At 42.8% G+C, this 72,089-nt stretch overlaps 1 protein-coding gene across 1 annotated transcript; it reads left to right on the plus strand.

Annotated features, from left to right (window-relative positions):
• Window positions 1-27,679: 27,679 nt before the first annotated feature.
• PLEK (pleckstrin) lies at window positions 27,680-57,166 on the plus strand (the record flags this gene model as incomplete). The annotated part of the gene is made up of 9 exons (XM_080711076.1): window positions 27,680-27,721; window positions 42,936-43,091; window positions 43,338-43,519; window positions 46,881-46,972; window positions 50,333-50,517; window positions 52,678-52,782; window positions 55,090-55,173; window positions 56,010-56,079; window positions 57,030-57,166. 9 exons carry the CDS (start codon window positions 27,680-27,682, stop codon window positions 57,164-57,166), a joined length of 1,053 nt encoding a protein of 350 aa, XP_080567202.1.
• Window positions 57,167-72,089: the final 14,923 nt, after the last annotated feature.

Below are 72,089 nucleotides of genomic sequence, written 5' to 3' on the forward strand. Positions count from 1 at the left end.
ATCAAGCCTGTTGAGTATCTGCCCCCTTCCCATTTTTTCCATTGTTTAAATATTTGTTTAAAATCAAAAGATGCTGACATTTTATGACTAAGGTTATTTTAATCACACTTAAACAGTGTGTTGTTGGAAATGTAAAACAGATTTCTACACACCAGTGGTAGAATATCATGGTGGGGCAATTATCATAGGTTGTGTCTGATTGGTGAGAGGTTTAAGGCTTAGCATATGGTATTAATGAATAGACATATTTTAGTATGCAGGAATTATGGCGATTTTGATTTTTTTTTACAAGTACAATACTGCTTTTCAAATGTACTTAAACTGAAAATCAGATAATCCTCCATCAAAGGATTGCTAGTTGATAACTGTAATAATTATATTTATGCTATCTTATATAATTCTCTAATTTTTTTCTTGTCTTCTGCTTCAGTCAGACCATAATTTCCTCTTCTTTTATTTATGTCATGACAACACCTAACACAACAAAATTAGTCAGGATTCTTCTGCAAATGATTGCAAGTAAAAAATTTAATACAAGATAGGAGATGTAGCTCTGTGGTAAAGTGCTTGCCTCATCTATGCGAGGCCCTGGGTTCAAATCTCAGCACTGAAGGGAGAAGGGAAGGAAAAAAGGAAGGAAGGAAGGAAAGAAGGACTTAGTTCTAACTAGTTTGGCAGAAAATTACCTAGATATATAACAAAAGTAAGACCTAAGCCACGATACTTAAGAGAGGGAGGATTAGCTGGACCTCAGGGATAACTGGAACTGTAACTTTTAGAGCCAATGATTAGAACAAAGAAATTATTCTCCCTCAAAAAAGGAGTGATATTTTTTCAAGGAAGGGATCATTAAAAGATTCTGAGAAGGTGAGAGAAAAAACAAGAACAAAAATATATGACAGGTGGAATCTGAGCGGAGATGGTCAAACTCCAGAGCTTGAACGGGTAGCAGAGAACCTGACGAGCCCCTTGTCATACCAGTACCTATGGAAGAGCCTGACCTCACAGAAAACAGATGGTGCAGTTCAAAAGCCAGATGGAAATTTTTAATGATCTCTTGAAATCCATCCTTTATCGAGAGTTCTGTTCTTGAAAAGTAAACTGGACAAGAGAAGTCCGAGTTGACTGTTCTCATTTTCTGGCCCCAACTTCTTCTCCCATCATGCACGCTCTCTACCTCACACTGACATGGAATGTGCAATCCCAGTGACTTCTTAATATATAGAGAGTGTAGCTAGGCGTGAGGATGCACACCTATAATCCCAGTACTTGGGAGGCGAAGACAGGAGGACTGCAGGTTCATGTACAATCTCAGCAATGTATAGAGACCCTCAGTGACTTAGGTCCTGCTTCATTTTTATTTTTTGTCGTACTGGAGATTGAACCCAGTGGCATTCTACCTCTGAGTTATACCCCAGCCCTATTTTATTTTTATTTTGGAACAAGGTCTCACTAGATAAGAGTCTTACTACTTGCTGAGGCTGTCCTCAAATCTGTGATCCTCCTGTCTCAGTCTTTCAAGTACTGGGATTGCAGGCATGTGCCACCATGCCTGGCTTAGACCCTGTTTCAAAAAAACAAAACAAAACAAAAATCAGAAAACCAAAAAACCCCAAAACCCAAAATAGGGTTAGAGCGTAGCTTGGAGGTAGAATATACTGGGTTCAATCCTCATTACAAAAAATGTATAGAAGTTATTTGTGGGTCAAGAAATCTCCGTGCCCTTGCCAGGTTTCACTCTAATCCCAGCTACTCAGGAGGCTGAGGCAGGAGGATCTCAAATTTGAGGTTAGCTTTTACAACTTAGAGTTAAAAATAAGAAAGAGCTGGGGATGTATCTCAGTGGCAAAGAGTCATTGGGTTCAATCCCCTGTAGAGAAAAAAACTGCAATGCCATTAAATCACAACATAGAGTGAAATGAGTTCCTGCTAATGATGGCTGTTCTGGCTCCAAGCTTCTGTCAGTATCAGGATCTGGTTGGTTTGGCAGAGTGACCATGATATTCTTGCTTTTCCTGCCTTATGTTTTACAAAATGTCATTCTTGAAAATCATAGGACCTGTAATGCTGACAAGTAAGAAGAAATAAATAATGGAAGCGTTAGTGCGCTCCAAAGGAAAATCAGGTGAACAGTGGAAATGTAAAGCACAATTCCCAAAGATCAAATTGACCCAGTAAAGTGCAATACACTGTCTGGAAAAGATGCTGAGAAGTGTGAATGAGGAGTACATGAGGAAGCAGCAAATAGGCTTTTATTTATTTATTTATTTATTTTGAGGAAGAAAGATGCTACTAAATTACTAGATTCAGAAAAATCCAAACCAGGATTTTATGGAAAATAATGTGCAAAGAATTTCCCTTTGTTCCTCACTAGTTCCATGTGTGACACGCAGACGTGCCAAAGGCGGGGCTGGAGTTAAGTCCCGGCTTTAGGAGTGTCTGGGGGGTCGTTTTCAGGGTCTGGGCACCCAGACATAGGACTGGGTTACGTCTGGGAGCAGGGTGTCTTGAGTGCCGCAGTATGCAAGGGGCCGGCGCGAGGAACACAGAAGACCTTGGTCTAACAGGCACTGTGCTGCTTACCTATGGATGCATTAAAAATGACCCCAACACTTAGCAGCTGAAAATGGCAAACGCTTATACTATAGTTCCCGGGTATTCTGGAGCGGAGAAGAGTTTAGCTTGGGTGGTTTTGGCTGAAAGTCTCTCAGGAGGCCGCGTTCAAACTGTGAGCTAAGGCGGCATTCATCTGCAAGCTCTATGGGAGCCGGGGGATCTGCTTTTCAGCTCACTCAGTAGGTCTGGGCAGGCCTTGGTTTCTGGCTGTTGGCCCAAGGCTTGCCATGTGGGCCTCCCCACACAGCGTGGAAGAGATCCAAGAGAGAGGAGCACGTACTCGGGACAGAAATTGCCATCTTTATCTCCTCATCCTGGAAGTAACACACCTCCATTTCTACATTGCTGTTGCATATTGGGAGGAAACCAACTTCACAGGAGGTGTGGATTACCGGGGATTTTGTTAGACTGTTTTCCATTCATATAACAAAATGCCTGAGGCTGGATAACTTTTTTTTTCTTTTCTTTTTTTTTTTGTGGTGTTAGGGATTGAACCCAGGGACATTCTACCTCAGAGCTAAAACCCCAGCCCCATTTTTTTAATTCTATAATTTGAAACAGGGTCTCACTAAGTTGCAGAGGGCCTCACTAAGTAGCTGAGGTGGACCTAGAACCTGGATCCTCTTGTTTCAGCCTCCTGAATGCTGGGATTACAGTGCGCACCACCACGCCCGGCTCTGAGGTTGGATAATTTTTAAGTAAAAAAAAAAAAAGTTTATTTAGCTCATAGTTCTGGAGGGTCAGGAACATGGCACTGACTTCTGCTTGGCATCAAAATGGTAGTAGTATATAAGAGCAAAAACATTGTGAGATAGAAAGCCAGAGGGCAGGAAGGGACCAGTCTCGGTCTTTGATACAACCCGCTGTTGTTGAAACCGATTCATTTCTGGAGACCGGCATTAATCCCCTTCCAAGCTTCAGCTCATAAAGGTTCCATCACCTCTTAGTTCAGCCACACTGGGGCCCAAACTTCAAACGCATGAATGTCTGGGGCTCATACTTAAAACCATATCTAAATCATAGCAGGGATTGTCTGGGAGGCAGAGTGCCATAGGTATGGAAGCATTTACTAAGATTGTTCTTCCAAGGAAATTCCAAGTTAAACCTCAAAAGTTTCTAAGAAGAAAGCCGTCAAGCATAGGCATTTTTTTCTCCCTTGAACAAATAGTATTTGCATGATCACTGATCCACACATATTTAAAACAGGAGGTAGCAAACTATAACTCTTGGGTCAAATCTGACTGCCTATTTTTTTTATGGCCCATGAACTAAGAATGGTTTTATATTTCTAAATGGTTGGGGGAAAAGAAAAAGAATAGCTATATTAAATGACATGGAAATTTCAATGTTTGTAAATGAAGGTTTATTGTAACACATACTTATTTAAGTATTCCTATGACTGCTTTTGTACTAAACAGTAAAGTTATTTTAGCCGAGACTAAGTGGTCTGCAAAGTCTAAAATATTTTCTGCTTGGCTCCTTACATAAAAATCGGCCAACTCATGATTTCAAAGGATGTTGAAAATCATCACCCTGTTATCTGTAAGTGGTAAAGGAATATGATAAATTTCTCTTGATAACAGGGTGTACCTTAGGAACTAATATTTGTATAATAGTTTGGTTTATTTGTATACTTGTATACAAATATTTGTAAAATATATTTACAATATTTGTTTATTTTGTTGGTTCTATAGGAACTCTGATGTTGCTATATTCATTAAAAAATTTAATGAAAATATCTGTGCCTAATAAGTGATGGGAGATACTATCAAACACTTTATGTGTTTGGAAAGAACAAATTCTCTTTTCTTTGCTGTGTTTAACAAATATTTAATCTTTAAATTGCTATCTATTTGTTATAAGTTGTTACATAACTTTTTCTTAAGTTACATGTATATGTATATATACACATACCAACTACTGGTATGTATGTATATATATAAATGTATATGTATATATACATATATCAGCTATAAAAATCAGAATATATGACAAGCAAAAGAAATAAAAAAATATCCATAGTTCCACTTACCTAAGAGATAATCAGTTATTTTAGTGTAGACTCTTCCATCCCTTCCTATAGGTAGATATCTGTGTGTGTGTGTGTATGTGTGTATGTATATGTACACACATATGTACACATACATGAAACTGTTGAGTTTGACAGAGCCTTTAGTTTGATACAGTGAATTTTGCATTTGAAAAATATAGTATAAGAAAGTTTCCAGAATGTTTTCCAGCTACCCCAACCTTTTCCTCAAAGCTAATATTAATATCACTAAGGCAGGCTGGGTGTGCATCAGAATTTGGAATCCTAGAATTTGGAATGCTGAGACAGGAGGTTTTCAGGTTCACGGCCAGCCTGAGCAACCGAGTGAGACCTTGTTTCAAAACAAAAAGTAAAAAGAGCAGGGGATGTAGCTCAGACGTAGAATATCGCTGAGTTCAATGCCCATACCAAACAAACAAAACACAAAAACAAAAAGCAAAACAAAACAAAAAACCACTGAGGGAACTTGTACAAATATTGATACATTGCATTAGCATAATACACATCAGGATTATTATGTGATAGTACCCAAGCATCGCTTATTGAAGGTTTGAATCACCCGTTTATGATTCATTCTTGGAAATAAATAGAATCAACTCCTATTTTGCTCTAGTCATGTGTAATGAGCTCGGGGATTATGGCCTCCTGCCCAGGGTGGACTCCCTCTTTTCCTTTCTCCGATGACCCAGCCATCACTGGAGGGAAACGAGGCAGGAAGAGCGATGGCTAAAGTCAGCCACATCCCCGGTGACTGGATCCTGCCCAGGAGATCCTCCAGGAGAGCGGGCCCTTGTCTGCCGGTCCCCCGTTCTTCTCCACAGCAGCGGTGATAGATGTGGGGCCACGTGAATTCAGGAACTCCTGGGGGTGACCATACAGGAAGGAGAAGAAGCAGACGCATACCATGCCCAAGATGTTCTCCAGATTAAGGCTTGAAACCTCCCCTTTTACTAGCCCCATTTTTATGGTAACTGAACTATCCCCCTACTCATTTGTACTGACTGTGTGGCCCCGCTCCACCCTAGGAGTCTTGGTGGGATTGCGGAAAACAGAGCTCCAAGTTGGCTGTCCCCGAAGAGTAAAAGTAGTTTGCAGATGGCTCAGCCAGTGGCTAGGCTCTGAGGAGACTGACCATGGTTTCCACTGCTGGGAGCCTGAGACCTCCAAGGATGCCAGCTCTCTAGTGTCTTTATAAATATTGTTTTTTTTGTTCAAATAATCACTGTCAGTTTTACTTTCTAGCAATCAAATGTCAATAGCGGAGTTGGGTTGGGGTGGAGTAAGATCAGAGAATATATGCAAAATTTTACAAAAGAATAGTTACTCTCACTCTTTTTCTATTTTTCTTGCCTAGATTTTCCAAAAGTGAATAATAAATGTGTATTACTTTAACAATTTTTTTCTTCACAGTGCTAGGGATCAAACACAGGCCTTAGCACATTCTAGGCAAGTGTTATACCCATGAGCTACAGCACCAGCCTTGTGTTGCTTTTATAACATAAAGTGAAGGGATAATAAATCTATTTTTAATAAAGCAATGCTGGAGACAGAGATGAAGTCGGATACCTGGAATTTGTTGTTCGCCACAATTAAGTCTTAAATTTAGCTCTGATTTTTTGGGGAGTTATGGGAAAGAATCGAGACAGGAAACATATGGGTTATTTTGTCTGATAAAATGAAGCAAACATATTTTGCTAAAGAGACGAGGTTTTTCCTGGCACTGAATTTAAGGACAAATCTTGTGTGTGTGGGTTCATGAATAAGGTACATTGAGTAACTTTAATGGATATTATCTTGAAATGTGGTTTTGCAAAAGACAGAATGTTCTTTGAATGGATTTTTAATATTAGTGTACTATAAAACTAGGAGACTAACATTAAATCTTAACACTGTGAAGACATATCTCCAATAGACCAAAGTAATGAAGTCAAGATAACTTTCACTCTCCAACTTAAAGGAAAGCCGATCCCAGTCTTCCCTCCACTTACCTTAAAGTGTTGTTTCCTCAAAAGTAGATCCAGATTCACAACATGATTCTTAAAAACCGGATATCTTTGTGGTTATTTGGTGATTTATATATCTCAGCAAATTTAATCAAACCTAGCCGGGTCTGGTGGTACACAGCTATAATCCCAGTTGTGGGGAGGATGAGACAGGAGGATTCCAGGTTTGAGAACAGCCTCAGCCACACAGTGAGACCCTGTTTCAAAATAAAAAAATAAAATAGGGCAGGGGGTATAGCTCCACAGTACCAAAAACAAAAAAAAGAAAGGAAAGAGGGAAGGAAGGAAGGGAGGAAAGAAGGAATGGAGGGAGGCAGGAAGAAAGGAAGGGAGGAAGGGAGGGAGGGAGGGAGGAAGGAGGAAGGAAAAATCAAACTTGTTTACTTTTATTTACCTCTTTTCACCGATTACCTCTTTTCGGGTTATCTCTTCATCCCCTTCTCTTCACCAAATCTCTCTAGATCTTCTCTGTGATCCAAGTTCACCTCTTGTTCTCAGCTGAGGACAATTCAGCCCCGTCTCCATTCCTCAACAAAGCTAACTGTGGTTTGGCTTGTGGAATAACTTGTATTTATTGCTCTCAAACAAGACCCGTAATACCTTCCCAACCTATCAACAACATTCTCATAAAGATTTCTGCTTTCGACATCATGGTTCACAATGTAGTTTTAAAAGAACTCTCCATTTACCAAAAAACCCCTCAAACCTACATGAAATGCAATTTTTATTACGTTGCTTGTATCACATCACATAGGGAATTTTCCATAGGGAAACAACCGATAATTCCAGTGAATCTTGAGTGCCTTTAAGAAGATAGAATTGAAGGGGAGCATATAAATTTACAACATGACCTTAAAATCCAGAAACCACAAAGATGGATTAGGTCCTAAGAGGCTATAAAATATAGCTTGGTGACTATAAAAACAAATTTAAAATTCAACAGGCCCAAGTAGCAGCAATCTATTTTCAAAGAGAAAAAAAAAACCAGTATAAAGCTGGAGAATCAAATATTCACCAGCAGTAGAATGGATAAATTATAGACAGTAGAATAGCATACTTCAATGGCAATGAACCCACTAAAGCTATATGTAAGAATACAACTATATTTCTCAATGCTAAGAAAAAAGTAAGATCATCAAGAATAAAAATACTAGCATCCCATATATATTTTGGTGGTACTAGCGATTGAACCCAGGGGAATTCTACTTCTGAGCTATACTCCCAGCCCTATTTTATTTTATATTTTAACTTAGTGAGGATCTCACTAAATTGTGGAGGACCCTGATGAGTTGCTGAGGCTGGCCAAGAACCTGCGATTTTCCTGTCTTAGTCTCCCAAGTGCTGAGATTACAGGCATGTGCTTCCATGCCCAGCTTGCATCCCGTGTATTTTGACAAAAGAAAAACTTAGGACTGGTTAAAGAAACAAACCCAGTTTGTGTATTTGTATACACAAAGGCAAGAAAATAAATATCATACAGTCAAGGTTAGTGGTGAATATTCTGTAGCAACAGCTTACTGGTAATAACTTTCCATTCAGAATACCTTTAATTTCTTTCTTCCAGAATGTAGGATGTGATATTATGACTTATAATTATATATATTCTTTGTCTGGGTTCCTGACCCAGCTCCTAAGATCTTCATAAATTCCAGAGTGATAGGCATGTCTGAGGCAGAGTCCTAACTCCCGTGGAATTTTCTGGATGGTAGGTAGGTATATCTTTTGTTCTAATGAGGTGACTCTTGGTGAGCACCTGAAGGAGGGTTGGTCACCAGAAAGAACTAAGTGAGGATTAGAAGCTTGGAACTTTCAGCTCTACATCCTGTCTGCAGGAAGAATAGAGGGGCTAGGTATTAATAATTGATCACCTCTATGTGAGGAATCCTCTATAAAAACGTGTGTGTATGTGTGTTACTGGGGATTGAACCCAGGGACATTCTATCTCTGAGCTACACTCCCAGCCCAATTTTTCATTCTTTATTTTGAAACCGGGTCTCACTGAGTTGCAGAGGGCTAAGTAGCTGAGGCTGGCTGCGAACCCAGATCCTCGTCCCAGCCTCCCAAGAACTGGGATAACAAGCTTGCGCTACCATAGCCGGCTTGTTTTTCTGTTTAAAAAAAACATTTAAAAATTCATAAGCAAATACGATCTTGAAATAATAAAAACCAAGAAAACACCTTTCTTGGGAGCCAATATGAGAGAATAAGTATGCTATTCTATGTCACATTTAAAAGCTTTTAAAGGATTTATTGTAGGCATTGAACAAGAATATGACTGACTGATTATGCTATGCTTATTTGAGGAGTTACGTGAGGAAATCTAAACTCAACAGTATTTTTTTTTGTTTATCCCGGAATATTGCTTGCTGCCCCCAACCCTTAATGCAGTTCTTATGTATTCATTGATGGTTTCTAAAAATGAAACATTTCTCCTTTATTATTATTTTCTAACACTACTCTCTTATTTGATGAAAAATTGGAAGAAGAAAGGAATTAAATATGAGTTCTCAATACAATGTGAACCAGCCTTCCCTTCCCTTTCTTCCTCCCTTCTCTCTCTCCCTTTTCTTTTTTGGTGCTGGGGATTGAACTCAGGGCTATTATGTCTCCGAGCTACATTTCCAACCTTTTTTATTTATCTTGAAACAAGTAAGTAGCTGAGGCTGATCTCAAACCTGCGATACTCCTGTCTCAGCCTCCCGAGTCCTGGGGTTACAAGTGTGTGCTATCCAGCTCACTCCGAACCTTTAAATGCTAACAATTCATTTTCAAGTTCACCTTTGCCTTTGTCATATTGTGTGCTGTGTTTATCTGATAAAAGTTGACGTGGAGAGTTCCTGAAGGAATGCTACAGCATCAGAGAGGGGAGGACATGGACCTTGGCACCAGGGAGCCTGGGTTTTAATCCCAGCGTGGGCACTTCGTTTTTTAAAATTTTTATTGGTGCATTATATTCATACATCATATTGGGGTAAAAACTTGTGTGTACAGACATGTACACATCACTGATTTAACCCCTACCCAGTTCCCACCCCATTCCCTCCCCGTCCCTCCTCCCCTTGCTCGGCTTAGTGGTTGGCTTCGATATGTTTAAGTACATGGTGTGTTTTAGAGGATTTCCTTCTTCCCCCCTCCCATCCCCTCATTTTGGTTGTCTTGTTTGCTCCTCTGTAGGATTTCCTTTTTCATCTAGAGTTCCTCCTATGACCCATTTCTCCCTGGCTCTCACATATTAGGGACAGCACCTGATTTCTTACTTTTTGTGACTGACTGATCTTAAACTTTGGAGAGGTTCTTAGCCTCTCTGTGCGCTTCAGTTTAATCTTTTGCAAAATGGAGATGCTAACCTTCCTGGGGTGCCCATGCTGGGCGCTCTTGAGCAGCTCTGTAGAGGAGGCCGCAGCGCAGGGCCGAGGGGGACGGACGGGATTAACACTCCCCCTGGCATCCACTAAAGAGCCCTGGGCTGGATTCCGAGGGCTGGAGGAGACGCTTTCTCAGACTTGCGCTTTTCACCAGCTTTTTTATGGCTGTGATAAAACACAAGCCCGTCCCTGACTGCCTGCCTTTGCTGTTACCATGGTGATCCAGGTTAGCTTTAGGAGGAGTTTGTGACAGGACAGATTGGTTTTGCAATTCGTGAAATCTCACCCTCTAAAAATAAGGACCAGGCAGTCACGGCGGCAGTGGCAGGGCGGTGTTGCTGCGAGCTTCCGCCGCCTCTCAACCTCGTGGTGGTGGAGAACTTGCGGTCAGCCTGGTGCTGCTGGGTTTTGGGTCTCAGAGTTTATGGGGGGCCAGTTAAGTGACCGATAAGTGAGAACCGTTACAGTTGCCATCAGCACTGCAGTTTCCTTCCCTTTGGTCTGTTTTACAACCGCACGTCCTCCTATGCCACCCCTTTGTACCGTCAAACCCCTGCTCTCAGATCACTCGCTCCAGCCAAAGCGACTCAGAAGTCATTTGATGGGCATTAACACACCATTCCTATATACTCATTTCAGAAAGCTTTGGCTGGGGGTGGTGGTGCAGGCTTGTGATCCCAGTGCTTGGGAGGCTGAGACAGGAGGATCGCACAGGTTCGAAGCCAGCCTCAGCTACTGAGTGAGGCTCTCAGCAACTTAGTGACACCCTGTTTCCAAATAAAATAGAAAATAGGTCTGGGAGTATAGCCCGGAGGTAGAAAGGTCCCCGGGTTCCAGCCTCAGCACCACACACACAAAAAGAAAACTTTGTATTATAGAAAATTTCAAACAGGAGAAAGCAGACTCGGTTCCCCACGTGACTTCAATCATTATCCCTTCATGGCCAACAAATACCTCCATTCAGTTTCTCCTTGGCTATACGTTTGAAGTAAATCTCAGAAATTATGTCACTGGGCTCATAAGGACTGCAACGGGCATGTTGAAAGATAAAAACTCCATTTGTATATGTATGCGTTTAACATGACCACAATACCATTTAAATTGACCCTGGAGCCGGGTGTGGTGGCCCACGCTTGTAAACCCCGCGCTCGGGAAGCGGAGACAGGAGGATGGTGCAGATTCGAAGCCAGCCTCCCTGGTTTAAGAGACCCTGTTTTCAAAAATAGGTCTGGGAGTGTAGCCCGGAGGTAGAAGGGCTTCCAGGAACCCCAGTACCACCAAAAAATAAAATAAAATAAATAAGTAAATTGACCCTGGAGGTACTAGGTCACACTCGAAAAAGTTATGAAGAACAAAAGTATTCACCTGTGCTCCTTCAAGTGGAAGGTTTGACTGCTGTAGGAATTTCCTTCCTGTAACACACAACTAGAAAACGGAACAGAATGTATGTGACCACTGGGTTCAGACGGTGAGCAATGGGCGATGGAGGGCTGAGGAACTGAGAAGGAGAGCCAGTCAGGTGAGTCCTGTGATTGCGCACCTTACTGTGAGCAGTCGGCTCCAGGCTGCGTGGCAGGAGGACTGAAACTGAGTCTGGCTGACTGTGACTTGGGGAGGCAGCGAGCGGAGTTAGGGGAGGCCGGCACGGATTTCAAAATATCAGTGAGGAAGGGATGGCGGGGGTGGGGGAGAGACGCACCACGGGGTCATTCTGCACCTTGCTCCTTTTCACTTATAATATACTCATCCGCTCATCGTTTAAACATAAGAATGTTCCTACTATGTGCCAGGTCCTGTTTTGGGTTCCTAATATTTGCCGGCCTTATGATATGTAGTCCCATAGCCAGCAGGAATTCCAGCCTTCAGACTGTCAATCCAGCTGGTGAGATGCAGCGGGTCAGCCTGGCACTAAGTTTAAGCTATGGACAGAAATAGGCTGGAGAAAGCAGCACACAAACATCTTTGTACTCATCACCGTGCCAGCAACTATGTACTGGGAATGTAAATATCGTCAGAACAAAGCAGATCAAGGGATACGTAACTCATCCTGAAACAGAAAATATACTGCCCCACTTTCCCGCCTGCCTTTTGACAGGATTCCAGTTATGTATGCCCATGGTTTGAGTGCCAACGTGTGCCTCTCTTAGTAAACAAGGTAGGTAGCCAACTCGCGGTCCATAATATTTGACATTTATGTAAGAAAAGGCTTTCTTTCTTTTTAGTTTTTGTGGGACTAGGGACTGAAGCCAGGGGCCTTCTACTTTTGAGGTACACACCACAACCTTTTTAATTTTTATTTTTGAAACAGGGTTTTGCTAAGTTGCTAATGGCCTCACGAAGTTGCCGAGGCTGGCAACTTCAGACTTTCGAACTTGTAATCCTCCTGTTTCACCCTCCCAAATACTGGGGTGATAGGTGTGCACCATTATATTCAGTTAAGAAAATGTTTTAGCCGGGCGTGGTGGCGCACGCTTGTAATCCCAGCATTCGGGAGGCTGAGACCTGGAGGATCGCGGTTCGCGGACAGCCTCAGCTACTTAGTGAGGCCCTCTGCAACTCAGTGAGACCCGGTTTCAAAATAAAGAATAAAAAATAGGGCAGGGGGTGTAGCCCGGAGGTCAAATGCCCCTGGGTTCCATCCCCAGACCCGCAAAAAAAAAAAAATGTTTTAAATGTTAAAACCCATTAGAATCAATTTATTAAAATAACTATATTTCAGAGCATCTATATTGGCTTTTAAGTGCTGACCTAGGATATACATTTAGACGTTTGCCCAAAACTATAACCTCAAGTCTTATTTTAAGCATTGCGATGAGAGCTGGTCTACACAGAGGATTAAGTGATATTTATATGACATTGTGTATGTGTGTGTATTTCTATTTCCCAAGTTAAATTTCTGGAAGACAGATGCGTGAAGAGTTTTATAGTTAGCTCCTTTTGTCTTGACACCTATCAGAACAAGGGCCTTTCCAAGCTGAGGTAAGGCTTTACTTCCTTGCCCCAGATTTAAGAAAATTTAAGACATCTTAAGAAATTGCTATCTATAAATCTAAGACTGCATCTATTATGGGGTCATTTTATTCAGTGCCTTCTTTTTTATTTTTTTTATTGGTGCATTATATTCATACAACTTATTGGGGTAAAAAACTTGTGTGTACAAACATGTACTCATCGCTGATTTAACCCCTACCCAAATCCCACCCCATTCCCTCCCCGTCCCTCCCTCCCTTGCTTGGCTTAGTGATTGACTTCAACAACAGATGCTGGCGAGGATGTGGAGAAAAGGGAACTCTAAGACATTGTTGGTGGGATTGCAAATTAGTGCAACCACTTTGGAAAACAGTATGGAGAATCCTCAGAAGAATGGGAACAAACCTACCATTTGATCCAGCAATACCACTGTTGGGTATCTACCCAAAAGAAAAGAAACCAAATTACCAAACTAATGCATGTGTATCTATGTTCATAGCTGCACAATTCACCATAGCCAAACTATGGAACCAGCCAAGATGTCCATCAACAGTGCCTTCTTTACAAAAATACATAGCAAGCATTTTCCCCCTTACAATTTGGAGTCCAAGGAAGCTTTGTTTATGGCTCTGATGGGGTAAATTTAATGACTGATTTATTATTATTTTTTGGCTCTCGAGCAGCACAGCCCAGAGGTGATGTTACGCCAGGTATTGTGTGGCGTGAGGCCGACCTGGGCCAAGTCCCACCTGTTACTTTTGTGAGTCGAGTTTTGAGTTATTTAACTTCTCTCTTCTTGCTGGTCACATCTGCAAGATAAGGATAAGAACAACAACAGCAGCAACAACTGCCTTGTTAAACTGAGAGATGAGCTTAAAAATAAGTGTACAAGTTAGCACAATACCAACACAGGGTAAACATTAAACGATATTAGCTCTTATTATTATTATGGATTTGTGTTGGTTCAGGTGTTAAGAAGCGTGCCATTTTTTTTTTTTTTGTGGTACTGGGGATGGAACCCTTCTACCTCCAGGATACACTCCCAGACCTATTTTATATTTTATTTGGAAACAGGGTCTCTTAAGCCAGCGAGGTCTCTTAAGCCGGCGATCCTCTTGTGTCTGCCTCCCAAGTGCGGGGATTACAAGCGCATGCCACCATGCCCAGCTGAAGTGTACCATTCTTAAAAAGGCAGACAGTATTTGGAGATTAAAACAAGCCTTAGACGCATTGGCATCTGTTCTTCCCACAGAGAGATAAGTTATTTCTCTTTAATATCCTAAAAACCAGGTATGTGAAAAAAAATCAAACTGTCCCCAAAGAAGCAAACATCTAAAACATCAGTGAATTCTTCTTATGTCATGGGATCTGGATGTCAGGCAAAAATTTAGATGCGATTTATTACAGCCTCTCCTCCCAATGTTATGTGATAACTCTTTAAGTAAGCCCCGATATTAACTCTTCCTCTTACATACATAGACGATACATCCATACACATGTAGATTCCTATAGGATAAAGTATCTTTTAAGTAAATGGGAAGACATCTTGAATCAGAATGTAATCTCTTTCAAATATTCCAGAGAGTCGGCGGTGTCAGTTTTCAGAACCAGATCGCATGCCGGGCGTGGTGGCACACGCTTGTAATCCCCGCGCTTGGGAGGTTGAGACAGGAGGATCGCACGGGTTCAAAGCCAGCCTCAGCTACTTAGTGAGGCTCTCAGCAACTTAGTGAGACCCTGTTTCCAAATAAAGTATAAAATAGGTCTGGGAGTATAGCCCGGAGGTAGAAAGCTCCTGGGTTCCACCCCCAGTACCACCATAAACAAACAAACAAACAAACAAACAAACAAACAAACTGGGGGAAAAAAAACAGAACCAGATTGCAATCGTCTTTTCGCTGGGTTTGACTTCATGGCAGGTGCGTCTCCGGAGTGGGGCTACAGCCCGGCCTCCCGCGCTGCCCACCGGGACTGCCGGGAGGAGGATGTGCTGAGCCAGGAATAACATCTCTGAGCTGATGATGTCAGTAACTTTTAAAATAGCTTATTTAAACATCTTTTCAGTGACCTCGGCTATACTTAAGATCACTTAGCTCATCTGGAAGTGAGCAGGAAATGTAAGAAGGATGATTGACAACTGGAACGCCCAGCAGCTGTGTCCCAAGAAGCCCGTTTTAGGAAAGAACTTGTCTGAACCAGTTGAAGATTGAAGAGCCCCTTGGTATCCGGTAACCAGGATGCAGATTTAGCATCCGTGAGTCCCCGGGGAAATCACGGCGCAGAAACAGTGGCAGGTGGTGTCTCTCGACCTCTGCGCATACCTTCAGTGATGGCCACTCTGGCCCCTTTCCCGGGCCCCTGTGTATTTTGGAAAGTCAGCAGATGACTCATGTGGGCTGAGAGACAGCCCTATCAGTCACGGTGAGTTCTCTCTGTTGACCCTCCTTTCAGTTCTGTCCTAGCCCTCGTGTCCCCTGCAGTGGTGATGGCTGCCAAGCTTGCTGCATCCAGGCTGCGGATGCCTAGTGCCTGGGATGAGGTTACCTGTGCTGAGAGCACTTCTCCCTCCTGCAGAGCCCCGTGGTGGTGCTGATTCTTGCGGGAGGGCTGATGCAGAGCTGCGCTCACTACTCTGGGGCCCTCAGTGTGCTGAAGCCACGCCAAAGCAGGGTGCACTTTGGCAATAGTGGAATCCATTCAACACCAAAACTGCCATAAAATTACTAGCACTGTATGCCGATTGCCTCTGAAATGTTTGGGGACCACTGCCAAACATGCTTTTATTAAAAAAAAAAAAACTCCACAGTTTATTTTATAGCACTGAGATCATTACAAATTTTTTTCAGCCTAATTAAAAATTACAAGCTGGGCATGGTGGTGTACGTCTTTAATCTCAGTACTTGGGAGGCTGAGAAGGGAGGATTGCAGGTTAGAGGCCAACACATGGTATTGTATGGAGATCCTGTTTTGTTTGTTTGTATTTGTGATACTGGGGATTAAAACCAGAGACATTTTACCTCTGAGCTACACCCTCAGCCTTTTAAAGACATAGAATGCCCCTGGGTTCCATTCCCAGTACCACACATCCATGCACAAAACAGATTCCAAGTTTACTGCAAAAATTAACACATGAAGCCTCCAACTGATTTGTTGTCTGCATTTCTCCCACTTTTTCCATTGCATGGCTTTTATTCCACACACACTTCAGAATTCATTTTAATAACTTTTTATTCCTGCAGATTTAGATCCCCCCAATGTCTTGTTACACCACACACAGTGAGCATCCTTAAGACTTCCTTTCACAGGCGTGGCTGTTTTTTCCTTAGGGAAAACCATTCTGATGGCCAGATAAAGGCCTTGTCTTTTTTTTTTTAATTTTTTTTATTGGTAAGGCCTTGTCTTTTTAGAGTTTGACCTAACCTATTATCTAGTTGCTTTCTGAGATGGTGGGCCTAACATTCCCACTGTGCTCTAGTCAAGTCCGAGTGAACCATTACAACGTATGTTTATTGGAATTAAAAGTTTCAGTGAGCCGGGCGCGGTGGCGCACACTTGTAATCCCCGCGCTTGGGAGGCGGAGACAGGAGGATCGCGCAGGTTCGAAGCCAGCCGCGCTGGCTTAAGAGATCCTGTTTCCAAATAAAAATATAAAATAGGTCTGGGAGTGTAGCCCGGAGGTAGAAGGGTTTCCAGGAACCCCAGTACCACCAAAAAAAAAAAAAAAAGTTTCAGTGATTCATATTATAAAATGAGTTCAAACCATATGGATAGGAGTGAGTGAAGGATAGTGAACACCTGCTCCTTAGTTCTCCTCTCATGTCCTGAGTGCTTTTGAGTTATACTAAGAGTTGTGTGTATATACACACACACACACACACACACACACACACACTCCTCAGTGCATGGACAGATGGAAGCAGGTGATTGTGACGTTTTGTCATTTGCTTCTAATGTAGTGAAAAGAACCCTGTTGAAATAGAAAACCACTTTTGTGTGTGTGTGTGTGTGTGTGTGTGTGTGTGTGTGTGTGGTACTGGGGTTTCTGGAAACCCTTCTACCTCCGGGCTACACTCCCAGACCTATTTTTTATATATTTTTATTTGGAAACAGGGGCTTTTATGCCAGCGCAGCTGGCTTTGAACCTGTGCCATCCTCCTGTCTCCGCCTCCCAAGCGCGGGGATTACAAGCGTGCGCCACCACGCCCGGCATCGATATACCTTTATTTAACCTACAGAAAACTGGAGTTCCATCCACTAGATTAGGGGTCAGCAAACAGCAGCCTATGGACTAAATCCAGCTTGATCCCTGCTTTATATGTCAAAATAGTTTACAAAACAAATACTTTGTGACACATGAAAATTAAATGAAACCCAATTTTAGTGTCCACAAATAATGTCTTACCAGAACACAGCCCTAGCCGCTCATTTACGCCCTGCCTTTGGTGGCTGTTCCCCTGAGGTCATTAATTAGGGTGGATATTTTGTTTGTTTCACTCTCCACATTTTCTTCCTTCGCTGTTCTTTTAGGTTTGTTTATCTGTTTTCATTTCTGGTTTTATCTTCACACTTTTCTTCCTGTGTCTGCTATCTTTTTATGCCAGTCATATTCAGAAAGAAGGCACTAAATGTCTACTCACGTCTGGGTGGAACTTAGTCAGCTTATCTAGTTCCTAGTGGTGGGGAGCACAGAGACAGGGCCGTTCTGTTGGCTCTCTTTCCAACATCCGTCTGATGGCTGTTTCTCCAGAGAGGACTCCTCCAGTCATCTTCAGCATGGGGGTCAGGCTGGCTGCCAACACCCTCGATGGTGGTGGTGGTGGTGGTGGTAGCCTGAGCCCACCACTTGGTGTGCAAATGATGGAATGCCTCTGTCCATAGCACCTGCTCCATCTCCATTCTCAGATGGGATGTTTTTCTCAGGATCCTTTCTGTCTTCCTTGTTCAGTCTCTCTCACACGAGCAGTTCTCAAAGCGTGGTCTATGTCCTCAGAAGGTTCTCTCAGACTCTTCAGGGGTCTATGATGTCAAAACAGTTTTCAAAATAATACTAAGACGTTATTTACCTTTTGTTTTTTACTGTATCAACACTTGCACCATTGGTGCAAAAGCGATGGTGAGTAAAATTACTAACACTTCAGCATGAATTGAAACAGTAGTTGTGCAGTTCTCCCCATGATTCAGTCAGGGTTAAAAAAATAAAGAACAGAACTAGATGTGGTGGTGCATGCTTGTAATCCCAGTACTTGGGAGGCTGAGACTAAAGGATCAAAGATTCTAGGCCAGCCGTAGTCTCAGCAATTTAAGAGGGAGCCAGTTTCAAAAATAAAAAAATAAAATAAGAGCGTAGAGCTCAGAAGTAGAATGCCTCTGAATTCAACTTAACCCTTCCCCCCAAAATATCCTTTCTTATTTTTTATTCTTTATTTTGAAGCTAGGTCTAACTAAGTTGTGGAGGGCCTCACTAAGTAGCCGAGGATGGCCACAAACCACCATTCTCCTGTTTCAGTCTCCCAAGTACTGGGATTACAAGTATGGGCCACCATGCCTGGTAAACAGTTTTATTTATTTATTTATTTATTTATTTATTTATTTATTTGTACTGGGGGTGGAGCCCAGGGGCTTTTCTACCTCTGGGCCATACTCCCAGACCTATTTTATATTGTATTTGGAAACAGGGTCTCACTAAGTTGCTGAGAGCCTCACTAAATAGCTGAGGCTGGTTTTGAACCTGTGTGATTCTCCTATCTCAGCCTCCCAAGTGCTGGGATTACAAGCGTGCGCCACCATGCTCAGCTTCATTTTTTTTTTTTTAAATAAAATGAACAAAATGATTCTGTCACTTGGGAGAAAATGGTATTATTTGCCAAGATAAAATAAACTTTCAAATGAAAATTAGAATTTCAGGAAACTTGAACCTGCTACCATGATCTTGATAGTTTCTTAATAATCTAAGACTTTTTAGATGAGTTTTGTGAGTATATTTTAAAACATGATTTTAAAATATTATAGAATAAGTTGTCAACATTTAGAAAATCTGTGTTTGGACAGACCAATATTTTTTCAAATATTTAATGCATGATGCTACCAAATTATGTAGGGATGAAGTAGAAACTATCCAAACTGCAGGATAATAATTACCTCCTAGAAACTTGAGTTTTGATGTGATTTTTAAGAAATATGTATAGAATTATCTATAAAAGGCTATTCGCACCGCTCCCTCTTCTCTATGTGAGAGAATAGTTTCTTCATTGCTTTTACTATAACATACCACAACAGTTCAAACACAGAAACAGCTATTAGAATGCAACAGTGTTTTAGTAAACTAGACATTAAGAGCTTTGAAAAAGTAAAGATAACCTCACTCCTCATTGTTTTTTCTTGTTTGCTTGCTTGTTTTTGCAGTACTGGGGATCAAAGCCACAGTGTCACGCTTGCTAGGCAAGCACGTTAGCACTGAGCTACAGCTCTAACCTTGATTTTTGTTTGGTTTTGAAAAGCAAACATTAAAAAAAAATAGTTAAGTATTACAGTTCATTTAATAAAGAACACATTCCAGGCATAGTAGCTCCAAGATGAAAAAAAATACTCCATTACATCAAGTAGTGGGAGATTGTAGAAAAGATGTTATTTATACAACCTGAAATGTCTGAAAGACAACCGCAAGAATGATTAACCCCAGCCGGGCGTGGTGGCGCACGCTTGTAATCCCCGCGCTTGGGAGGCGGAGACAGGAGGATCGCGCAGGTTCGAAGCCAGCCGCGCTGGCTTAAGAGATTCTGTTTCCAAAAATAAAAATAGGTCTGGGAGTGTAGCCCGGAAGGAGAAGGGCTTCCAGGAATCCCAGTACCACCAAAAAAAAAAAAAAAAAAAGAGAATGATTAACCCAATGACACTAAATGAGTTAACGTGTATACATCATTACTATGTGCCAAGCGGTATGAGAACATCTACCTATGCTATTTGCAGAACATTTTCACAAGAGATGTCCTCTGTGTTCACATGTGATGAGGTTATTGGGGTTATTATTAAATAAGTGACTAATTTCTCAGTTTTTTATTTTTAATTGGTAAATGCCAATATAAGTGGAATTCACATTAACCAGAACTCTTTGGGGCCCTCAGGAACTTTTAAGGGTATAAATGGGACCTGAGACCAAAACCATGTGAACTTTCGTTCTCTGAAGTAAACCCCCATCTTCTACCACAGGGGGAGATGGGGCAGTCACTAGGCTGTGCTGGCCAGGGGCGGGGGCTGGAAGTCTTCCTTAAATAGACTTACACACACACACACACACACACACACACACACACACACTCACACACACATACACACACTCACACTACACACACTCACTCACACGCACACGCACATACTCACACACACTCACACACACTCACACACACTCACACTCACACACATACACTGGGTTTCTCACTGACGTCACTTTCCACAAATAATTATGGTTATTTTGATTAATTTTCTGGTTAGCTTATATATTTCAAGTTCTTTTTCCCCTACAAAAAAGTATATGGGTTAATGTACTTTACAAGAACTCAAACTGTTTGAAATGTCTTTTTATCTTTGGACATCTATGTCAGATTGTTCATAGCCCAGAAAAAGTTTTGTAGCTAGTCTTCTAACTAATCACCTTGGTTTTCTGCAATGGTCATCCAGTTCTTTTTTTTTTTTTTTTTTTTTTTGGCTGTTAGAAGTTGAACTCAGAGCCGGGCGTGGTGGCGCACGCTTGTAATCCCCGCGCTTGGGAGGCAGAAACAGGAGGATCGCGCAGGTTCGAAGCCAGCCGCGCGCGCTGGCTTAGGAGACCCTGTTTCCAAATAAAAATGTAAAAATAGGTCTGGGAGTGTAGCCCGGAGGTAGAAGGGCTTCCAGGAACCCCAGTACCACCAAAAAAAAAAAAAAAAAAAAAAAAAAAAAAGGAAGTTGAACTGTTGAACTCAGAATCATTCTGTCTTCTTCACCCTCAGCTCTGCTTGCTTTATTTTATTTTTGAAACAGGGTGTCACAAGTTGCTGAGGGACTTTGCTAAGTTGCTGAGGCTGGCCTCAAATTTGGGATCCTCCTGTACCGGCCTCCAGAGTACTCGGTACAGACAGGTGCCATGGTGTCTGGCTCTCCACTCTTCTTTTGAGCTATTGAACTTGTAACATGGTAAATTAGTTCTTTGCCAGAAAGGAACTGACTTGTGTCAAATACTCCTTGGTTCAATTCCCAGCATCATTTGCCAAATAACTATACATTCTGAGAAAAGTTCTAGACCAGGGTCGGCATACTTTTTTTGTAAAAGGCCTCATAGTAAACATGTTAGGCTCTGTGGGTCGTACAATCTTTGTCGGGACTACCTAGCTCTGCTGCTCTGGTGTGAAAGTGGCCATACGCAAGCTGGAGAGGAACACGAGTGGCTGTGTTTCAAAAGAACCTTATCTATGGAAACAGAATGTGAATTTCCTATGTCCCAAAATAGCATCCTTCTTTTGATTTTGAAAACCATTAAAAAAGAGAGGCCCGTCCTTAGCTAGTGGGCCCTACCACAAGGTAGCAAAACTGGGGAAAATAAATTTTTGAAATTAAAATTTTTTTCTTTTGGTACTGGAGTTTGAACCCAGGGGCATTCTCTCCCTGAGTTACATCTCCAGCCCCATGTTTTTGTTTTTGTTTTGAAATGGTGTTTAGCTAACATGCTGAAGTTGGTCTCTAACCTGCTTCCTTTCTCAGCCTCCCAAGTATTGGGATTACAGGAATGTACCACCATGCCTGGCTCGATTAAAAAAAAAAAAGTTTGCAATATTTTATATTATGTTGGACTGGAATTATATGATTATTACACTGATTTGGATTTTTTTAAGCTAAAAGTTATTAAGATGCCTGTAGCCAGGTGTGGTGGGACATGCTTGTAATCCCAGCATTTGGGAGGCGGAGACCAAAGGATTGTAGGATTGCAGTTCGTGGACAGCCTCAGCTCATTAGCAAGGCCCTTCACAACTCAGTGAGACTCTGTCAAAAATAAAGAGACTTAAAAAAAAAAAATAGTCCTAGGGGTGTAGCTTGGAGGTGCAATGCCCCTGGGTTAAAAAAAAACAAAAACAAAAACAAAAACAAAAACAACCAAATTCCTTGGGCAGCCAAGATTTAATTCAAGTGGCAGAGGAAAAAAAATCAATTGTCAGAGTGAGGAGTGCCAAGAAAAACAAACAAACAAACAAACAACAACAACAACAAAAAAAACCCCACAGCAAACAAATGGAATCTGCCAAACCCAATGCTTTCTGACTGTACCACTGTGTTTGTGAGCGTATTACATCTGGGGCCGTCAAATCTTCACAGCATTTGATTTCTTTCTGTTTATTCATTTGATGTCCTTCGAGAGGGGAATTTATGTATTTCAATGATAGATTTGTGATGTGTTCTGTTTCTGTTCAGGCCGCTGAAGCCCAAATAAAGTCAGCACAATTCTAATTCCATTCTATCTGGAGGGGAGTGCGGAACTGGAAGAAGAGACCACCGTACGGAAGGACAGGGGTCCCCTTGGAGCGCCAGCCTCCAAGTATGCTAAATTCAGGCACAGCTTGGATCCGGGCCTCCCCTGGCCCCAAAGTTGGCCACCTCCGTGCAGTAAAAAAGCCAACAAAGTCACAAGTGTTCTGCACTCCTGCAGCCCCCCCACCTTTCACTAGAACTACCAGCCTCCTTCATTGGCAGGCCGAAGCGCGACTCTCCTCCAGCTGCGCTGCGCCCTGTGCCCGTGTGCGTGGCCGCAGCCGCCCAGTCGCACTGTCCGGAGCGTTCAGGGTGCTGCTCTTCGCAGAATTTTCAGGCAGAATTGGTCTTGGGAACCAGCTCATTGACCCTCGCAGCCCACATCCTGAGCAGTCACTGCTCTCTGCTTGTCTGTGCTGTAGAATTCATCCAGAGGATCCATTCGCTAGTTTCTGATTGTTGGTGGTGTGATACTCTTACTTAATAACAGTTTTAAAAAATCTGAAACCCGAATACATTTTACCTTGAGCAACCGGAGAGTTATGCCTTGCCTTTAAACGTTGAACTTGAAGATACGCCCTTTAACCCTTTAGAGGCAATCATCTACACTTTAATAACTCCAAGGGGAAGAAGGAGGATTGACTGAAGTTCCCATTGTGAAACCCACTCTTAATTTATAGGCTTTCGGAACACGTGTGTTATGAACATCCTCGGTTGCTCATGACACTTTTATTTATTTATTTTTGGTGGTACTGGGGTTCCTGAAAACCCTTCTACCTCCAGGCTACACTCCCAGACCTATTTTTATATTTTTATTTGGAAACAGGGTCTCTTAAGCCAGCGAGGCCGGCTTCGAACCTGCACAATCCTCCTATCTCCGCCTCCCGGGCGCGGGGATTACAAGCGTGCTCCACCACGCCCTGCGCTCATGATCCCTATAGATGTTGAAGATGAATCAGAACTTTTAAAATTAAAATGAACTTTCAGTTTCAGAATAGTTTTAGATTTATGGAAAAATTAAGATAGCACAGAGAGTTCTCAGATACCTCACACCCGGTTTTCTCTGTTATTTACATTATTAGGGTACTTTTTCCCAATATTGATAAGTTTTTGTTAGCTAACGTGCATACCAAGTTGTTAAAGTGCCTACTTTCTTTAGGTTTACTTAGTTTGCCTTCATGTCCATTCTCTCCTTTCTCACATTACGTTTAGTTTTCATGTTTCTTAAGTTTCTCTTGGCTATGGCAGTGGAGACCACGTAGTAATCTTACTTATCCCCAAATCCTAACCTTTCTTTACATTAATTAAGTATACACGTAGAATGTTTTCAAGGTTATTGATAAAATAGGAGAGAATCAGAAAGACAAGAAACTTGAAAATTAAGCCTGGGCTCGCATACATAGGAAAGATATGAGAAGTGGTTTTAATGATCTAGTCTGGGAATGGAATCTGGCACGCAACACTTGCTGTAACTGCTGAGGGAGTTCTAACTGGCACTGATTCAGGCAGTTCTCTCCACTGACCACTAGGTGGGGCTAAGCAGGCGTGAAGATGGCTGAAGGGCCAGAGTAGCAACATGGAGTCCATCATCAGTTCACATGTTTTGAGAGGCCCTTGATGACAAGATATTTCACTCCTGCACCTATTCCAGGGCCTGGCACGTAGTAAGGTACTCGATACTATGTTTCTCGAAATGAATTATTGATAACATAAGACTATGCTTTTACACTGTTAGTCATAAAAAACAGACGAATAAAAACCGTATGGCATGTCTGTATAGAGGATGTTTAAAGACTAATGTTATGGTTTGGATCTTAAGTGTCCCGAAAGGCCCATGTGTTGGGGACTTGGGTCCCAGAGGATGGCGCTATTGGGAGCTGTGGAACCTTTAAGAGGTGGGGCCTGGGAAAGGAAGTGAGGTCATGGGGGCGTGTCTTTAGGGGCGTGTCCTCAGCCGCTCCTCCTCTCTGCTTCCTGGCCATGCGAAGTGAGCAGTTTTGCTCCCACCATGGTGCTCTGCCTGGCCCCAGGCCCACAGCAAGGAGGCCAAGTGACCTCAAAGAAGCCTCTGAAATGATGAACCAAAATTAATATTATATCGTGTGTGTGTGTGTGTGTGTGTGCGCGCGCGTGTGTGTGTTATTGGAGGTTGAACCCAGGAACCTTCTACCATCGAGTTATAGCCTTTTTTCTTTTTATTTTTTTGTTTTCAATTAGGGTCTTGCTAGGTTGCCAAGAGTCTTGCTACATTGCAGAAGTTGTTTGAAATTTGCCATCCTCCTGTCTCAGCATCCAAGTACTAGCATTAAAGGCGTGAACCACAACACCTGGCTATTTCTCCTTTTAAGTTTACATCTCAGTTCCTCAACAGAAGTCAGTAGCTCAGCTAAACAAAAGAGGTAAAAGTAGCCACGAAATAAGACTTGAGTAATGTCTGAGCAGTGGTTTCCATTCCCTGAATAGACATAGCAAAATACTTGTTTGCAGATACAATGAATCATCCCTCTACTTATTTCTGCCCTGCTCCGGTGCCATCAAATGTTAATTCCTCTACCCCCCATCCCCAATCCTTTCTAATTATTTTCAGTGCAATAGGAAACTGATGGTGCTGAGCAACCTATAATTTTATGAAGTCTACATCAGTATAAATGAAATTAGAAAACCAAGGACTGGCGGCTATTGGTTAGAAACAACTAGAAATCAGGAAGTTCTCAGAGAATCTCTAGGACAGAACTTCTTCCCTCCCCTTGGAGAACATCGGTTGGTTTTGCCTGCTGAGGGACCTCTCACTCTCCTGTTTCTGGTACTGATTAGCACCTTGATTTTGCTTTGGGGAGAATCTTCTGCTCCTACTCAGCACCATACTGACCCTTCAGATACCTGAAAACCAAGCTCTAAACCGAGCCGGGCCAATCAGAGCCCCGATACCTGGTGACTACGATGAGCTTGAAAACCACAGGGATACCTTTATCCTGGTGTCTCAAAGAGGCAATCTATTAATTTTTGCTTTCTGAAACCTCAGAGCTGCCCTGGTTCCTGTCCTTTCAGAGACCTGAGTCTTAATTTTTTTTTCCTGCAAGTCTGGCAGCCATCATATTTCCTTCCAGTAAATTCCTATTTGCCTATGTGGGGCAAAGGGCCAAAGTTGGTTTTTGTTGATTACAGCCAATGGCCATCACTGCTATGCTAAGGAAAGGGAACTGGTCCAAAATCTAGTCCTTTGACTGCTTCTGTCATCTCTGTTGAACTTATCATTGAAAAGCGTTCGCCCTAGGATAATGGAGACTTTACTTGAGGAATAACTAACACCGGTGGGCGTTTACTACCTTCCGGACACTTATAAACATGTACATGAATTCTTTTATTTAATTTTCAGAATGACCCACTGCATAGGTGCTATTATCCCCATTTTACAGATGAGAAGACTAAGACACAGAGCGAGTCAATAGCTTCTCCATGTTTTCACCTGGCCAGATGAACAGTTCTCAAACTTTCTCCTATAGAATAGTAGCTTTTCAAAATCACATTGGTTTTCTAGGCCTGCCATAGCAAATTAGCATAGAGTGGGTGGCTTAAAACAATGGGAAGTCACTGTCTCATGGTTCTGGAGGCTGCTTGTCAGCAGGGCTGTGCTCGCTCTCTTTGACAGCCCTAGGGGGGAGCCTGGCTGGCCTCTGCCAGCTCCTGGTGGCTGCTGGCAATCCTTGCCATTCTTCCCTTTGGAATTTCATCACTATAATCCTGCCTCTGTCCTCCGTGGCTGTTTTCTCTCTGATGTGTCTCTCCCTTCATAAAAGAATAACAGTCTTATTGAATTGAGGCCTGTCGACGCCAGGATGACCTCCTCTTAACTGCAGCTTTTACATCTACGACAACCCCATGTCCAGAAGTGGAGCGTTCTCAGGCACTGGGCATTAGGACTTCTTTGGGAAATATTAGTTCAATGTGTAATGAAAACATTCATAGGAATGGTTCAAAATGTTTCTGTGGTCAAGCAAGTTTGGGAGACGTTATTATTAGAAACTTTGCTGTAGTACTTCATTCTTAATTCGTTAATCTATAAGGAGAGTTGCCTTGAAACTAGAATAAACAGTTTATCACCTATGTTTGTGTAATTTTATTTTAAAAATCTATTTTTCTCTCTTGAATTTCTTTGTGGTTCTGAGGAATCAAACCCAGGCCTCCAAGGATGCGAGATTCTACCACTGAGCTACACCCCAGCCCTGCGATTCCTTTAACAGACCTGTTGTGGCATCAGCACTTGGTGGAGACACCACCCCTCATGGGGGCGATGTACCCGGGGCTTCCTCCCAGCCCTTGGTTCACATATTGCCTGTTCTGTCACCTTGAGACAGCAACCTTTCTCTCTGAGCCTGAGTGTCCTCTCCTAAGACAGAGACAATGATTTTTCCCATGGGGTCCGTATGAGGACTAAAATAAATAGGCTAAAAAAAAAAAAAAAAAAACCACCTGCTACAATGGCTGGCAGAGAAGCAGACATTCACTGAGCAGCAGGTATCTTTGTTACGGCAACCAGATGGTCCTGAATTTCTTGCCATTTTTATTAAGCATTTTCAGGATCCCATGAATAATTCCTAAGCAGGAGAATTTCCATCCATACGGCTTTCTTGTTCTTCCTTTTTTTTTTTTTTGGTACTAGAAATTGAATCCAGGGACAATCTTCCTCTGAGCTACATCCCAGTCCTATTTTTTATTCTTTATTTTTGAAACAGGGTCTTACTAGGTTGCTGAGAGTTTCGTTACGTTGTTGAGACTGGCCTCAAACCTGCGATCCTCCTGTCTTAGCCTCTCAAGTATTGGGATTACAAGTGTGTTCCATCCGGCCCTGCTCTTTCTCTTTCTATCGTCATTTTTTTTCCTTCCTAGGATAAGGTTTTCCTTGATGGTGATAAAAATTTACCTTATACATCTTTAGCCCAACTGTATTGCTGATATTTCCAGCATTAGCAAAGCAGGGCGGTGGGGCTGTACAGTTCCTTATTATAATCTTCCACCACAGTAAGGGGAAGAGGATGTGACCATGCGATCACCAGCAGAAGGGAAATTGTGAAAGAGCCCTCGCTGTGAAAAGGGCTGCCCACAACCCCCGGCTCTCAGAGGAGGACAAGCTCCGGGAGGTCTGTCCAACAGGGGACCTGTCTGTGCCGTGTCCACCCGATATGGAACCTAAGCGGATCAAGGAGGGCTACCTTGTGAAGAGGGTAAGTAGAAGGCGCAGTTATGAAGGTGCGCTGGAGATGGGCTAGGGGAGACTGGTGTCCAGCTTTCAACTCCACCCTTTCCTCGTTGGGACGTTTTGTGCTGGGCCAGTTGGGTTGAAATAGGAGTGCGTGACAGTGTGTAGAATATTGGGATCGGGAGTCAATGTGTGTTCCACTGCCTTCTGTTTCTTTTTCATGTATGTATGTATGTATGTATGTGTGCATGTGCATATGTATGTACACGTGTGTGTATGTATGTATGTGTATATGTATGTGTGTATATATGTATGTGTATGTATGTGTGTGCATGTATGTGTGTGTATGTATGTATGTATTTACTTCTGGTAACAAAGACTGAATCCAGGGACATTCCACCTCTGAGCAACAACTCCAGCCTCATTTTATTTTATTTTGAAACAAGATTTCATTAAGTTGATAAGTCTCACTAAGTGGCTGACGCTGGCCTTGAACCTGTAATCATCCTGTCTCAGCCTCCCATTGTAGCATGTGCCACCATGCCTGGCTGCCTTCTGTTTTTTGTTTATTCTTCTCTTCTGTGAGGTGGTGTGTGTGTGTGTGTGTGTGTGTGTGTGTGTGTATGTATGTGTGTGTGTGTGTGTGTGTGTGTGGCATTTTACTTTTTTTTTTTCAGAACTGGGATGGAACCCAGGGGCATTCTACCTTTGATCTACACCCCAGCCCTATTTTTTATTCTTTATTTTGAAACAGGGTCTCACTGAGTTGCAGAGAGCTTCACTAAGTAGCTGAGTCTGTCCTCAAACCACGATCCTCCTGTCTCAGCCTCCCGAATGCTGGGATTACGAGCGTGTGCCACCACACCTGGCTTACTTTTTTTTTTTTTTAATTTTGAAACAAGGTCTCACTAAGTTGTGGAGGGCCTCATTAAATTGCTAAGGCTGATGACAAACTTGCTCCTGTCTCAGCCTCCCAATTCTGGGATCACAGGCCTGGGCCACCATGCCCATCTGCCTTCTGTTTCTTAAAAGCAAATTAATCTAGTCCAGGCTTTAGCACAGTTTAGTTTTACGGGTCTGAGAATTCTAGACTGCAGGATCTGGAAGATGGGGGCCCAGGTGACCTCCCTCACAATTTAGAACTTGGCCATTCGGCCAAAGACTCAAACTCTTCTGTTGTAGACATTACTTGGAGAGACTGTTCATTTGTTATTTAAATTTCCCTTCCCTCAGGGTTTATTTTTTGTGGGGGGAGTGGAAGAAGAAAGTGACTAAAGATAAAGTGCTATAAGGAATGGATAATTACAGCTTATTTCTTGAGCCATCTTAGAACCAAGGCATAAAAAACCTTACCTTCTTTTTTTAATTGGGCTGCCATCTTTTTACTTACAGCTCTTAATGAATTTGTGTAATAGGCCATCAAGGTGGTGGAAACACCATTTTAAAAATTAGGAACTGGAGACCCATGTAGGCTCAGAAATGCGTGGGCTCACTGAGGGGGCAGCAGGAGAGCTGGGTTTTGTTAATGCGGTTGGCCTGTCTGCTGGGTGTGTTCTGAGCTGTTGTGAAACTTCCCAGGGTGGTGCATTCACACGTAGCTCTTGACGGTATCCTGTGGGCAACACGTCCCTACACAAGCATGCTCACACTAGGCCAGTGAGCTCGGCACTCAGAGGGAGCTCATTTAGTGCATTTAACATCTAGCCTTTTAACTGACTGAACCTCTAATTGTTCCACTTCTTTTCTTTTTGGTGGTACTGGGGGTGGAACCCAGGGCCCTTCTACCTCCGAGCTACACTCCCAGACCTATTTTATATTTTATTTGGAAACAGGGTGTCACTAAGTTGCTGAGAGCCTCACTCAGTAGCTGAGGCTGGCTTCGAACCTGTGCGATCCTCTTGTCTCAGCCTCCCAAGCTCGGGGGAGGATTACAATATGCGCTACTACGCCCGGCTATGTTCTACTTCTTCTTCCTTTTTTTTTTTTTTTTTTAGCTGCTATTTTATTTTATTTTATTTTTATTTTAGTGTGGTACTGGGGTTCCTGGAAGCCCATCTACCTCTGGGCTACACTCCCAGACCTATTTTTTATATTTTATTTGGAAACAGGGTCTCTTAAGCCAGCGCCGCTGGCTTCGAACCTGCGCCATTCTCCTGTCTCCGCCTCCCAAGCGCGGGGATTACAAAGCGTGCGCCACCACGCCGGGCTTGTGTTCTACTTCTAAAGGGCTAACCAGAATGCATTGCTGCCCGATTCCATGTTGATTGCAGGTTGGGAGGGACCTTTGATCATCTGGCCTGACTCTCTCATTTGTACAAGAGAGACTGCGACCCAAGGTCTCACTTGGCTCTGACAGAGTTGGGACCAGAAACACAAACTCTCGGACTCCTGTGTTTCTGAGTCATGGCGCTGAGCTCTGTTCAGTACCCAAGGATTTTCCTAAAGCAAATTTAATCTAGCCAGGTATGGTGGTGCATGCCTGTAATTTCAGGACTTGGAGGCGGAAACAGGAGAAACACAAGTTTAAGGATAGCCTCAGCAATGTAGCGAGACTCTCAGTAACCTAGAAAGATCCTGTTTTAAAAACAAAAAAAATAAAAAGGGCTGGAGAGTGTAGCTCAGAGGTAGAATGCCCCTGGGTTCAACTCCCAGTATAAAAAAAGTATTTAAAATCTAAGTTGTTTGTTATGTATTTGTAATGGTAAGAGTTAAAAGCTACTGCTGGAGGATAAATGTGCTTTCAGGTGTGCTGTCTCTTGCTAGTTGCATTTTCAAATATCCCTTAGAAAAGACACCTGCTGCCGGGCGTGGTGGCGCACGCTTGTAATCCCCGTGCTTGGGAGGCTGAGACAGGAGGATCGCGCAGGTTCGAAGCCAGCCTCAGCTACTTAGTGAGGCTTCCAGCAATTTAGTGAGACCCTGTTTCCAAATGAAATATAAAAAGAAACCAATACTGTATCTGGGAGCCAACCACAACTAAGGCTGACTGACTTCTACCTTGATCATTTGGGTTAGTGTTATGAGAAAAGCCGTAAACAAAAACATTTACTGTCTGGTTTTGCTTCTTTTTTAGACAGTTAAAAACATCTTGCAATGAAAAAAGTTTGCATTCTTGTATTTTAAATCCTCTAAACTAAAAGTCATAGAAGTGTAAGTCTGCAACAGATGAAGCTATTTCACTACAAAATGAAGATGTTGGAGTAAGAGTTAGGAAGCGCATGGACTTAATACATAGGTTTTTATTATTTTTTTTTCAGGTCTGGAGATGGAACCCAGGGGCATTCGACCTCCGAGCTACACCCCCTGCCCTATTTTTTATTCTTTATTTTGAAACCGGGTCTCACTGAGTTGCAGAGGGCCTCACTAAGTACCTGAGGCTGTCCGCGAACCGCGATCCTCCGGTCTCAGCCTCCCGAATGCCGGAATTACAAGCGTGCGCCACCACGCCCGGCTGATACATAGTTTTTAATTAGAGTAACTCTCAGATTGTGGTCTGTAAATGCCAATCTAGAAATGTACCTAGAAAACAATGAAATTTTGTATTGATAGTTCCACAACTTCTTTCTTTTCTTCCTTTTCTTTTTTGTGGTATTGGGGGTGGAACCCAGAGGCATTCTACCTTTGAGCTGCACCCCCAACCAATTTTTTATTTTTTATTTTGAAACCGGGTCTCACTGAGTTGCAAAGTAGCTGAGGCTGTCCATGAACCGAGATCCTCCTGTCTCAGCCTCCCAAATGCTGGGATTAGAAGCATGCACCACATTGCCCGGCTTCTTTCATAATTTTTATGTTTGAAATGTATCTTCCATATTTTTTGCATTTTTTCCCCCTGGGGCCAGTTGAATACTTTGTTGTAAAGATTTTCTAATTTGGCATTTTATTTTTTATTTATTTATTTATTTATTTTTTTGGTGGTACTGGGGTTCCTGGAAGCCCTTCTACCTCCGGGCTACACTCCCAGACCTATGTTTTGCATTTTTATTTGGAAACAGGGTCTCCTAAGCCAGCGCGCGCGGCTGGCTTCGAACCTGCGCGATCCTCCTGTCTCTGCCTCCCAAGCGCGGGGATTACAAGCGTGCGCCACCACGCCCGGCGGCATTTTATTTTTTTAAAAATATTTATTTTTAGTGCTAGGACTAAACCCAGGACCTCATGCTCAATAAACAAGTGCTCTACCACTGAACTACCCCTCATCCTCTAATTTGACTTTTTTAAAAAAAAATTCTGGGAGTTGAGGGGTGCTCTACCAGCTTTTACATTTTTAAAATTTTTAAATTTAAAAAAAAAATTTTTATTAGGGTTAGGGTTTCAATTACGGTTAGGGTTAGGGTTAGGGTTGCATTTAGGGTTAGGGTTAGGTTTAGGGTTCTAAATGTTTTCATTTTGAGGCAGCCTCTTTCTACGTTACTGAGACTGGCTCCAAACTTTCACTTCTCCTGCGTCAGCCTCCCAAGTAGCTGGGATTATTGGTGGGTGCCACTATGTTTGGCTAATTTGGCATTTTAAAGAAATGTTTTGTTCAGAAATATACCCTTTGTCAGTTGTGAAATTAAACCCGAGTCTAGAATTCCCAATAAGATGATAAAGTTCTTAACTTCTTTAGATGTTAAGTTTCAGTTACTTCATCTGTGGATTAAAAAGTATATTTCAGGAACCTAACATATAGTAGGTAAGGGATAATAGTTATTCGTACTGGCACCAATACGCAATATAATGAGCCCTTTCCTAGAAGCTATGGGGTTGTGTGCTGATTCCTGGGTTGGTTGCCAAGGTAATCATGAAGCAAAAGCCGTGCTAATCTTCCTCTGATGACAGTATTAGGAACCTTGACCATGGCTATTGGTGTGAAAATATGCCAAACAATAACAGATGAATCTCTCTCCTTCTTCTCTTATGCAGTTAAGATAACTGGGCATCTTAAACCGAGTACACCATTTTCCTACATATTGTTTTATGAAATAGTTTTATTTGAGATATGCTGTTTTGGGTGGAAAAGACATAACCTTGGAAATACTCATGCAAGAATTATGTTAATTCAGGAATCTTGGGGCTGACAGTCAATGGGCATTAACTATAAAATGCTTCTGTAGGGAGTTAACTGCCACAATGAATGTTTTCTCTTCTGCCTCCTAAGATCTTCAAGTAAAGATGATGGTTTTGGGGGAAAATTCAGGACTTTGTCATCTTCTAGCTTTTTCATCCTAAATGACACATAGATCTCTTGCCTCAGAAACTTGTCCCTTTTGATGTTTAAAAAAGAGAATTTGAACGCCGGGCGTGGTGGCGCACGCTTGTAATCCCCGCACTTGGGAGGCAGAGACAGGAGGATCGCGCAGGTTCGAAGCCAGCCGCACGTGCTGGCTTAGGAGACCCTGTTTCCAAACAAAAATGTAAAAGTAGGTCTGGGAGTGTAGCCCGGAGGTAGAAGGGCTTCCAGGAACCCCAGTACCACCAAAAAAAAAAAAAAAAAAAAAAAAAAAAAAAGAATTAGAAGCCGGGCCTGGTGGCTCACGCTTGTAACCCCAGCATTCGGGAGGCTGAGACAGGAGGATCGCGGTTCGCGGACAGCCTCAGCTACTTAGTGAGGCCCTCTGCAACTCAGTGAGACCCGGTTTCAAAACAAAGAATAAAAAATAGGGCAGGGGGTGTAGCTCAGAGGTCGAATGCCCCTGGGTTCCATCCCCAAACCTGCAAAAAAAAAAAAAAAAAAAAAAAAGCGAGAGAGAATTTGGAGCCGACCAGGCAGCAGCTGGCTGCTGTACAAATCTGACCTCACTCAGTCCTGACCGCCCAGAGTGGTCCCCCTCTTCCAGATGAGAAAAAAATGAGGCTCAGAGAAAATGTGTGATTTGCTCTGTATTAAACATTTGGTAGAAGGATGACCTGGGCTTCAGACCCAGGCCTGTTTGAGAGCAAAGCCCGCAGGTGGTAATACCAGCCTGCAGAGGAGGGGCCAGATGAGCTCCCCAGAGCCCGCGTCGGGCCTGGGAGAACTGGACTGAGGACAAGGTTGGTTCAGCCTCCTCAGCCTCCTTTTCTCGCTGACTGGGGGTTAATCTGAATGCTCTTGAATACACACTGCTGACTCGGATATGTTCATAATCAAAGCTTTAAAAAAGAGAAAGGAGCAAGTTAATGCAGCCTAAGTGGAAAATCTGCAATCTACATTTCTTCATGCCATGTCCCTTCTTTCTAGTGGTTTATGGAACAAGCTGTGGTTTCCATGACAACCAACCCAGAAATCATTCCCTACGACAGGACTGACTGAGCGGCTTAGGGGCTTGGATGCCCTGTTAGGCTGGGGAAAGCACAGGGATCAGGATAGCAGAAAGGAAAAGAGAAAGGCCTGAGGCAGGAGAGCCAAGGGATGCAGGAAGCTTCAGTAAAAGAAGAAACGTCGAGGGCAAAAGACAGAGCAGCAGAACCTGGGGTCTTGACCCAGGGATTCTTTCCTGCAGTACATACCCTGTCTTACGGACAGGACGAAATAATCCCCACGGGGATTTGCACACATCGATTCGTCATCAGGATAAAGGCTCACACATGTGGTGTCCACCCAGCGGCAGGGACAGTTAGAAGCCTTTAATGTATTAATATACTTATATAGCATACATAGAACAATCCTACATATGGCTACAATGACCCTTTACAGATAAGAAAACCACGGTTCAGGGAGGCAGAGGGTTTTGCCCAAGTTCACCCAGATGGAAAATGGCACATCTCTCTGATTAGTAAACCAGTTGCGTGGCCCCAGCATCATGCTTGAACTGGCTTTAACCGCTGTCCATGCAGCTCTCAGGTTCAATCCCCAATACTGCAAAGATAGTAAATAAATAAATAAAATAAAATAAAATGGCATGTCCCATAGAGTGGGAAAACAGGTAATAGTAACTCACAGTTCTACTTTAGTTACACAGTTTTGGTTAGAACATGTTTCCCTGGAACTCCAGCCATACGTCAGCATACGAAAAGAGAAGTTTGAAGGGAAGGGGAAGTTAAAAGAGGTGTCCTCACTCTTCAGGAAGGGACTAAACAAAAATCCAATTGCCCCACCCTCAGCTAGCAATTGTGTGTGTGTGTGTGTGTGTGTGTGTGTGTGTTGTTTTGGAAGTGCTGGGGATCAAACCCAGGGCCTGAGGCATGCTAGAAAAGCTATCTACCACTGAGCTATATCCCCAGTCCATTTTGTTTTATTTTATTTTATTTTATTATTATTATTTTTTTGGGTCTGGGGTGGAACCCAGGGGCATTCAACCTCCAAGCTATACTTCCTGCCCTATTTTTTTTATTCTTTATTTTGAAACCGGGTCTCACTGAATTTCAGAGGGCCTCACTAAGTAGCTGAGGCTGTCTGCGAACCACAATCCTCCGGTCTCAGCCTCCCGAATGCTGGGATTACAAGCGTGCGCCACCACGCCCGGCTCCATTTTGTTTTATTTTGATAGAGCGTCTCACTAAGTTGCTGAGGCTGACCTCAACCCTGTGGTCCTCCCGCCCCAGCCTCCCGAGTGACTGGAATTATAGGCGCACGCCACGTTGCCTGGCTCAGTTATAATGTCTTTCAGTGAAGCTGGACAGGCACAGGGAGGCACGCTTTCATTATGCATTCATCACACCGAGCTGATGGACCTCTCTCCCTTGAAATTATGAGCTGCTTAGGAGCAGAGACCAACTGGATCTTGTTCATTTGTATAGCCTTAGTGCCCAGGTCGTGTCCTGAGCATAGATATAACAATATAAAATGGGTCTGGGAGTGTAGCCCGGAGGTAGAAGGGTTTCCAGTACCAAAAAAAAAAAAAAAAAGTGTCATTTGGGGAATGAATTTGTCTCAAAACGTGCTTAAAATGCACTCACAGAGTTAAAAAAAATATCAGAGCTTTATAATATAGGAACTCTTTAAACATTAAAAATTAATTTCAGACAGGATATTCATTTTTAGATCATCATATAAAATATGCTTCTGAGATTTGTTATTAGATTTTTGGCTTGCAGGTGAGGCCCAAGGTTGGCAGGATCGTATGGAAATAGAAGACTATAGGGAGACAGGAATGGTGGGCAACTTGGGACAGATGTGTCGATCTTAGGGTAAAAAGGGGTGTTAATTATTTAACTGAACTTCCCACCTTTGGCCTACATTTCTTTTACCAATCTCTTAGCAAGCATTCTCTGGTCAGGGAGCTCACTAATTTCATTTTCTCCTTTGAGTTATACAGAAAGCTGTTTCTGAAACTTCCACTTAGTGGCGTTTGAAAACAACCTAAGCATTTCACACCTTTGAAGGCAATTCTCATCTGCTCTGCTTCCCAATTTGGAGATAAATCTTTCTGGTTTCTTCAGCAATTCCCCAGGAGAGAAGATGCCCGCTTACATTCTCTTTTGAACAGGCTCCGTTGTATCTGTAGCTGAGGTCTCTGAATGCAAGGTACCGGCAAGCACAGAATTAGGGACTAGGCAGTATTTATTTATTTTATTTATTTTTTGCAGTATTAGAGATTGAACACAGAGGCATTCTACCTCTGTGATATACTTCTGGCCCTTCTTATTTATTTATTCTGTTTTGAAACAGGGTCTCGCTTGGTTGCTGAGAGTCTCACTAAATTGCTGAGTTTGTCCTCAAACCTGCAATCCTCCTACCTCAGCCTCCGACCAGTAAGGTTACAGGTCTGGAGAATAGGTAGTGTTTAAAGAATGCTTGCTGTGCGCCAGCGATTGACTCCAGCAATTTACATGGATCGCTTCATTTAATCTCCTATCCTTAAGGTGTAGAAAATGAGGTTTAAAAACTTGGGCATGGTGGCACAACCTGTAATTTCGGTACTTGGGAGGCTGAGACAGGAGGATGGCAGGTTTGAGGGCAGCCTTAGCAACATATCGTGACTCTCAACAGCCTAGCAAGACCCTGTTTCCAAACAAAAAACAAATTTTTTTTTAAAGAACTGTGGGTGTAGCTCAGAGGTAGAATGCCCTGGTTTCAATCCCCAGTGATACAAAACAAAATAAAACAAATCTGGCTAGTTCAAGCCTTATTCATCCTGAGCCATTCAGCTCCAAGGTCCATGACCACCCATGGGTTCTGCTCCATTTAAAGTTAGAGTACCACTTCCTCACTTGAGAGGCTATACTATCCTATTTTTAGACGGCTCACAATGAATGTAGCCTTTTTCTTTGTTTTGACAGTCTATGCACATCAAACTGCTGACTCCGAGAACTCTGTTTTCCCTTGTATGCCTTTTTCCTCAAATCTGTACCAGTACAGTTTATAATTTTTTTCCTGCAAAACTTTACTAAAAAAAAAAAAGACTAATCTTACTCAATTTGCATTTATTTGGTGGCTGTTGAGGTAGTAACTTTTTATGTTGAGTGGACCCAGGTAGTTCTTTTGAGAATTCCCCAAATGGGAGTGTTTGCATATTTTTAATTGATTTTAATGAGTTGTGAAGCTACATTAGGGTTATTAACCTTTAATCACTGATGATATAAACATCCATGCTTTTGATTTGTGAAAGTTTTTAAAGACATGTGAAGAAGTTTATTTTTAAAATGTGGTCAGATGTTTCATCCTATATGATTTCTTCTTTTGGTGTCATGTAATGTCAGACTCTGACGTGTTAAATTATACCAATCCCATGATCAGAACAGTTAGTCACCGGAAAAATCTGACTCATCATCGAAAACCCACCCTTTGTGGATACCTAATCAAGTAGGCTTTGAGTATAATGGGAGAAAACAAACATGCTATACACATACATATATAAAGTCATATATCCCTAATTCAAAAATCCAAAATCCTGCCAGGCGTGGTGGCGCACGCTTGTAATCCCTGCGCTTAGAAGGCGGAGACAGGAGGATCTCGCAGGTTCGAAGCCAGCCTCGCTGGCTTAAGAGACCCTGTTTCCAAATAAAAAACATAAAATAGGTCTGGGAGTGTAGCCCAGAGGTAGAAAAGTTCCATCCCTAGTACCACCAAAAAAAAAAAAAAAAAAAATCGAATTTCCAACAGAAGTGGAAAATTCCATACCATGACATTTTGTTTCATGTACAAATTATTTAAAATGTTTCAAGTTATTTTTAAGTTATATATATATATATATATATATATATATATATATATATGTATATGTGGCATATATGAAACATAAATGAATCTCATGTTTAGACTTGGGTTTCATCTCTGAGATATATCATTATTCATTATGTTTATATAGATATTTCAATATCTGAAAAAAACAAACCAAATCTGAATTCTGGCTCCAAGCCTCATTTGAGTAAGGGATACCCAACCCGTGCCTGTATGTATATATGTATGCATGTATATATGTATGTATGCATCTATCTGTCTTCGTTAAATTGAGGTAGTTACCTACGTGGTATAAAGAAACTGATTCAGATTCCAGAATTACTCAGTTTTCTAAGAACCAAATGGAGATGGCATCTGAGAGGAAGGGAAGAGTATGAAACTGAGAATGAAGAGACCTGGACTCTCCTCCCAGTCCCACATTTAGTGGGCAGTAATGAGGCCAAGTCGCCTACTGGGTCTGTGCTGCACTATCTGCATGGCAACGTGTTGGAGGATGGTCCTAAATGGCTCCCTAGCTTGGATAGTCCATAATCACACTTCAGGTTGGCTCTTGGGTGAGCATTAAGAAAGATGAGGCCAGAGTGGGAAACTTACAAGAATGGCCAGGAAGAGGTGTTCAGCTACCAGAGTGAAAAACTAGCAAATTCTATTCGCCTAACCTGATTTACCACTGTTAAGCCTGGAAAGAGAGTTCAGGCTTTAGAAGTGGCCTGATATCTCTTATTTTAGAAAGTGTCAGCTTACTTATTTTGCATAATGACCCTGAATTCTAATGAAACATCCTCCTAGGAGTTAGCTCATAGCCTCTAAAGCTACATCTGAATTAGGAAAGCAAAAACTCTTTGGACAATCACCTCCCAAAGCTTTAATTATTTACCGAGGGCATGCTGTAGTAGCTGACTTCTACCAGTGATCCCAACTCCAAGGCCAAAAGTCTCAATGACTGTGGCAGGTATTAGTCTTATAGTTTCTGTGACTATATCTTACTTCATTTTAATTCTTATTAATTTGTCTACATATTACCCCCCAAATTATATCCCATGTTTTAATATGTAGTAGTTTTAAGTGTTGTAAATTTATTATTTTTCTCAATTATTGAAAAAAATCAAAACTACAAAGAAAAAGGGCAACTAGTACTACTAACTATATACTATCCCCAAGATTCAATCATTGATAAAGGATGGGTATAGTTGCTTTGTATTGCCGTATCTCCGTATTTCTGTATAAATATATACTCATATATTTTATGTTGAGACTTCTGAGAGTAAGTTTTAGTTATGCTACCTCACCCCAAGGGCATCTATCTATCTACCTATATCTATATCTATCTATCTATCTCTATCTCTATCTATCTATCTATCTATCTCAATGCCATTATCACCACCAATAAATTTAACACTGATACAGTGCTATTATCTAAAGTCTTTTTTCCATTGAAATAATCCCAAGTGACTTATAATATCCTATACAACTGCCTCATAAAAAGTCCACTATTCAATCAAGGACTATGCATTGCATAGAATAATGCTTCTATAGAACCAAATGGAACAGGGCGATGCTACCATAATCCCTCTTGGAGTTACCTATCAGGATCTGTATACGACTAAACAGAACAACACCTTATTTTAAATTGTACTATAGCAATGCAAAAATGCATATAGCTAATGCCATCATTTATTACATATTTATACAACTTATACATTACGCACAGATCAAGATGGAGACATTGTCAATATCCCCAAAGGTTCTATTATTTTTCCTGCACTATACACCCATCCTAGGCAATCATTAGTATAATTTCTCATCAGTTATGTCTGTTCTTAAACTTCATATAAATTGAATCACACTCTTTGTACATTTTTAATCTTTTTTCCCAGTCTATACAATATCTATGAGATTTATCTATGACACACAGAGAGAGAGAGAGAGAGAGAGAGAGAGAGAGAGAGAGAGAGAGAGAGAGAGAGAGAAAGGGAAAGAGAAAATTTAATGGAGATTGAGCCCAGGGACATTCTACCTATAAGCTACACCCCCAGCCCTATTTTATTGGTGATTTTAAACAGGGTCTCTTGAAGACCTTGCTATATTGTTGAGTCTAGCCTCAAACCAGATATCCTCCTGTTTCAGCCTCCCAAGTACTGGGATTACAGGTGAGTGTCACCATGCCCAGTTCAGTGGCAGGAGGATCGTGCAGGTTCAAAGTCAGCTGTGCTGGCTTAAGAGACCCTGTTTCCAAAAATAAAAAAAGTATAAAGTAGGTCTGGGAGTGTAGCCCAGAGGTAGAAGGGCTTCCGGGAACCCCAGTATCACAAAACAAAACAAAACAAAAACACTAAGTTGTATTCTGTTATGTAAATTTACTGTATTAATAATGTGTTCATATACTGAATTGTACAGTTATTCGTTCTCTTGTTTATGGACATTTGAGTTAGCCTCCATATTTGGCTATTATGAGTAAAGGGATCATAGATTCTTGTATATGTTCTTGTCTATAACCTTTTCGGCATCATGGGCTCATTTCTCTCGGACGCGTGCTCAGGCGTGGGACTGCTGGCACAAAGGGCGTGTGTGTGTTTAGCTTTAGCTGCCAAATACTTTTCCAAGTGGGATGCAACATTTCATACTTCTGTCAGTTGTTTTACCTGCTTGCCTATTCTTGCTCTTGTCAATGATTTTAAATGTCAGGTACTCTATCAGGTGTGTAGGGCATCTCATTGAGGTCTGAACCTGTGAGGTCTGAACTTCATAAATTATGAGGTTGGTCGCTTTCTCACGAGATTTCAAGTTATCTATTTTTTCCTCGCAGATATTTTTCTCAGTGACATATCCACTTAAAGCTTTTGCCTATTTAAAAAATTGGATATTTTGTATTTTTGTTACTGATTTTTCAGGGATTCTTTATATTCTAGATATGATCTCGCTCCAATGTAAAACAGGAAATATTACACATTATAAAATTATGCATATGTTGGATACTGTCTCATTTTGTCTATTTTTTAAGAAAGTAAATAATCTAGTGTTAGTCTGGATTACTCTGCCTTAGCAGAAAAGTGTGTGTGTGTGTGTGTGTGTGTGTGTGTGTGTTACTGAGGATTGAACTCTAGGACATTCTACCTCTGAGTTACACCCCCAACACTATTTTTATTCTTTTTTTGAAACAGTGTCTTACTGAGCTGCAGAGAGCCTCACTAAGTAGATGAGGCTGGCGGTGAACCTGCCATCCCCCTGTCTCAGCCTCCCAAGTACTGTGATTACAAGCCTGTGCCACTATGCCTGGCTTGTGATAATGTATTTTAACTGGAAAAAAAAAAAAACTCTTTTAGGACCTAAGACAAAGGAAATATTTGGACAAGCAAAGTGATAGTTCCTTAAGTACTTATCTTCTTTGCATAAACAGCCTTCCTTTTGGGAAACTGGCCCTCTATAGAGAGGCCCTCTGTATTTTGAGATAAGCAGCAGAGTCTGCTGGGAACTGGATGATAATTCTATTTTGTGGTAGTCATGACAGGGTGACATTGCAGGCCAAAGAATAGAGGCAAATAACTTGATTCTCTTCCTTTTCCAAACCCCTCCCAAAATATAGACCAGAAAGAGAAATGTCCTTAGTTTAATCAGAATGGGCTGTTTATTTCTAAAGGGGTAGTTTGCATTAATCCAAACTGAGAACTTTTTAAGTAATGATTTTCCTAAGAGCCACCTCAACATGGCTGGCATTATAGACTGTTTTGCAGGTGATTTTCCTGTGACTTGGCCATGCCTGCACCTAAGGCTATTGTCTAAATTTTCTCTTGCTATCTATATTCAGATAAGATCTGATTGGGTCAAGGGAAGGAAGCAACTGCAACATGCATACGACCAATCATGGCCCCTCTACCCATGGGAGACTCAGCCATTAGACCATGACACTTTTCCAGTCTGTCCAGACTCAGGCATCCACTGCTATTTAGTCTGAGTTAGCACCTGAAATAGAATCTATTTGCCATTTCTGACCAGAATTTGACACAATGGGCAGGCTTGGGAGGAAATAAACCACAGAAAGACAGCCTGGAATGCCTTCGAGGGATATCAGAGATCCAAACTAGATTCCTTTGGGCACAGCCTATGAGGGGCTCATGGGCTGATTATAGATGTATATCCCATTATATCCTAATTGAAAACCAATTTCAGAAAAATTGTGAACTATAAGATCATGGGTAAGAGATAGAGAAGAAAAAATTATGGTGGGCCCTGTGAGATCTGACTGTGAGGCCTGGCCAGAGGAGGTTTAAGAACTAAGGACTCCAGGTGAGAAAAGGCTTCTAACCATCAAACCCACCAGTGGAAGGAATACGCGACAGTTTCTGCTCTCCTTCCCTCCTGATGCAGCGTAAAAAGCTCCTAGTCTTTAAAGAAGGGGCTTCTGACTCTCCTGGACGCTCTCTCCTGGTCGGTTGCCTCCTCTCGGGTATTACTCCAGAATCAAATCTGTCCCTGCTGTCCGGCTGTGCACTCCTTGTTCCCATATTTCCCCACAATTCTTCTGACACACACCAGCTGGGGAGAATGTGATTCTTAGCGGTGTGAACCAGGCGCAAAAAGGGAAGCGCAGGGGAAATTAAAGCAGGAAGGCTTCAGGGCAGGAATAAGGCAGGAATAAGGCAAATAGTAAGAAGGACTGGTCGCTCTTCTCAGTAAAGTGTGATAGAAGCTAGCATTTGACAAATTGGAAATCATCTTTTGCATTATTTTAATGAACGTGCACAGAGTTCTCAGTACTGTAAGCCAAGGAACGAACCTGATTACATCAATGCCTTGAAGAAGAAAAGAACCACGGGGAAAATATTCAAACAATGGAGAGGATGTAGCAAAATATTTCTTTTTTCTTTTCATCTTTTGTGGTACTGGAGGTTGAACGTAGGGGCATTCTATCTCTGAGCTCCACTCCCAGCCCTTTTTGTTTGGAAACCGGGTCTCGCTAGGTTACTGTGAGTCGTGTTATGTTGTTAAGGCTAATCTTGAATTTGTGATTCGCCTATTTCATCCTCCCAAGTACTGAGATTATAGGTGTGTGCCACCATGCTTGGTTGCAAAACATTTTTGGAGACAACTCTAAGAAAATACGTGATTTCTCTTGTTAGGCTGAAAATATAGCTCATCTCAGCTCTTTTTGTTGTTATTCCAGGGGAGTGTGTTTAACACTTGGAAACCCATGTGGGTTGTATTGTTAGAAGATGGAATCGAATTCTATAAGAAGAAAATTGACAACAGCCCCAAAGGAATGATCCCCCTGAAAGGAAGCACTCTCACCAGCCCGTGCCAGGACTTTGGCAAAAGGATGGTGAGTTGACATCATTAGCCATCATGAACCCTGCGTCAGGTGCTGGACTTGTAGTCCATGCACAACCTGCAATGGGAGTGGTGTTCCCTGGACCAGCCTCTCTCACCACCACCCACCTGCATCCTGGCATTTTCAGTCTCTCTTGGCCAGAACAGTTGATCTAGGGTTGGGTCAAATGCTCTCTTCATGAGGGGCCTCATCCCCTTGAAAGGGATCATTTCTAATGGGTTGTGTTTTGATTTTCAGTTCGTGTTTAAGATCACGACGACCAAACAGCAGGACCACTTCTTCCAGGCATCCTTTCTGGAGGAGAGAGATGCTTGGGTTCGGGACATCAAGAAGGCCATCAAATGCATTGAAGGAGGCCAGAAGTTTGCAAGGAAATCTACCAGGAGGTCCATTCGTCTGCCAGAAACCATTGACTTAGGGTGATTTTCTGCGTTTGCTTCTTTCTATCTCCTTCTTTTTCCACCCTCTGACAGGAAAGAGTGTCGTGCGCAGTGACGACTCTTACACGATCTTCCTCAAGCAGTTTTATTACCCCAGGTTCTTGTACAGTTACCATTCCTCTTTAATGCTCTCTCAACGCCCTCTCAGGTAAAAACAACATCAGTCTTCTATCCTCTCCCTCATCACTCCACCAACCCTCCTCTGTGGCACTCTACGTCTCTGCTGCAGCACACACCGGTCACAATGGTGGCTTTGTGAACATGTCCGTCCCAGCTCGGAGCCCGGAGCAGTCCGCCAAGGAACCGCTCTTCCTGTCCACCAACCCTCTTAGCTCCTTCTCCTTCCTCCCCGCTAGGGCATGCGCGCTTTTTTAACCTTCTCCTGGGCGGGCAGGTGGTAGCACGAGGCGTTGCGTCACTAATTATCCGTAAGGCGCCTGATAGGGCTCACTGCGCAGGCTCAGGGCACCGCCAGCCTCGTGAGCCTCGTGACTTGGCTGCAAGCCCAGGCGCCATCTTGAGTCCACGCTGGCAACAAGCCTGGGTGCCACCTCGGTCCTGCCGAGTGGGCCCCAACAAAAGAGCACAACAGATATTGTTGCAAGGCTTGCTTTGGCCACCCCTGAGGTCGGTATCCACTCTGCCAAGCTGCACTGGCAACCGGTGGACTGAGGTTTACCTGGGCTTGGAGGAGTGATTATGGCACCTCCAAACCTAGGAGCTGAGGAGAGGAGGTTAATAGAGTATAAATTCCCTTGTATTGAGTAGCAAGGGCGAGAGAGAGAGGCTCATCATTTCATTTATGAAGTAGTTTTAATAGTCTTGAAAGAAAGCTTCTGGACCTCTAGGTCGCAAGGAAAAGGCAGGGGCTATGTTTCCAAGCAGGCAAGGTTTCAAGTTCAAATTCAAGCATTCACTCACACAGCCAGAAGGGCCATCCAGAGTGAATTTACCTATCCTGGCAAATTTAGTGGTTTCTGATGTCAATTTGCTTGAAATTACAGGTGACAGTTATAGCCTAAAGGTAGCCAGAGGCCCACAGGTCAGTTTAGCTGACAGGAGTTAGAAATGGGGTTCCTTCCTGAACATTTCACATCTTCTCTGGTCACGGGAATCTCTTCCTGGTAGTTTTTCTGTTTATACTATGAATACCCTAAAACAGGCATCCATTGGGAAGAATCCTAGCCTTGTGTACAAATAGAATTCTGTTTATAGCGGGCTTGGTGGCACATGCATGTAATCCCAGCAGTCAGGAGGCTGAGACAGGAGGATCATGGTTCGCAGCCAGCCTCAGCTACTTAGTGAGGCCCTTTACAACTCAGTGAGACCCTGTTTCAAAATAAAGACTAAAAAATAGAGCTGGGAGTGTAGCTCGGAGGTACAATGTACCTGGGTTCCATCCCAGTACCACCCCCCCACCAAAAAAAATCTGTTTACATGAGGTAGACTGGGAAAGAGTCCTTGAGAGTGGACACACACCTTCTTTTCTTTTCTCCTTTTTTTTTTTTTTTTTTTTTTTTTTTTTTTTGCGGTACTGGGGATGCAACCCAGGGCCATTGTACCTCCGAGCTACATCCCAATCCCTATTTTTTAGTCTTTATTTTGAAACAGGGTCTCACTGAGTTGCAAAGGGCCTCACTAGATTGTAGCTGAGGCTGTCTGCAAACCGTGATCCTCCTGTCTCAGCCTCCCAAATGCTGGCATTACAAGCATGCGCCATCACAGCCGGCTGGACACACCTTCTGCATGACTAGCACAGACTTGGCCTGTCACAGGATCAAAGCTTGTGCACTGGGCTTAGAGAGACTCAGCAGCTTCCCCCACCGTGGATGCATTTTGGTAAAGACCTGAGAGGAAACACCTGGCTGTGGCTATCTCGCTGGCTGGGGCCATCACCTGACCACATTCTTGGCCAGGGATTGTCAGTGCTACGTGGAAACGATGCTCAAACTACATATAACCATAGGCTCCACGAAAGTAGCCTTTGTTTTGTGGCTTAGAATTTCTCTGCTAAGGCTTTTTTTTGGTTCAAAATTCCAAGGACACAAATTGAGATCTTCTTGCTATTTTGCCTATCTCATCATTTTTATTTATTTTTTATTTATTATTATTTTTGCGGGTCTGGGGAGGGAACCCAGGGGCATTTGACCTCTGAGCCACACACCTTGCCCTATTTTTATTCTTTATTTTGAAACAGGGTCTCCCTAAGTTGCGGAGGGCCTCACTAAGTCGCTCAGGCTGTCTGCAAACCGTGATCCTCCAGTTTCAGTCTCCCGAATGCTGGGATTAAAAGCATGCTCCACCACGCCCGGCTTTTCATCATTTTTAGAATAAGATATAAGTTTAGAGGAAACAATCACTTTCTTGAAGGCAAATATCTGCAAAGATGATCTCTTCAAGACTTTAAAGAATTGGGTGACTGTGGTAGTCAGCTTTACATTACTGTAAAAGAATACCCGAGATAATCAACTCATAAAGAAAGAAGGCTTGTTTTAGATCATAGTCTGAGAAGTTGTAGCCTAGGGTTGGTTAGATCCATTACTTTTAAGCCTGTGGTGGTGGGGGTGGGAGAGGGCGGCCCCATCATAGCAAGACTGTGTGGTGTAGCAAAACAGTTCACCTCATGGTTGGGATGTGGAAAAGACAAAGCCTGGGGTTCTGCAGTCCCCTGACAGGGTATGTTCCCAGTGACTGCACAACCTCCCATTGAGCTGCACCTCTTTAAGTTTCTACCACCTCCTAATAGGGTCAAACTGGAGGCTAAGCCTTTAATAACTGAGGGACAAAGTTATTATATATATGTATATATATATATACATATATACATATACATATATATATACATATACATATACATATACATACATATACATATACATATACATATACATATACATATACATATACATATACATATACATATACATATATATATGTATATATATACATATATATATATATATGAGGGACAAAGTTATATTTAAAGTAAGGACTTTAAAGATCTAGAATGTGCATGAAAACTTGGCCCCAAGAACCGATAGTCTTTGGCATCTAACTCAGGCAACTTTTCATCTCGGGCACCAAGAACTTAATGAATTTAAGAAAGATTATATACCTTCCTAGTGCCTTTTGCTAAGTGTTCTGCAGACTACAAACTCACGCAAATATGAATGTTGCCCTTTAACTACTTCTGGTCTGGTGGAGAGGTGAGGCCCAGGGTTCACCCAGGCTGGGTGGGAAGCCCGCGCGCTCTGCTGACCCCTCTAAGGTGGCCACTGTCGGCCAGGTCTCACCATCCCGAAATGCTCCTATTCATCTATCTGCTTTTACCTCCGTGCAGTGCCTTGTATTTGTCCATGAAAGACACTGAAAAAGGAATAAAGGAGCTGAATCTAGAGAAGGACAAGAAGATTTTTAATCACTGCTTCACAGGTAAGAGTAACTGCAAGCCCGAGATGGGGCGTCTGGGAGGGACTAGGGAGTTCTTCCTCGGCCCCGTGTGTGGGATGGGTGTGGAGGTGGCGGGGTCACCAAATACAGACAGGTGAGCAGGAGATCTGAGTTTCCCCAATGTGGAAATAGAAAGGTAGACAAAACTTTTATTGTTCCAGATCACATTTCAGAAGTTCCAGCTGTATCAACCCAGGGACCCTTCTTTCCCCAATTTGCATGGCATTGAGAATCGCTAGCAATAGACACTGAGTTGAGTAAGATGCGTACTTTGCTATGACAAACAGGGATCGAGGCACATATGTAAGACTGAAGTGACAATATTAGGGATGTCAGAGGCCGCACGGCGTAAAGCATCAGGTGTTAGGAGCTTAGGCGGCATGTTTGGTGGTTAAAGCATGTTCATTGGAGTAGACCGCCTTCGTTCAAATCCGGGGCATGAATTCGCTAGTTGTAAAGCCTTGGACCACTAACTGAGCCTCTCTGTGCTTCACTTATCCTGTCTGCAAAATGGGGATGGCTGTAGGGTACCTGCTGTATAGGGTTGCCATAATGTGTGTAGAACGGGGCCTGACACGCAGTGAGCGCATGTGGACAGCTCTCGAGTGGTCACTATGACTCATGAGGCCACATACGTCCAACACATGCAACAGCCATGAGTCAGAAAGAGAAAGAGCACAGAGGTTGCTGGGGTGAACAGGAGGCGGTTCCTGAATCTGACTTTGAACCGTGGGGAGGGTTTCTGATGAGGAGGTTAGGACAAAGTCACGGGGCAAAAGTGTGCAGAGTATGCATCTAGAAAAACAAATCAACCGGCCCGGTAGGGCTGATTCATCGTCGGGAGCAAAATGAGACATGGTTTGGAACTAGGTTTGTCAGATCTTGGGCGTGGCTTCTTTATGGCCACAAGAGATGTCGAAGAAAGGGGACTCTGAGGATATACAACAGATAGAGAATCTGAGACGATGTCAGGTCAGCAGATAATCTATGAACATGTTCCTGGCCAGGGTCAGGAAGGTGAAGGGGAAAAGGGTGTGATCTGTGGTAACGGGGGTGTATCCCACAGGATGGAGCCCCAGAGTTCAGGCAGCCCATTGGCCTCAGGCAAGTCAGGGCTGACATTTGGGACCAAGGTTCCAAACTGTGGTTGATGGTAAGGACAACAGATAAGAGCAAGGCAGGGTCCTAACTGTACAGGGCTGAGGTCAGGGGCATGGAGCCTTGGGCAGACGGGATGGGAGGGGTTCCATTGTGCATCTGGGCCCCAGATCCATCACCCACTTATGTCCTTTTTTCATGTGCTCCTGAGTCCCAGGGTATTGGTCCAGCACTTCTTAAGTCCTTCCCATTGAAGGTCGTGGTGGGTTCTAGAAGTTTCCATGGATGGAGCCTTCATGGGCATCAGGTAGTGACAGCTGGGAGATGAAGTCTGAGTCGCAGGCAGTGCTGATGTGTGATGGAGAGAGGGAGACTAGGCTGACCTTGTCTCCAGCATGCCTAACTGAACAAACACGGGCTCAAGAGTGAAGATTCAGAGCAGGTGCAGTCAAAGCCTAAGGTCGCTTAAGCTCTTGATCTTAATTTCTCATCCTATAAAGAGGTATGTAATTATTGCCCTACCTCTTTATGGGGTCACTGGGAGGATTAAAAGTAGACATGTAGAGCTGGGCTTGGTGGCACATGCTTGTAACCCCAGTACTAGAAAGGCTGAGACAGGAGGATCACAGGTTCATGGCCACCCTCGGCTACTTAGGCCCTCTGCAACTTAGTGAGACCCTGTTTCAAAATAAAGAAAAAATAGGGCTGGGGGTGTAGCTCAGAGGTAGAATGTCCCTCTACTTCAATCCCCAGTATGGCAAAAAAAAAAAAAAGATATGTAGTATCCACTAGACTATGATTACAGAGAAAGAAAAACAGGCAACAATTTTTCATGCATAAAATTCACGGAAGGCTCACTAACCAAAGCTCTCTGTGCTGTTTTGAACGTGGCATGGCTTGCTGCTTTTGCTTTGATGACCCATGCCTGGCAGACTTATGCTGGCCCTGTCGTTGGCTGCTTCTATATAGAGCATACTATGGTGATACAAAGCTCTATTTTAGCCTATTAATAATAAATTCATAGGTCAATTTCAATTTATTCTCCTTGCTCTCTGCTTTTGAGGCAAAAGATTGATTAAATGACGTCTAGAGGTCTTTGCCAGACCCTGTAAAAGTGTGGTGATAAATGCAAGAAATATCAGTTTTTTTTATTCAGGACACACATCCCACCCATCATGTTATTTGCGGCTTAAAAACTTGCAATGGCTTCTCATGGCCAAATTACTTTGGGTGCCACCAAAGCTCTCCCCACCCACCCTGCATCTTCCTCCTGCTCTGGCCTCCCTTGGTCTCCCCAACTGCCCCCTTCCCCCGGGGGCTGCTGCCTCTGCCCACACTAGGCTCCCTCTGCGGGTGCTGGATTCTCTCAGCCCCTGTCTCAAATGCCTGCAAACACTTTCTCATTTTTTAGGTCGCGGCCCAGTGTCACTTCCTTTATATTTTTCTGATAGTGCCTGGCTGACCCCCCCCAGTCCTCCCCCTTCCACACTTTCAGATTTGACCCATTTAGGTCCACAGCACTGACTGACAGCTGAGTGCTTGTCCCAGTACTTACTGTAAAGTGATTGGCACGACCCAAGGGACTAGAGACCCTGGAGGCTGGTCCAATTAGGAAAAATTTATTGCAGAGGAGGTTAGGCTGCCAGACTGTTTCTTGTAGGAGAGCAGCAGAAATAGGGGAAGTGAAAAAAAAATTTTAATCAGGGGAGCAAGGGAGGGGGTAGTGCCTGGTTGGGAGAGCAAGGGGGGCTAGTGTCTTTTTCTGGGAACAGCTGGACCCAGGTGGTAGGGGCTGGCCTTGGGTGTTAGGGTTGGAATGTTCCCCCTTGTGACTGTTTTCTTGTTTCTGCTGCTTAGACTGGGCCAGACCGCCTTGCATTATCATGGTGCAGCCATGCTTGTGAGACCCACGTAGCTGTGAAATCCACCACTCCCCATGCACCCTCTGCCCTAACACTTACTGTCTTTTAGATTCCCCCAGAGAATCTGCCCAGTGCCTATCAGAGTACCTAGCATCTAGTAGATTCTCAATGCTCTTTCATGGACTGAGTGGGTGGGTCAGTAGAAATGATTTCTTTGATGCATGCATTTCTTCCTAAGCAGTACACAGATCAGTTTCCTTCTTGGAATAGCAGGGAAGACGAGACAGCTGGTCACTTCGGTGCTCTGGAATCAGCGCAGGGGTGACCGCCAGTGGCTTGTTCTTTGGGAAGAGTTAACTTTCCCTCTCATGGCCCTATCCAGGTAGCTGTGTCATCGACTGGCTGGTATCCAACAAGTCCATCCGAAATCGCCAGGAAGGCCTCATGATTGCCTCCTCACTGCTCAACGAGGGCTACCTGCAGCCTGCTGGTGACCTGTCCAAGAATGCAGCAGACGGAACGGCTGAGAACCCCTTCCTGGACAACCCCGATGCCTTCTACTACTTTGTAAGCAAGAAAATCTACCCATCTTTTCTTCCTGTAGTGGGGGCTGCCCAGGCTAGAATCTTCTTAGTTTTTAGTTCATAGCCACAGAAGCAAAAGAAATTGCCCAGCCCACAGAGAACTGGTAGATGATGGGTGTCGGGGAGCCAGCCAACTAGAAACAGGAACTATTCAAGCCCCCCAAACCAGGAAGGCTTGAGGCCTGGAGCTTTTACTACCCTGACACTTCCCAGGCCTGACAGCTATGCCTACCCGGCTGCCTGGTCCAAGTGAATCAGTGTAAAGAAAACGATTGTTCACTGAATAGTTTCCTTTAAATTAACTTTTTAAACTTTCCCATTAGCTGGGCATGGTGGTGTACACCTGTAATCCCAGTACTTGGGAAGCTGAGACAGGAGGATCCCAGGTTCAAGGCCAGCCGCAGCAATTTAGCAAGGCCTTCTACAGCTTATCAAGACCCTGTTTCAAAAATAATAAATAAATAAATAAATAAATAAGGCTGTGGTGTATCTTAGATGTAAAATGCCCCTGTATTCAATTCCCAGTACCAAAACAAAAACAAGTCTACAACTTTATTTATTTTTTTTTCTTTTTTGCGGTACTGGGAATGGAACCCAAGGGGCATTCCTACCTCTGAGAGACACCCCCAGCCCTAAATTATTATTATTATTATTATTATTATTATTATTATTATTATTTTTTGCGGTACTGGGGATGAAACCCAGGGGCATTCTACCTCCAAGATACACTCCCAGTCCTATTTTCTTTTAAGTCCTTTTATGTTTGAAACAGGGTCTTACTGAGTTGCGAAGGGCCTCGCTAAGTAGCTAAGGGTGTCAGAGAACTGTGATCCTCTGGTCTCAGTCTCCCAAATGCTGGGATTACAAGCATGAGCCACCATGCTTGGCTATTTTTTATTTTTGAAACAGAGTCTCACTGAGTTGCAAAGGGCCTCACTAAGTAGCTGAGGCTGTCCGCCAACCACAACCACGATCCTCCTGTCTCCGCCTCCCAAATGTTGGGATTACAAGTGTGCACCACCACGCCCGGCCAACTTTATCCTTTCATTCTTATTCTAAGCAATAGTTCACTTATAGAAATCTATTAGGCTCCACTACATGACAAGCATCGCTCCAGATAAAGGAGATGGGGCAGTGGGAAAGAAAAAGTCACAGGCAAAATGTCCTGTTTCCACTCCCACTGCGCTTCTTTTCTAGAAGGCAATCCATAAAAGCCAAGGGGTGATGAGCTAGTGTGTTTTTTTTCAAATTAAATTAAAATATGTGACTCTTAATACAAAATGTGTTGATGCACGTCACTTCCTAAGTCATCCTGTGCACCTCCCAGGGTATGATGACCGCGGATTGGGAAATGCTGTATTTTGTAATATGGACGTAATCTTGGGGCACATGGTAATTCCAGCCACAGTGGATGTCTAGGGAGATTTTGGCGGGTTTTTTTTTCCTACTTTACATCAGAATGTTGAAATTAGGAAGCTGCTTAAGAGAACCATCCTTCTTACAAAAACGAAGCAAATATCTAAAACAAGAGTTTCATTTCACTTTGGGGAAAGTTTCACTGTTACTATTTTTTCCCCCAGACCTCTGATATGGCTATTTATAGCCATTTAAATGTGGGATTCTAAAAGTAGCCAATCAGAGTGACTTCTCTTGTCTGTATGACTTAGCACTCCCTTAAAGCCCAGCCGGCCCCAGTTCCCTCCTGACCTTGGGGTTGAGGCTGGGCACAGGATCTTGGTCTTCTCCACGTAGAACAAGGGGCTGAGGTCATGATGGAGGTGGGGTGCTATGTGATGTCCTATACTTTAGTCACCCTGATTTTAAGGATGTTGCCATGAGGTCCCAAGAGAAGGAAAACTTGAAGGCACCAATGTGCAAGGAAAGGAAAATTGGAGTAGACTTAAAATACACCTTGGGGAGTCTCCGAAATTGAAAGGATGATATAAAATCACATCTCAGTGGAAACAAGAAAGGGGCAGGGAAAGCAAGAACAAGCTTTAAAGTCCAGATGAGGTATGTGCAGTAGCTGGGAGGAAAAGGAGGAGCCCGTCCTGGTGGCTGGAAGGAGGGGGAGATGAAGATGGTATATCTAGCACCGCGCCCAAGATTGGTGAAGCCAACTTGCTCTTTGGTTTCCCAATAGCCAGACAGTGGGTTCTTCTGTGAAGAGAATTCCAGCGATGACGATGTGATTCTGAAAGAAGAATTCAGAGGGGTCATTATCAAGCAAGGATGTTTACTGAAGCAGGTGAGTGGCTACCGCCAATCAGGCTCAGTGGCACACACCTGTAATCCTAGTACTTGGGAGGCTGAGACAGCCTCAGCCATTTAGTGAGACCCTGATTAAAAATAAAAAGTGTTGGGGATGTACCTCAGAGGTAGAATGCTGGTGTGTTTATACCCTAGTCCCTAAGAAGAAAAAGAAGAAAAGAAAGATATAACCACAGAAAAAGCTTCAATAGGCCACATTGTGATTCAGTGTGAATGTGGTGGCCAGGGCTGGATTTGACATCCTTTCTGTTACCTTCCTCTTCCGTGATTCCTGACAGCATGGTGGTCATCCAGCAATTGCGTAAGAAACAATGATGGGTGTCTGCAGCTGAAGAGGAAGTGAGGTGGCAACTTTAGTATTTGTATCTCACGGGCAACATCAGCTAAGGCAAAGGATGGGGGCTGACGCTTTTGGAGGCTGACACATTGCACAAGCTGCTGTGGATATGACATAGTAGACAGAGATTTTCTCTGCCCTCCCATGAGACTGCCTCTATAGGGTTTCTGGCTCCATCCTTCGGGCAAGAAAAAAAAGTACTTTGGAAATTAGTTTTTTGAGCAAATGCTTAACAAAATAAAACACAACTTAGATCCATATATATATATATATATTTCCAAATCTATCTCACAGAGGTAGAGAAACACTCCTCAGCACGGACTCTCCTCAGGTCAGACATGTCTCCATCAGCCGGTCTGTAGGACTTAAACTTATGAGATAGTCTGCCACATGTGGGAGCCATTTTCTGATGCAGAAAAAGCTTAGATAGATTTGTCTATCTTCGAACCCCTGCCAGCTCCTATATAATATATGCGGCGGAGTCGGGCCCATTTAAAAACTTAACAAATGTGTCAGAAAGAAAGCACTACAATACTTGGGCCCATTTTTGAAAGCTGTCTTTAAATTCCTCTCACTTGGTTTTATGAAGGAGGCTATTAGCCAAAGCCGCACAAGATTCATTGTTTTCTATATAAGCACAATGAAAAGCGTTTGAAAATTCATCCAAATGCCTGTCGATATGAGGTGCTCTGGAAATTGCAAACAGAATTGTATGTATGTATGCGTGTATGTAAATTTGCATCGGCAGAGTAGAAACTAGGTACCTTCTAATAACTTTTTGGCTTTGGAGTTATTGAAATCATTTGAATTTTCTGTGGGAAGTCACTGAACAGGTTTACCGTACCATCTTTAAACCCGCCTCTCCTGGCAGTCACAAGCAGGTGCGGCGCTCATTCTATGTGGTGGGCACCTTGGGGGGTTTTGGGGAACGCGGAGAAGCTTGCTGCCATGACGAACCATTCCGCCGAGCTGATGCCAGTGTCTAGTTCCCCTGAGAAAGACCGGATCCCATTCCGCTTTCATCATGTTTGTTCGGCCAAGTTCATTTCCATTTCTAATTTCTATGGCTGCTACTTAAAGTCAATTCCCGCCGGTTTTAAGCGTCGGTTGTTGTGATCATTCCCTAATGACTCCTTTGTACTTTATTATCTCCCTCCCGGCTTCACTTCATTCCAATCAGCCGGTCCATTCTGTACTTTGCTGCCGCGTTAATTTTTCTAAAATGTAATTGTAATTTTCTCACTTCCTACTCAAAGGCAGCAGCTCCCATCTTTAATTTGACACAGGTCTGTCTGTTTTTCCAGACCTGCCTCTGCTGCTCCTGCATCGATGTTCTAGCCAGGCTGGGTTTATTCATTAGTGTCTGCTTGTGCCTGTGTATTTTCACCTCAACTTTTGTGTTCTCAGTAGTCTTTCCACCAATTAAAATCTTGTGTGTCCTGCATAGATAAGTCTTTGCTTGACATCTGAAGTCCACTATTACATAGCCTTTACTTTAGTAATTGGAAACCTATTTTCTATGCCAATTGTTTTGTTTGGTCTTTGCTATTTTCTATCTCTACATCATTTATAAGATTCCTTGAAAAGCAGGACATCTTAGGCCACTTAATATTCTTTGCATTGCCTGGAGAAACGCGTAGTCCATGGTACCATCTTACACAACAATATAGCTAGAAGACAAGCTTAGTAGTAACAGAATAGAATTTAGCCATTTCACTTACTAATACTTAACATATTAATTGGCCTCAGTGCTAGCTCCCTGAGAAAGACCTGGTCAGGGCCTGGTTCTCCTGGAGTCAATGTTTTATCCTTCCTTCCTCCTCTCTCTTTCCCTCCCTCCCTCCCTCCCTTCCTTCCTTTTCAGCAATGACTTGTTGCCAGGCATTGTATGTACAGAGTGATGCTAGAAACTAATTTTTCCCTTTCTTGTGTTGTTCCTGGATACAGGGACATAGGAGGAAAAACTGGAAAGTGAGAAAGTTCATTCTGCGAGAAGACCCTGCCTACCTGCACTACTATGACCCTGCTGGGGTGAGATTTCGTGGTCAATAAATCCATCCAAATAGAAAACACCACTGTATTTATGAGTTGGGCTTCTCATTCCCCTTCCTACTCTGTTGATATTTCCACTTTTTTCTCCACCCTCCTGCTTCTTTTTTTTTCTATTCTCCTTCATCTCATCTCTACCTACCATTTCTCAATGCAAAGATTCTGAATTCTTAGGCTTTCAAGGCCAGCACAGATGATAAACCATCACTATATTAAAATTTATTTGGTTAACTCAAGATGATGTTTTCTTAGCCATACTCTTAATATTTTCAGGGAATGCAATTAGCCCAGTATTTTACTAACGATTTAATATGTAAAAAGTGATAATTTCTCTACCACACCAGCTTGGATGAGTACATTATGTCAGTCCAGCAGTTCTGGTTGTTGGTTATTGAAGATGGCTTTTTTTTCCAACAAACTCTGATGAGCAAAGGTGTGTCAGGGTGGTCCCCCATCTCTTCTTATGCTGCTGAACTCTTTCACTCACTCATGTGAGGTTTCTACTACGACACGAAGGTGCTGAAAACACACAGCTCTTCCTCTGTGGGGCGGGTGTGGCAGCCTCTCCACCTCCTCCGCCACTCTTCTCCTTCTTGAGGTCCACATTGACTGGCATCATGTCCTCAGACGCCCTGGCCCCAGTCAACTGGAGGATGGAGAATCTGGGAGGGATTTCATTCAGGCTCCTTCTATTCTTATTTATTTGGGAAAACTGATGCATACTGGAATGAGCCTGTGCGATTTTTGAGCCAAACAGGATAAGTTCTATCCATACACTGTACTTTGGAAACCTAATGGACAACTTCTCTCTGCCCTAGGGGGAAGAGCCCCTCGGAGCAGTTCATTTGAGAGGCTGTGTGGTGACTTCAGTGGAGAGCAGCTCGGAAGGTAAGCATGGATTTCATGGGAGAGAGGTGCATCACTTAGACTCCCTTCCACACCTATGGACAAATCAATCGAGTTTTGGAACAAAGACCATGGTGTGTGTGTGTGTGTGTGTGTGTGTGTGTGTGTGTGTGTATCTGTCACTGGAGATTGAACCCAGGGGCATTCTACCTCTGAGCTACACTGCCATACCTTTTTATTCATGTAAAAAAATTTTTTGAAACAGGATCCAAGTTACCAAACGCTGGCCTCAAATCTGTAACCCTCCTGTCTCAGTCTCTCACGTACTAGACTTATAGGCATGCACCACCACACCCAGAACATGTTGCTTTTTTCTTTGAAATGGATGCTTTAAGTCTTGTCACAGAACTGGCCAGTTTATTGCCTTTTGATCTTTCAGCAAAAACTCTTAACTTAGGCCTTGACAAAAACCATTCAAACAATATATATGGTATTGGCAGGTCTGGTTTTGTTTCACATGTGTATGTATGTGTGTATAAACATACACTCACATATATGTATAACAGATATACTAGAGTCAGTCCTTGGTTTATATTATGAGCAGAAGAGGGGTACTTATTCAATGCTATTAGAAGTTATTCATTACATTGTTGATATGCAAAGGTAAAAAATTAAGCTTACTTAGGAAAAATATTTCTCCTAGAGTAATTTACTTATTTCTTAAAAATATATACATACGCATATGATCATACTATATGTACTCATCTTTATGAATACCACATGTGTTCTTACGTATTAAGATATATAATCACATAGTGTTTCAGTGTTTGAAAACCACACAATTTTTGCAGGACACTAAAACCCAAACCCAAACCAAACCAAAACAAAAAACATAAAAGGCCAGGCATTTCATGGCTTGGGTGTGGAAGGAGGGTGGCCCGGTGACTTCCTGGTGCTGAGCATGCTGCCATTAGCTTTCTTCTCTCCCCCAGGCAGGAGGAGTGATGAAGAGAACCTTTTTGAGATCATCACGGCTGATGAAGTGCATTACTTCTTGCAAGCGGCCACCCCCAAGGAGCGCACCGAGTGGATCAAAGCCATCCAGGTGGCCTCACGGACTGGGAAGTGAAGATGCCCCTGCTGGTCCTGCTCCCTCTGGAGGGAAGCCCACGGATAAGCTGGGCCAGGACCTGTCCACTTCTATGACAATTCAACTGGGAAGGGTCCAGGATGGAAAGTTTGTGCCTGAATGTAGCTAACCATGTGCCTGCCGCACGATGTTGACCTGCACCACCTTGCTTGCTGCAGCCTCTGCCCTGCTTCTGCACCCCCCGAGTCCCATAGCAGGCTGGATATCCTGGATAGGCTTCTTAACCTCTCCAGGGAAGTGAAGGAGGAGATCTCTGAGGTTCTACCTATTTTTTTTTAAACAATACCCTGTCATTTTCATACCTACCAAAGCCAAAGTACCTCGAGTCATCCTGAGCTGTCTTCAGATGTGCCAGAACCGGAGATAATTCCCTTTGAAACTGCTGCCCATTTGGACTAAGAGAACTAGGCTTAAACTGCTTTGAGTCTTGTTAGCCACTTTGAACTTGTTCTTGGCCACAAGATCCTGTAGCAGAATGAAAGGGAACTCTCTTCTTCCTTCCCTCCCCTACTCAGACACTTCCTGAGAGAACAGTGGCTTTTAGGGCCAAGTCTTCTATTACTTTTCCAGCCTGGGAGGTTATGTATTCTGAGGAGGGCAGGCACAGCTGGGGACTTTTCCAGGTTTGAAGGACACAGGTCTACTCCTACTTGAGCCAGATCTCGGGAGGTCTCCCTTTGCTCTTTCTTGGGGCACTTCCCTACCATTTATTGCAATTGGGGCGGGGATCCTGAATCTATGAGTTTGTTTTGAGGTGTGCAGAGAAAAAGAGGCTACATGGGTTCCCTGCATGGGTGAGGGGCCTGGACCACTAATGTGCCCCCCACTGGCAGAGAGCAGAAGTGTTGGACCAGAGGCCAGCTGGTCAGATGATGGCTAAGTCAGCACTGGAAGGACTCAGGTCCACACAGAGCCGGCAGTGGTGGCTGTCTCTGTCCTGCCACAGCTTCTGTTCTCCAGTTTACCATTCTGTGGTTGTGTGTAAGCCCCAGGCACATGCAGTTACTGCTCGGCTGGGGTCTGAGAGCTTCATGGCCCCGTTATTAGCCAGAGTGATCTGACCTGGATCGAATTGGAAACATGTTTAGTTTTTGCCCTGCCCACTAAACTAGTGATTCTCCTCCAAATTGATAAAGACAGCACCTGCACAACCCAGGCTGTGTATGAAGGTGTATTTTTCCAGATACCGATATTAATTATATTGTATTAATTGTATTACTTGTATGGCCTCAGTAAGAAAAGGAGAGTGGAAGATGCTTCCTGCTTTGATCGGCTCCTCTCTTGCCTCCCTCAGTTCCCCTGCACCATTCATGTGGTGCTTCTGCTCCCAGAGTGCCCTCTCAGTGGCCTCGAGGTAAAGGCTAGCATTTTCTCTGATATTTTCACCCAATATCTTCATAGAATATGCACAAGTTTTTCTATATTTAGTGTTAAAATATTTATTAATATGGAGTCAACCTTAAATTTTGAAATAAATATGGCTGTGCTTAGTGTCTCTTGGTGTTTTTGACTCAGTTTTGCCTCTCATTAATGGTTTCCTTTTTCTATACCTTACTTTCATTTACTGAAATAATAATGCTATCTTTAAACCCTCACATCATTCCAATAGCTTTTCAATGAAAAAAACAAAGTCAGTCTATGCTAAGGTATAGGAAAAATATACTCAAAGCAAAGATAAAGCTTAAGAAATAGGAATATACAAGGATAGCCTATATTACTAATGTTTTTTGTTGTTAGTAGTACTGGGGATTGAACCTAGAGTCATCTTACCTCTGAGCTACACCTACAGTCCTACTTTTTATTCTTTATTTTGAAACAGGGTCTCACTAAGTTGCAGAGGGCCATCCTGTCTCAGCCTCCCAAGTACTGGGATTACAAGGGCGTGCTACCATGCCTGGCAATACTACTGATTTTTAACAGCTACCACCTTGATTTTAATGTTCAAGCCACCAAAGTGATCTGTTAAGGATGCAGAAAAACTATTTACATTAAGGGAAAAGGTTTCCTCTGGAGGGGCTGCTATGTATGGTTCAATTCTATGGCAGTCTAGGTGACAGAGGCCACCTAAAGCTTGCATTGTGCAATTCCAAGTTTGTACACAGTGGTCTGATGAGCACTGATAGAATATTGAGGCTTCCCAGTGAGGACAAATGACTCTCTCTGGCGAGAAGAAGGTGTCCCTCAACAAAGTGGATATTTAGAGAATAGACATAGTTAGCCTTCCTGAACCTCTTTGTTGTTTTTTGGTACTGGGGGTGGAACCCAGGGCCATTCTACCTCCAGGCTATACTCTCATGCCTATTTTATACTTTATTTGGAAACAGGGTCTCACTAAGTTGCTCTTAAGTAGCCAAGGCTGGCTTCCAACCTGTGTGATCCTTCTGTCTCAGCCTCCCAAGTGCTGGGATTACAAGCGTGCGCCACCAGCCTGGCTTTTCCTGAACTTCTTTGGCTTAGAAGTCAAGCTCAAGCCTTGTTAGGCTTGGATGAAAGAGGGGCTCAGTTTGAAGAGCATCAGAAGCTGGAAAGAAAGGGTGGTCAGCTTTCACTCTGGACTCCAGCTGAGAGCCAGAGGCAAACATTGTTTTGGAATTAAGTATACATATATAAGAGAGGTAAATGTTTTCTTGCATCATGCGACTGACGCTAAGTCAGAAATATAAAGCATTCAATCTGAAGAATCTAACACCTTTTGGCAAAAAAAAAAATAGAAGAAGGCATGTAGGATGAGAATCTTCCACACAGGTGTAGAACATAGGACTACTTAAGGGGAGAAGTTCAGTTTCTCTTGTAGATATGCAGTGACACACATAATTGGTGGATAAAATGCTACTCCATATAATGGAGCAGAATGAGGAACTTGCTTAGATTAAGATAACAGCTTCTGGCTGGGCGTGGTGGCCCACGTTTGTCATCCCAGCATTTGGGAGGCTGAGACAGGAGGATCGCAGTTTTTGGACAGCCTCAGCTACTTACCGAGGCCTTCTGCAACTTAGTGAGACCTTGTTTCAAAATAAAGAATAAAAAAATAGAGCTGGGGTTGTATCTCAGAGGTAGAATGCCCTTGGGTTCTATCCTCAGTAGTGCAAAAATAAATAAACAAACAAACAAAAATAAACTGAAATTATAGTCTATGATGGTTTTGGCTCAGTTTCAGGGTGAAGGGAAGATAAAATTTAGATATCACAGCCGGGCGTGGTGGTGCACGCTTGTAATCCCCGCGCTTGGGAGGCGAGATAGGAGGATCGCGCAGGTCCGAAGCCTGCCGCGCTGGCTTAATTGACCCTGTTTCCAAAAATAAAAAAGTATAGAATAGGTCTGGGAGTGTAGCCCGGAAGGAGAGGGCTTCCAGGAACCCCAGTACCACCAAAAAACCCACAAAAAACCCAAACAAAAAAAATTAGGTATCACTGGAGGAAAGAAAAGAGGATGGGAGGAACATTTGTTACTTTACCTAATTTGAGCTGTGGTAGGCTTTAAGGGGAGAGTGCACACAGATGTTTGTGGTGAGGTCCTGTGACATGGTGGAAAGTGCAGGGGTCCTGGATCCTAGGACCTGGGTTCAAGTCTCTGGACTGTGACCTGCTGCTTTTTTTAATGTCTTTAAGTATCAGCTTCTATGTTGGCTTTCTTACTCTAAATAAATACTTCTTAGCTTATAGGGAGAAAGGATTTGTTCTGGCTCACAGTTTTAGAGTTTTCAGTCCATGTTGGGGGAGGGGGCCCATTGCACTGGGGCCTGTGGTGAGGCGGCACATTATGGTGGGAGCACGCAGCAGAGCAGAGCCATCCACCTCATGACCAGGAAGCAAGAAAGAGGAAGAGAGGCTGGGCGTGGTGTTGCGTGCCTATAATGCAGCTGAGGAGGCTGAGACAGGAGGATCGCAGGTTGGAGAGTAGCCTAGGAAATTAGTGAGGTCCTCAGCAACTTAGTGAAACTCTGTTTCAAAACAAAATGAAATAAAATAAAATAAAATAAAGTTGGAGGTGTGGCTCAACGGCAGAATGCCCCTGGGTTCAATCTCCAGTCACACACACACACACACACACACACACACACACACACACACAGTGGGGAGATTATCTCCTTTGAGTGCATACCCCTGTAACTGGAAGACTTCTCACTAGACCCTGCCTCTTAAAGTTTTCACCACCTGCCACAAAGTCACAAGGAAGACCAAGCCTTTACTACATGGCTACTTGGCGGAAGTTCCAGATCCAAACTATAGCAGCTTCTTTGTTTCTAAAGTGAAAATAAGAATATTACTGCTGTCAGAAATAGTACCTGGCATGGATGGGCGCTCAACAAACTGTAGTTTCCTCTCTTCTGACCTCTCTGCAGAGAAGGCACTTGTGGTAGTCTAGGCTCTTTGGCACGGTTTTTTTTTTGTTTTTTTTTTTAACTTTTGGTCTATGTCAGAAATGCATGGGAATGCTTCCAATAAACATGTGCCAAGTCCCATCTTCAGGGAATTTGATTTCCTAAAGTGAGCAGATGGGCCTGTATATTTTCCCAGCTTCTTTTCATTTTTTTAAAAAATAGATGGTCCTTTTTAATCAACATTAAAGTTTTAAAAATACCAACAAATTGCCTGACTCTCCACTGTTTGAAATTCAGACATCAATTCAATTGTCTAACACCAAAGTTTCTTCACAAAATGGCCCTGACCAACTTTTCCAAAAGAAATCTCTTTTGCCTGCTTTCCACTCCAGCCACACTGACCCTCACTGGTCCCTGGGAGGGACCTGTAGCCTTGTCTTGCCCACTCAGCCCCAGGACTTTCAAAGCCTGTCTGCCCCCTGGCTCTCTGGCTCCCCCACTCTTAGTTCTCCTTCAAGGACCAGATGTGTTTCGCCTCCTAATTCATTCTTTGTGTTTGCCCTTATTTCTATGGTAGGCTCTGTTACTTCTGAATTTCTCTACCATCCATTTGTACCCAGGATTTAGTGGTAATATCCACATACCATGCTGGCTGGCATCGTTGACCATGTTTTCTGCTTCAGGGTTATGTTTTTTGGAGTCAAACAAGCACCCATACTTCATCATTTTTCAGTCTTTCACTCTTTCCTAACTTCTAATTCAGTGCTTATGCACAGTAGGTGCTCTGTAAAATAGCTGTTGGAATGACACCATCACTAGTCACAGGATGGAGGACCTGATATACCCATTGAGTTTGGGATTCTCTCTGTTGCTATATTAGCAGACATTGTCTGTGACCACCATTCTAAGTACTTTGCAGATAGGAACTCAGTGTTCATAACAGCCCTATTATTTCCACGAGGAAACTGTGACACAGAGAGCTGAGTGGTTTGAAGCTCAAAGTCCTACAACTAGAAATTGCCAGGGCTCCAGACAAGTCTGGCTGGACCCAGGTTTGTGCTCTCAACCTTCTTGTTAAGCTTTCCCTTTATAATAATAGCGTTTAATTAGAGGTGACTATGAGTGCCAGAAACTGTGCTACACACCATACAAATGTCTTACTTAATTTGTACCACAGTTACACGAAGCATCTCCATCCCCAAACAAGGTTAATCAGCTTGCCCAACATCCCTGGGCCAATAGCTAAAGAATATGCAAAACCAGGTTGGCTTAGCTTCTGAATACATGCACTTAAGCCATGGATATACTTGGTCCTTACCACTTTTGGCTAGCTGTCTTGTTGCCATGGGAACCCCCCTGCATATTGTGCCCACTATTCCTGTCCTATCGGTCACAACAACATTTCCCCTTAGGCCTCAACCAGCCACGACATTGGCTTTTAGGCTTTTCTTTGCTTAAAGGGAAACCTCTATGCCAAGATACAACTTTGTATGCAGCTCTGCCCTGCTGTTACTGGTTTTGTGGCTTCTGGGGATGTTATTCTCTAACATTACATTTTGTGGGCTGAATGATATATATATATATATATGCTATATATATATATATATATATGCTATATATAAGTATATACACAAGTACACAAATATATATATATATATATATACAAGTACACAAAAATAGATATATTTGTGTACTTCTGTATGTACTTAAAACTTTTAAACCCAATTCTACTGATAATGAGCACAGAGTGCATTCACAGTACAAACCAGCTGCATGATCAAAATCCATATTTTGCCAACAATGAGAAAATAAAACAGCAAAAGAAAGGAGAGGGTTACTTTACCAAAGATTCATGGAGGACAAATAAATGCACAAAAAGGTGCTCAGTAAGGGAACTGCAAATTAAAATGCCAATGAGATATCATTGCATACTTGTTAGAATATTGAACGTTCTGAAGAGTGACTATGTCAAATGTTTACAAGGGTATGGAGAAACAGAAACTCTCATACAATGTGGGTAGGAAGGTAAAATGGTACAACCATTTTGCAGAACAGTTTGGCAGTTATTTACAGGGTTAAAATATACCATCTAATGCACTCATAGCTATACAAGAGAAATAAAAATATTTGTCCATACAAAACTCATATGTGAATGCCCATCACAGCTTTATTGTTAATAGTCAGAACAAGAAATGACCTGACTATCCAACAAAAGGTCAGTAGAGAAACAAATTGTGTTTATTTATACAAATAAAAAGAAGTGAGCTGGGCATGGTGGTGCACTCTGCCAATCCCAGTGCTTAGGAGGCTGAGACAGGAGGATTACACAGGTTTGAAGCCAGTCTCGGTTAAGCCAGTCTCAGTGAAGCTCTCAGAAACTTAGTGAGACCCTATTTCCAAATAAAGTATAAAATAGGTCTAGGAGTATAGCCCAGAGGTAGAAAAGCCCCTGGGTTCCACCCCCAGTGCCACAAAAATAAATAAATAAATAAATAAATAAATAAATGTGAACTATTGGTATGTGTAACATGGATGAATCTCAAAATAAACATACTGAGTGAAGAAATCCAGATACAAACAGTACATACTGGTTATTTCTATTGACATAAAATTCTAAAAAATATACACTCATCAGCCAGTCGTGGTGGCACATGCTTGTAATCCCAGATCTTGGGAGGCTGAGACAGGAGGATCACACAGGTTCGAAGCCAGCCTCAGGTACTGAGTGAGGTTCTCAGCAACTTAGTGAGACCCTGTTTCCAAATAAAATATAAAATAGGTCTGGGAGTATAGCCTGGAGGTAGAAAGCCCCCAAGTTCCACCCTCAGTACCACACACACACACACACACACACACACACACACACACACACACTATATATATATTATATATATATATAATATATATAATATATATATATAATATATATATATATATATATATATATATAGAGAGAGAGAGAGAGAGAGAGAGAGAGAGAGTCTGTAGTGATATAAAATAGACCAGTGGCTACCTGGGGATGGGGAGAAGGGCAGAGAGGAATGTGTGGTAGGAATTACAAAGGAAAGAGAAAACTTTTGAGAAGGTGGGTTAGTCCGTTTATTGGGGTTGTGCTAATTATTTCACAGGTACAGGTATGTCAATACTTGCCAAATTATATATTTTCGATATATGCAGTTTATTGCATGTTGGCTAGGCTTTCCACATAGGAGGCCTTGGAATGTGAGCGGCTGCCCATGCTCTCTTTGCTGAGACGCCTTGCTCTCCACATTCTTGAGGTGCCAGCCCAGGAGACATCAGCAGGACTGAATGCACCATCCCTCGTCTCTGGTGAGCTGAGCAGCACCTGAGTGTAAAATCTCTAACACTGTAACGCTTTGGGACTGTGATGCTCCAGATAACCGAGATTTCTCACTTTTTGAGTATTAAGCAGACACCTTTTTAAAATTCCTTGGCTTGAAAACATGGAAGGCCAGGCTTCTGCCTTCGTAAGAACTCTATGAAGGTGCTTGGGATTCCCTTTGCTGGCTGAGGACCTTGCTGTTCCCAGGAGGGCCCTTTTCACTGCGTAGGAAGAAAGGAGGGAGCGGGCTGCGTGGGAGCAGAGTGAAGACATCCTAGGAAGCTGTTTTCTTCAAGACTCTCACGTGGGCTGCTTTGTTTTTTGTGATCTGCCTCTTTGTTTTGAAATTGAAATACAAAAGTAAGCTCCTATTACTTGAGAGTTCCCATCAGTTGGGTTTTGTTTAGTCAGGTTTCTTGTAATTGGAGAAGTTCCCTCTGAATGGCAGCTCACAGGAAATAGATTCTCTGATCTATTTCATGAAGCTGAACAAGCTTCCCAAGAAAAGACAGAATGACGTCGGCCTGGTGAGTGAGCTGGTGAGCTCACGTTAAGATGAAAGTGCTGTTTGCTTTGTGTTCGGACAAGAGTGATAAAATTTCCTTGAAAAGTATTTCTTAATAAAGGTAAATTCCCCAAAGTTGAATAAGTTTAAGTGACTCTGGATTTTTCTACCCCTACTATAACAAAAATTTCAAAACTCACAGTAAGAAAATAGGTCAGACCTCTCTGAGCCTTGCATACACATCATTAGATAAAGATCCCTTGCACTGGTGACATGAAGATTAAATATGATGTGATCACACAGTCGACACTAGCACGGGTATGTAGTAGACATAGCTTAACAAGACACCAAAAGGAGATTCTTTTTTGTTTCTGATCAACTGTTCCCAAAAGGATCAGAATCAAAAGTAGATGACAAAGTACTCCCACATCAAAGCAAGTGAGACATGCAAAGGCGTGCCCAAAAGCCAGTCCTGGGACTCTCAGTTCTTCTCCCATCTGGAAGATCTAAAAAGGCTGAAGAACTGGAGACCAGTAGGAAATCAGGGGAGGCTCTTTGGGGAAGGGAGTTGCAGTGCAGTGGAATTTTCCTTTCCCCTCCATGGGGGTGGTGTGAGGGTGCTTCCCTTTACCCCAAGCAGACCATGTAGGGGCTTCTAGAAGACTCTGACCGATGTATCCTGTGTCTTCTGGAGTTTCTGTAGCCAGAGGCTGGTGATGGATCATAAATCGAAACAGCCTAAGGGCCAGAGACTACGGCTGGATAGTGTCGGGGAAGTGGCTGCAAGGAGAGGTAGCTGTTGGGACTTGGCCTGTGCCCCTGCACTGTTGGGGCAAGGGAGCACGAGTGATTGGCCGCGAGGGTCCCAGCTGAGAGAGGGCCATGAGGGGCTTTAAAAATTCCTTCTAGAGAAGCCTGTCCAATAGCGAGGGTATGTTATCAACAAAGGGGGTGACCACCCTAGGATCCTCAGAGGCTGAAGGGAAAAAGTGGGCAGCCAGCCAAGGGACACACATAGCTGGACCTATGGAAAATGCATCTTAATGTTGTTAGGGTGGGATGGGGTGGGTGATGTCTATGAAAACACACCAAAGCCCCCTAAGAAATGGCATTGAACAACTGCCACCTGAGAGGAGATCAACACTAGGTGAGATCCCCAAGAGTGGGACTTTCCTGATCCTTGCCTCCCATGCCCTGCATCCTACTTGATTTCTGGAAACACTGAAAGCAGCAGGGGCAGAGACGCAGGGCAGGGCAGGGGCCCTCTCCACATCCATCATTGCGTCCTCTACGGGCTTCACAAGCCTCAGAGCCCCAACTCAGAAAAGACCCACCCCTCAACTGGAAAGGAGGCCTGGGGTATGGTAGGAAAAGCCGTCTTCTTCCTTCTCCTCCTCCTCCTCCTCCTCCTCCTCCTCCTCCTCCTCCTCCTCCTCCTCCTCCTCCTCCTCTTCTCCTCCTCCTCCTCCTCCTCCTCCTCCTCCTCCTCTTCCTTCTCCTCCTCCTTCTCCTCCTCCTCCTCCTCCTCCTCCTCCTCCTCCTCCTCCTCCTCCTCCTCCTCCTTCTTTTCCTTCTTCTTCTCCTTCTCTTCCTTTTTTCCTTCTTCTCCTCCTTCTCCTCTTCTTCCTCCTCCTCCTTCTCCTTCTTCTTTTTTGTTTTTGTTTTGGTGCTGGGAATTGAACCTAGGGACATTCTACCTCTGAGGTACACCTCCAGCTCTTTTAATTTTGAAACAGGATATCCCTAAGTTAACTAAGGCTGATTTCAAACCTGCTTATCCTCCTGTCTCAGACTCCCAAATACTGGGATTACAGATATGTGCCACTACACCCAACAAAGTTGTATTTCAATTTCCAAGTTGAGATGGTTTTGTGACTTGCAAAAGCTTGGGGAACTTTTTACTAAAAGAGATGGGAAACTATATGGGGGCCAGCCTGGGAGTCCATGCTGGGGTTGGGAAAGGCTTGGTTCTAGAGAACTGATTTTAATGTGTTGTGGGAGGTAAGCACTTAGAGGCTTAGTCTAATTGTCTCCTAGGAGTCTGGCTTGGTCAACATATTGTTATAGCAACTATTGTTAGTATAGGAGATATCACTCGAGGGTTGCTCAGTGTATTCTGAGCTCTGTCTTCTTGACACTCGTCAGGACTATACTTCCCAGCCCATTGAGGTTGAGTGTTGTCCTGTGATCAGGTCTGGGTTGAACTTTTCATTCCTGGTGTAAAACCCTCTGAAATTCTCTTTTTTCTACCAATGACCAGACTCATTCTGTAGCTCCTGAGTAACCCTAAGAAGCCATATCAAGATGTGCCCTAAGTGTCAATGACAGACCAAATTTCAAAGACTTAGTACAAAAATGTATATAAAATACCTTAGGGGTAATGTTGTATTGATGACTTGTTGAAAAGACATTTTTTAAAAATGTCGTGGGTTAAATATATTATTAAAATTGATTTAACCTGCTTCTTTTGACTTTTATTTATGGCTATTAGAAAATTTAGTATAATGCATGTGGCTCTCATGTGTGCCTTGCCTAATGTTTTTATTGGACAGTATGGTTTCTGGCAGTCATCATTGTCCCAGACTGGCTGGTTCCTAAAGTGAGGATATGAAAACCATGTAGCAGACCCCATGGTCAACCAGCAACGGATGCGTCATGCCAGCGAGAAATGAATGTTTTGTGCTTTATGCTATTGTGGCTTGGGTTGTTTGTAATTGCAGCACTAGCTATCCTGATTCATTAGTTTGGACGAGGAAAGGAAGCAGCATGAACTTACTATCACAGTCTCTGGAATCTGGATGAATGTCTGGTCTTTCTTCTTTAGACTAAATCGTGGAAATTGAGCCTTGACAGCTATAAATAGAAGAATCTTTTAGGGTTTTCTTTGTCTTCCTCCTTGGATCATGGTTTAGCAGTAATTCAGAAATAAAATAACACATTTAGTATCACTGTGTGGGTTTTTCCCTTTATTGTCAGTGTCTTTATATGCAAGGATGACAACTTCCTGGTTGTGTTATCTGTGGGTTACAAGTGAAGCAACCTAAGACCAGAGACTCATGTCCCAGTTTGGTCATTTGCTTCCTGCCACAGTAAGTGACCTGGTTGAATAGATAGCCTGCTTTTTCTTTTCCCCTTTCCTTGTCAGGCTGGCCTTTCAAAATTATAAGGTGCTGGGATCCCTACAGCTGATGGAACTCACTCCATTTGGGGAGATTTTGAGCCAAGACCTTCCCATTTTAATATTATATTTGAATTTGTTCATAGTTCTGTTGAGGGCATTCATTGAGAGCTTTCTTTTGATTCTTAAGGCAATGGTGTTCCAGTATGGAAGCAAGTCACATTTGAAGAAAAGAGAGCTAGAGTGCATGACCCTTATCCTGCTGCTTAAGGGTGGTATAAGCAAGTCACTTTTACAATCTTCAGACTCTGAAAAATCTTTGGTGGGACAGTAATAAAAGGGATTAGCTGGGTTGGAGTCTCTGGTTTCATTTGAGTCTTGAAAATAGGCAATATAGATTCTACCGTCACTGCTAACCAGCTGCGTGATCTTGGGCAAATTTCTTGCCTCTGTATTATACGTTCACATTAGGGGTTCACAAGCTCATTAAAGAGCAGTAGCAGTCACTCCTGTTGTCCTAATCCAACTGACAGACAGCGGTGAGAATGAACCAGGTGGGAATTATGTTCAATTGGCAGCTCACACTGTTTATGGGAGGGTCCTTCATTTGTGAACAAGTATGCTAAGATGAGAGGTAACTGAGCCTCACTCTTTGTTCTCAAGGACGCCTTCCTCTGGGGGAGAGCAAAGGACCTAAGTTGAAGATTTCAGTATCCCATGATAGCTGAGTGCTATGATGGGCAGAAGAAGGAAAAATGTGCTATTCAGAGAAGACTTCCTAGAACTGATGATAATGGAGAATAAAGTCTTGAAATATTAATAGGATATGCCAGGCAAAGGGAGTAGGAGACAGATTTGAAAGCAACTTAGAAGGAAGAATGAAAAAGACAAAAAAGATGCTGAGATGATTTTCAGTTTATGACTTAGTGAACTGGGAGATGGTCATTTCACTAATGAGTGTAAGGAAAAAAATTATATATCAAGTTAATGGAAAGAATGATGTATTTAGATAGGCATTTAAAGTTCCAGTTTGGAATCTAGGAGTGAACACCCAGGAGTAGTTAGAGATATACAGGACCAGAGAAAAGGAGAAAAGACAAAATGGAGTTTTAGATATGGTAGTCATGGGTATGTCTGTGGGAATTTGAAGTTGTGAAAATGGATAAGAATGTCCAACAGGAAGAGTTCATGTATTCATTCATATTTATTAAGAGCCCACTATGTGGTGATTGAAGTTATGCGAGATCAACCTGGTTGAATATATATGCTAAAGCAAACAGTAGTGTTAACTCTTAAGACACCTGATTGTTCAGAGAAAGAGATAAATAGGCAATAACTAGATGAATTAGGAAACAAAAAGAGCACTTATTGAGGATGAAAGAAAACTTTCTGGAGTTGAAAACTTAGTTGGATTTGATCTACACTTGAAAAAAAATTTTTTTGATCAATGAGGGAAAATAACTTAAAAATTTTTGTTGATTGTTTGCATAGCTGTTGATATTGTTAACATTTACAAGAATTTCATCAAATTTATTAATGTAATTATTTGATTCTCCTATTTTCTAATTCATCTGTTCTGTAAATAATAAATACTTAATGCTTTAAAATAAATTGATTAAAAAACTTTTCTTGACCATCTCTTGAGCTAGGTGGTATGTAGGTGCCCCAAACTCAAGACTTGGTTAACCATGTGATCTGAGACATAGCATCTGCTTGTAAAGATCACTGGCAGTGGACTGAGGCAGTAATCAATACTGTGATAGGATTACATCTCCATTTCAAGAAAATATTTTAAGAAAGTAAAGGAAAACTGGAAAACTGGCTTGGGGTTATATTTGTGCTAAATGGATAATTGAAGATTTTGGGCTTTGCTCTTGGGGAGCCATTTGTTAAAGGCTGTAACTAGTTTAGAAGAAGTCGACTTGAGATGAGGAAATCAGCTAGTGGACTACTGTAGCTTCTCTATATGGAGGTAATAACAGTGTCAGTGGTAGAAATAAGGATGAACAGAACCATTTCACAGGAAGAGTCTGCAGATCAAATAAGATGGTGGCTGGTAAGATAGTCAATGTTAAGAAGTACTCTTGAACCTTTGAGAAAGGCAGTTCTTTCACAGAAAACAAAAAGACATAGAGCAAGGCTGGGTTGGAGACATGAGTTTGAAGGTAAAGAGAGGGTGGGATGTAGGACATGCTTAGAATCATGAGCCAAGTGGTAAAATCTGAAGTCTGTGGAGATGTTCTTATCAGAAGGGAATAGGTAGAATTAAGAAGCTGGTACCACTGGATGCTAGGACAACTGGGAGGACTCATCGGTGGATATTAGAAGCAGGACATGGATCCAGACAAATGATTGGTAGAAATATGGGCTTCAGAAGAAGAGATTCAGAAGCCTAGAGAGAGATTCTGAAAGAGAGGGGAAGTGGTCAACAGTGTCAAGTGCACAGAGGTTGAGGAGGAGGCTAAGACCTCAAAAAAGGCCGTTGGGTTTGGTCATAAAAGCATCACGGTGACCTTCAAGGTAGCACTTTCAGGAGGATGGTGAGAGGAGAGTCACAGTATTGGGAAAATGAGGAAGGGTAATGAAAAGAGGGAAGCAGTGGTTGTAAACCAGTCATTACTGAAGTTTGTCATAGTGAACTATAGAGAAGTGGCTTGTTGTTTTCAGGAGTTGTAGTGTAACTCATTGATTTATTTGTTCAATAGGCCCATATTTATTAGTAGGTATTTGTTCACTCCTAGATAAATAAGACTTGTAAGATTTTAGTCTATAAACAATAAAGACAATTTTAGATATTGAAAATGTTGTGATAAAAATAAAACAAGGCATGTAATCTGTAATAAGCCCATTCTAGTCTGTAGAGAAAGTGCAGAGATCCTGAGGTAAGACTGAGTGCTTCATGTTCAAGGAACAAAAGAAGGCTAGTGTGTCTGGTGTTTGACACACTGGGGGAAGTGGTAGGAGACACCAGAGAGGCTGCAAAGGAACAGGTTTATTCTAAGTGCAGGAGGATACTGAGAGTTCATTTTAAACAGAGAAGTGACATGACCAGATTTGCAACTTTTAAATTCTCTTTAGCTGTTTCATGAAGAATTGTCTGTAGAGTGCAAGAGTTGAAGTTGTAAGTGTGATAGGAAGCCTCTGAAAAATGCATTCAAGAAATAAGGGGGGCTTAGACCAAACTGGTGTTACTACATATGGTAACAGGCTTACATTTTGGAGGAAGAATCATCAATAGATGTGCTAAATGATGTGAGAAGGGGAAGTACAAGTAAAGAGTGACTCCTGGATTTTGTTTCCAGTGACTGGGTAGATAGTAGAGTCATCTATTGTGGCAGAAAGACTGGGGGAGGTGCAGATGTGGGGTGTGGTGGGATAGGAATCAGGGCTTTTGTTTAGCTTGCCTATGACATGTTTTGAGTCATATAAGTAGAGGTGGGGTACAGAGAGTGGTAAGAATCAAGTGAAAGATGCTTTCCTTTGTGTAGAACTGAATATTTTATTTTATTTGTGGTACTGGGGGTTGAACCCAGGGATATTCTACTACTGAGCTATGCCCCCAGCCCTATTTTTATCCTTTATTTTGAAACAGGGCCTCACAAAATTGAAGAGGTC

The sequence above is a fragment of the Muscardinus avellanarius genome, assembly GCF_963383645.1.
Source record: "Muscardinus avellanarius genome assembly, chromosome: 15".
Lineage (NCBI taxonomy): Eukaryota > Metazoa > Chordata > Mammalia > Rodentia > Gliridae > Muscardinus > Muscardinus avellanarius.